Consider the following 72,089-nt stretch of genomic DNA (forward strand, 5'->3'; position numbering starts at 1 on the left):
TAGCTTTCTATGCCTCCTACAAAAGTCTTCCTTTTTTCAATACCCTCAAAGGAAAGTTTAAATTGATAATATTAACAAAATAGCCGACTAAGCCATGGCGTAATAAACCGAGAGGATATTGGAACCCTCACACAGCGCACGTGCGCAATGTCTTCGGTGGCTGTTGTAGACCAGTTTGAGGTATTTCCTGGGTTGATACATCGCATGTGTCTGATATCAAATTATTGATCCCGATTTTCCCTACGTCACTGTGGTAAGTTTAAACAATTAGTGTTTACGCGCTATATATTGTGGACGCTTACAGATGTGCTTGGTCGAAAGTATATACGCGAGTATATCTGGCACGAACTTTTTCATCTTCCGTGCAGACGACACATTCCCGACCGAAGCGGGTCGGTCAAGACCGCCGTGGCAGTCTTGTGCTGCAGTCACTTGTGACAGTATCACGGGTGATGAGCTAGGCGTGATACATCACCACGTGACAGTTTTGTGGCTGTCTTGGGACCCTTCCTTCAGGTGATTGTAATTAAAGTGCAGCTACCAACAGAGTTCCAGTGTGTGCTGTAATCATCGCATGACAGCAAACCTTGGTTGATATTCTAATGAGTTAATGCGATAACGACTTACCCCGAAAAACAAAAGTTAGTTCCAATGTTGGACACTTAGCGCAAGCCGGCCGCGGTGGTCTCGCGGTTCTAGGTGCGCAGTCCGGAACCGTGCGACTGCTACGGTCGCAGGTTCGAATCCTGCCTCGGGCATGGATGTGTGTGATGTCCTTAGGTTTGTTAGGTTTAAGTAGTTCTAAGTTCTAGGGGACTTATGACCACAGCAGTTGAGTCCCGTAGTGCTCAGAGCCATTTGAACCATTTGAACCTTGCACAAATCTGGTGCTATGAATCCAATAAAAATGTACAGAAATGTCTCCATATGTAATGGATTAGCAACGGGACGTAGACATAAAAGGACAAACAATTGATTTTGTTGTTAACCGCCGCTTACAGAATTTTTTCATTAGTAGCATCGCGGACAAGACGAGGTGATGTACGGTGTCAGATTTACACCTGATGTCCAAAATCGGTACTAATTTTCTTCCAGCGTAAACGGTTTCCACATGTGTGCATTAGCATACCCAGCACGTTTCGCTGCCATATGATAATTACAGGTCACACAGGACCTCCGTGAGAAGCCGTTCATTAATTGTAAGCGCCTGGTATTTCTAATGCGTTCCTGCAGTCCAGGCCTGGCTGTTAATTTAGTGGAGTGCCTTCACAAGGAAGTTAGCTTAAGCGCACTAAGTTTGACACATGGCCTTCAAGGCAATGACTCCGTTACTCGAGGACGGTCACGGAAGAGTAATTATTTGGTGAGAACTTTGTATTAAACTTGCTTCGGATCCCACGTGAAAATTGACACTAAGCATTTACCTATTCTGCCTTTCGTTGTTATAATTTTGGTTGCGTTTTTGTCTCCCTATGTGTAAGACTGGTAACTGCTGAGAACACTAATGTTTTAATTTAGCAGTTCAGCTGGGGCATCTTTCTTAAACCAGTCCTTGTTGTTTTTGCAGCCAAATCTTATTTCTTGTGCATATTGGTGCGTCAACGATGTAATTATTTTCTTTTAAAACTGTTTTCCTGTCTCTGTTACAGTGTTGGGCTTGTTACGAGTATGTTAACCCTCAGAATTGTGCTGAAGTGAAAGGTAAACTATTTAATTGCCTCCATTCGTCATTCGAGTCCTTCATTGCTTATTAAATATTCCTTTTATTAAATTTTGAGTTTTTTTATAAATTCTGTGTTTTGTAGTTTTATTTCTCTAGAAGGCTAAATTACTAGAACTGTTTGTGCAAATTGTGCTTTCCCGCTTCTTATCAATTAGATTAACCGTTCAGTGTTCTCTCACATCTTTTGAATAATCATAAGAATCTCTCAATACTCAATAACAGTTTAAATTAACACAAAAATTAACACATTTAAAAAAGTCAAGAATGATAATGTGTTTCCGAATGTTACACAGCAGTATGAAGGTGCTTAATTCGCCACTACTGGTTTCACGTCAATATATACGCATATTAACGTTTATAAAGCTAAATTTCCATAACGTAGCTAGACAATTATGAAGTTCTAGCATTCAAGAAGCTATTGACGTTAAGTGTCAGACCACATTGGTAGGTTGTCATAATAAAATTGAGTACACCCAAAGGATGGTTGTGAATATGTACAAACGATGACTGCTAATGTGCCCGGCTATATAACATCCCGCAGAATATGTTGCAAGATATGGTAGACACCAACTGTACAAAACCGATGTAATACGTCCTACGGGATGTTATCCAGCCTGGCTCATTCAGCAGCCATTCTTTGTACATTTTCACAACGATGTTTTGCATGTACTCTATTTTATTCTGACAACTCACCAACGTGATTCTTGTCACTTAATGTGTATAACTTCCCGAATGCTGGAACTTCCTTACATACCTGAAGATGCCTCTATACAGACGCGAAATCGTCACTTGCAAATAAAGCACTTTCATTCAACCACGCAGCTTTTGGAAACACCATATCATTCCTGACTTTTTTAATTGTTGTGATTTTGTGATAATATAAATGGTTGTTCAATTCTGAGTTATTTTTATTGTATGTGGTTCCCTTCTCTAGAAAGTTGTTTTTCTCACACACTTTCTTATCTTCTGCTTGTGACATCGGTATGTGTACCTGGACTATTGTTGTTAGCGCTGGTTTTCTGTCGAGTCCGATTAGAACAACACTATCACTGAACCGTTCACAGTAACTCGCTCCCTGGCCTACCTTTCTACAACAGTTGAAACGCGTCCACCTTATTCTATCGAGTGAACTGGCGCAGTGGCTCGCACACTGGACTCGCATTTGGGAGGACGACGGTTCAAATCCCTCCTCCCGCGATCCACATTTAGGTTTTCCTTGAATTCCCTAAATCGGTTCAGGCAGATACCGGGATGGTTCCTTTGAAAGGGCATGGACGATTTCCTTCCCTAATCCGATGGGACCGATGACCTCTCTGTTTGGTCCCCTCCCCCAAATTAACCTACCAATCAGCAAATTCCTGGATGGTTCCTTTCAAAGGGCATGGTCGATTTCCTTCCCCATACTTCACACAGCCCGAGCTTTTGCTCCGTCTCTCATGACCTCGAGCTCAACGGGACGTTAAACTAATCATCCTGCCTTCCTTCAGTATTCTGGTTGACTCGTTTCCTCTTATACTACCGTCACTTTGACTACATATGAATGCAAGGAAAGGAAATAATTAAAGAAGTGACTGTAGTGAGAAATACTTACCTCCCTTACGTTTTGCCCATCTCTGGGTAATTAAGTACATCTCTTTCTAAGGTAATTTTAAAAGTCCCACAATGTAGCGACCATACCTACTCGTGTTCATCGTCAGTCGCTTCGATGTGGCATCAACATTACCAGTTTATGTCCTCATTTTCTATATTTTTTTCGCAATGGTGCCGGGAGGCTAAGTTTTGTTCGCTATTCTGGAAGTCAGTTCGGTGGGGCCCGCATTTAGCCAGGGTACTGCTGCTTTTGCTCCTATTGTTGACTTGAACCAAAGTCTAGATGACATAGTCAAGCACCAATTGATTTTTAGACTTCTTACGTTGATATCTCATTTAATTAGTAGAGCATTACTAATTTTTGACGATTCGTAAATAAACTTTATCTCAATTTCTAGGTGAGTCCTTCTGCACATTATTCCAAGTGGCCGGCTGGATTTGTAGAGAATTTTTTACGATGTGCTAACAGAGCGTTTCACCGTGCATTTCAGTTTAGACTCAGCTGCGTGTTTCATTTTTGTCCTATATTAGATTATTCATTGTAGTTAGAGGCGCATGTGTCATGAATGATTCTTCAAAGTTTCTTGTCGGCTCAGCCATTTCATTTCAACTTTCAGTCACTCAAAATCATTCTTTTGGTGAACGTTATCACCTCTAGTTACTTTTATTCTAGTAAATTCAAGCTTAATCATGATTTTCTGGTTCCTGAACACGTGGTGCCGAAGAGGGTTTAATAGTCGTACATGTCTGTCTGTGACTTCCGTCACCACTTTCTTGCTTTTATAGTGCATTGCCTTTGTACTAACTTCGCGACCTAATTGATGATTATCCTTGCGTTTCTTCGTGCATCAGGAACACGTGGAGCAAGCTACGTACATTGTCGCAGTTGGGATCAGATCTGTCTTATCCCAGAGTTTTCGAAATTCCTGTCGTAGCTATGGATACTGCTGACACAAATCTGAGTATGGTTTGATATACAGCACGATTCTACTCTTTTTTGGTGGGGCTAACCCTCGATTCTTGGACGAATTAATTTCTTTTTAAAACGTCAGTATCATACTGATAACTTCTCTTGCATGCTGTCCCTCACCCAAACCGTGATCTATGCAGTTACGTCTATGCTGTAGATGAAAATAGATTCCAAAGTAAACCTTATAGGCAACTGTTCCCTCATACCGTGCGGTCGGCTCATAAGTATTTTACAGTCTGCTTCATATTCATACAACTTCATGTTTTTCCATGCGTATTTATGGTATGTGAATATAAATTTTCTTTATGTCGATTTTCTATGTGTGTAATCATTAGAGTCAAGTAAATAGCATGTTAAATGGAACTTTTTCCATCGAATCTATGTTAGGTAATCACTGTCCCAGATATTATTGATTATGCAGAGCTGGCACATATTAAACTTCTTGGCAGATTGAAACTGTGTGCCGGATCGAGACTCGAACTCGGGACCTTTGCTTTTCGCGGGAAAGTGCTCTACCGACTGAGCTACCCAAGTACGACTCACGCCCCGTCCTCACTGCTTTAATTCGGCCGGTACTTCGTCTCCTACCTTCCAAACTTCGCAGAAGCTCTCCTGCGAACCCTGCAGAACTAGCACTCCTGGAGGAAAGGATATTGCGGAGACATGGCTTATCCACAGCCTGGGGAATGTTTCTAGAATGAAATTTTCACTCTACAGCGGAGTGTACGCTGATATGCAAAGGTCCCGAGTTCGAGTCTCGGTCCGACACACAGTTTAATCCGCCAAGATGTTTCATCTCAGCGTACACTCCGCTGTAGAGTTAAAATTTCATTCCTGGCACATATTATTAGTTTACTAGGGCCTCCTCCTTCTTATAAGCTGCACCATCCTAACGTTACAAAGTACATATCTGAATGAGTGGGAAGCATTTCTGACTGCCGTGAGGTGCACTTGGCACCAGACACGGAAGACGACAAGTCTCATCAGCACACGTGTTAACGCCATTTTTTACTGCTGTTGATGTTACCCTACATTAGTCTGACCAGAAATCTTTGTCTTCTTTCCTTTTCACTCCACTGACCGTCACTATATCTAGACTGAAACTTTTTCATGTCCCTTTTCCAATATCTAGCGTCCCTTCCACGATTCAACTTCTGCCGTTTCACGCTCCAACGTATAGAATATTATCCTTTCGTTGATTATTAATTTTTTTCTCACGGTTATACCCCCTTTGTGGTCTTCTGAATGTGGGACTAATGAGGAAACCTTTTCCAATGGAGAGATCTTCGTTATACTTCTTCACTTACAGGACACATGGCCGGCCGCGTTGACCAAGCGGTTCAAGGCGCTTCAGTACGGAACCGAGAGACTGCTTCGGTCGCAGGTTCGAATCCTGCCTCAGGCATGGATGTGTGTGATGTCCTTAGGTTAGTTAGGTTTAAGTAGTTCTAAGTTATAGGGGACTGATGACCTCAGATGTTAAGTCCCATAGTGCTCAGAGCCATTTTTTTTTTACACATGTCTGCAAATACATAGTGTTTTTAATAGAATGGTTTCCATTGCATCCTCACGCCGTTTGTCATTGCGGGTTCTTCTGCCTTTTAAGGGCCGTTTCGCACCTCAAGTAGAAGAGGGGTCCCAAGACTATTGTGTGTTCTTCTCCTCTCTCTGTCAAGCCCTTTAGCAAAATGACGGTGATTACTTCTCGCAGTTTATGGGTGACATTGCTGATTATTTTCATTCGAAATATAAGGGACAGGTGGAATCGAAACTGGGACGCTGCTCCGGCTTACATGTGTGCTTCTCTCACATACGTATGAAATTTTCAGGACGAGAAACATTTAACCCATTACTGGCCAAATCTCTATCGGATCATTTTTTGCAAACTTTTGTACATAAATACGTTACATTGAGTGATTAATTGAATAAAAAGTTGTTTTGATAATTTTCAGTTTATTAGAACAAAAACTACAGACCGTCCCATTTTTGGGACATTGGCTTAATGCGCTATCCAAATTCACAACCTTATTCTCCATGCATAATATTGTAAGAAACAACACAAACAATAAATAAAGAATGTTTTAGAATCATTGAATATCTATTCAGTATGAAATGAAGCAAAACACTTGTCGTGGACACCAACATTGCACCCATCACAATTTTTTTTCCTTGCGGTCAGCACATCTCTTCTGTGTTTTACTCTCTTCTATGTTTTACTTGACACAATGAAATGATTTCCTGGATCTAGTGGTACATCTGTGCTCACTCGTCCTCCCATCAATTTGTTTCCTTGTGGTCCTCTGCGTTTTGGTACTGATCCTGTTTTCTTTGATAGGTGGAACATCACTATTCTCTGTCGGACATCCGAAAGTGAGAGCTTCTCTCTAAAGTACCGTCTACATCTTGTACAACAGACTCATTGTTCAATACATTTTTGTCAATGTCTTCTTCATCTGTTATTACATCTGCATCGGGTGGAATAATCGCCAATTCCTCGTCATCATCTTCATCGTAACTCTCTTGATGGTTCGCTAGTTCTGCTAGAATTTCTTCAAGTTTAAGTCCACACGGCATGCTTTTCTCCTGTTGGAATCTTAAAATTCGAATAGAACATGAAAAAAAGCAGATATAAAAAACGTAAAATGCAATTCTTCTCTTTATAGTACGTGTATACAAGAATAGGGCACATCAACAATAAATGATAGTGTAACATGCCATTATCCCATTATTGGGACGCATAAAATATATCGATATTGCATTTACTCGAAAAAATCTGAAGTATACTGAATCTTACATGGACATCCATATGTTCATAACAAACACGCCCAGACAACTAAATCACAGCTCATTGTCGTCCAGGAACTACCAGCAGACATACAGTGCTGCTAAGTGCGAGAACAAAAAATCGGCAAGTTTATAATTTTCCTGACGTGAAGTACTTAGAAAAAAGTTTTTTATTTTACATTTACAGGCATTATAGCAGTTAGTTGAACCTACAGGTGCAACAATAAAGGCTAAAAGCTCCATTGCTTACGTAGAAATAAGTAAAATATACGTGTCCCAAAAAAGGGACAATGGCCAGTGATGGGTTAAGTTGGTACTTTCTAGAAATTTAAATTTGAAATCTCAGTTAAAAATATCAGACAATAGTGACTACACCTTCACGGTCTGCTGCGTTACAGTTGCCTATGCAATAAATTTGCGTGGATCACATGTCAGAAAGTCTCACATCTCAACTGTAACAGCCCATTCGTTGTACGGGCGCACCCAGCTCTTCATACAAATGTTTGCTGGCGTCCAGAATGACCGTTTGTTAGTGGTAACACGAGAATAATTAGAATCCTGGTGCATTGTATTATGACATAACGGAAATGCAAAACCAATTTCAAATTGCCACTGTAAGCCTAATGGAATAATTAATCGAACAAACAAAGCATTTGATGGCTGTATTCAGAACGACGGCTCTTGCTGTTGGACATAGAGCAGCTGTGGTAACATTTAGATCACAGAATGAGTTACCTTCAAAGTAAACTTCTGTCAGGATGGGAGAACAGCGTGGCAGCTTGGCAACAACTATCCATACTCGCTTAGAACTTATGAGGTAATATACACATGTCATGTAATATACCTCGGTTGCATAACACTCAGTAAAATACGGAGCAAAACAGAAAGCTACGAAATATGAGACGTTTTATAGGGCATAATAATCATGGAATTTGGACATCAGTTTACGATCTTATAGCTATTGCACGGAGGAATGTCGTATGTTTTCACAACGTAGTTAGATATATGAATTTCTTGCTATGTCGTTGTATGACTTGACAGATCACGGGCGCTTTTTCCATGCTGATGAAAAACTCTAAAGCAAGTCTGATTAGTTGTGATAATGCGCCCTCTTCACTGTGAAATCGTTTGAATTAACAGATTGTTCTTAGTTAGTGAAATACTACAGGATAAATCACTCATAGTGGATGCAACCGTTACTCGTTGTGCGTATTTTGAAAATGTATCAGATACGACGTATCGGTAGCTTGGTTAGTGTGGTAGGATTATGCGGTACGCGTACTGAAGTCGAAAATCTTACCCAAGTTTTCTAATACTATTCTTACGTATTGCTGGTTTTGTACAGCTTACGGTACCGTTTCCTCATATAAGAAATGTGGTACGTAATAGTGTTATTAAGACAATAATGTCCACATGCTGCGAAGAGTAACGCGAAGAAAAAGTGGAACGTTTTGCTGGTTCCCCGTGCGCTTTGCCTTATATGCCAATTAGTAAACATAAAAATCGTTCTCCAACGGTCAATGTTTTGTAATGGGGTTATTATAAATTATTCTTATGATGCGTCAACTTTGGCCGGAAACCAACGAGTACAATATTGGCGCTGTGCTAAAATGGGGAAAGGTGGCTAACAGTGCAACATGGGGCACAGAGTCACGTTTTTTTTGTGTAAGTTATCATTTTGGTATCTATAAGTTTAACCTGTTATCGTTTGTTATCACTTTCAGACTGTTTCATTTGAAACAGATAAAAATTCGTCTTTGATTATAATGAAATAAATATGTTTTGAGCTATGTGAAGTACATTATTATCGTAATGAAATATTCTCTCTATTACTTATAGTTATCAATAACTTACATAATTCTATTGTGGCCATAGACTTGTACTATTGTGTCACACTGCATTGCGAAGAATTTTTAATGTTTTGCGTTTTTGCCGAAACTTGTAAACTTATGTGTAGCTCTCACATGGAGCACATGGTAGCTGTTTAACGTGCAGTGTAGTGTAACGCTGTTACAGTGATATGAAATGTGTAAAAGATGTTCCAGTAACCACTGACAATGTTGAACATCAAAATGAGTTACAAGAGGACCCTTCTAACATATCAAAGATGCAACATGAGCCATGGTACATGCACGAGAACCATACGGTGGCCAGTGGAGTATTTAAGCAGATGCAGATGAAATAATGTAATTGGTCCCACTATTTTTAGAGGTTTGCCTGAGGCCTATGAAAGAACGAGCAACTGAAAAAATAGAAAGAAAGGAATGAGTTGCTTTGCAACAGATAGTTCAATTAAAAAACCGAAGTTGCTTGATAACAAGGGAAGAAGGAACAGGAAAAGAACACTAAAACCGACAAGAGAAATCTGTCTTCAAAAGACCCCGACTTGTTTCGAATACTGGTAGATAAAACGTGTCATCCTTTATGTCATTCAGATGATGAAAGTATTAAAGGTCCAAATGAGGGAAAACAGGAAAACATTAGGACAGCCGCTTAAGACGATGATGTTTTGATAGGGTTCCCTGGCAAGAACCCACTTTATTGACATATTAATCTGGAACGTGGATGGTGGTGACAACGAAGTGACATTTCTTAGTAGGGGAGCCAAAAATCGAAATGCATTTGTATACATTTGCCAGAAAAATTGAATTATTGATACTACCAAAAGCTGTTGGCTTGGGGAAAGGTACAAGTCAGAATGGATGCTTAAATTTTATCTCAGTCCAAGAATTTTGCTATTCAATGAATATTATGAAAAGCTGAAATTATTCTCTAAGATTATAAACATTAATTTTGTCTAGTATTTAATCGTAGTTTGCATTCTTAAGCAGTTGAGTAATGTAAGTTATTCCAAGATAAACGTAGTATTTTATACTTGTTACACTCTATCCCAGTGTGTGTTACACTCTGCCCCGCACTGGTGAACACTCTAACAGTTTATTTTCGTACTTAATGCTGTCAATAAATACATCAGTTTCAAAGCCACACTGAGTCTCTGAGCTTTATATGATTTTTAATATATCCTTAAAGAAAAATACATGAAACAAGATATTCAATACATTTTTCAAGATTTAACAAAATAAATTCTCTGTTACACTGTGCTCCGCCTTCCCCTGCTTCCTTTTTGAAAGATGTAAAGCTACATAAACGGGTAAAAGGGCGTTTACGGTTTCCACAGATTTTATTTTCTTCTTTTTCTGTTGCGGTTTGTTGTTGGTAGCGGTTCGCATTATGACTGATGGGTAGCAATCGTGACGAAATATTAGACAGATGTGAGAGGCCAGTCACTTAACTTCCTACGCTTCGTAAATGCCGTTAGTTTATATTTTGTTTCACTCGCAGCAATTTCAGGAGAGCTATTCGTTCCCACCGTAACTACTAACTCTGTAAAAACGGCGAAACTTTTTATAGCAGTGATTTTGAAGGTTTCACTTCATTTGGCGCTGTGACAGACAGACTGCGTTACATTTAAAAAAAACAGTACGTGCTGCGTGTAAATAAGCGAAGAGTTCCACTAGTGTTCGGTTACAGCATCTGCGAAAAACTGTATTAACTACCGCAAAATCTGTAACTGTAACCGTACGTTGTGGATTGACCAGATAACACCAAATATCAGGGACGGAGAATCCTAACGAGTTGCAGTTCATCCACGATAGTAGTGGCTCAGAACGCACTAAATCTATCCACTCTTGAGTATAGATTACATAATATTACATCTATGATAGGAATTAGTTTTTCACTGTGACTGTATGTGATGGAAAATATCGGGGTGTTTTTTTCTTTCTCGAATGATTTCTATTGAAAGGAAACAGTAGCAGAAGTAACAGGACTCGAATCAAGATTCTATCAGTTACAAAGTACTCTTGAATTACGTAAAAAACGATCGCCAGCCTAATTAGCTAAATTTGTACCAAGTACTAGTACTGTTAATAAAGGAAGTTAGCAATTGGATTAAACTTCACTGGCTAGTGTAATTATGTTTTGCAAATAGCATACGATACAGTAGCCCACTTCAGTTAGCAATGTGACAGTGATATGACAGTGGTAACATTAACCGTTTTGGAAACAACTGGCTCTCAGTAATACTTACTATCTGCAGGTTAACTTGGGAAAACTAATGTTCATCACATGCATTGGATTACTGATGGTGGAGCACTATTAACTTGGACATGAGATTCTTTTACCTGCTAAATCATTGGTAAATACTGTCACTGAAATGGTTTTCAGACAGACGCACTCTCTGCTTTGATTACCTTTTGTTCTCTGAAGGGGTAATCAATTCTTTATACTGTCTAGAGCACAAAGGAAACCTGTGATCTCGGAATTGAAGTCTTATGGCAAAATATTATATTGAACCAGAGACGGTCAAATGTAGTATCGATAGTGTAGTAGCGTCGCTGCTCAACAGCGATCGCTGATTCAAGGCGTTATCGGTAATGTATTAGAGTAACATTAGATCGAGTGATGTATGGAAGACTCTCAAGTGTAAAGATATTTTGTATCTGACGTGAGCTGGATATATACTTACTTGCTACGGGCAGTAATGATTTTTTTATTTGCAAGTTACTATTTTGTTTGCTAGCAGTAAAAGGAATCTCAACAGAAGCTCGAAATAATGAAGATAAAGAAACGTGTTTTGTTACTAATGCCGGCCGGTGTGGCCGTGCGGTTCTAGGCGCTTCAGTCTGGAACCGCGTGACCGCCACGGTCACAGGTTCGAATTCCTTAAGTTAGTTAGGTTTAAGTAGTTCTAACTTCTAGGGGACTGATGACCACAGATGTAAAGTCCGATAGTGCTCAGAGCCATTTGAACCATCTGTTACTAATGCAATGCGCGTGTTCTTAAGTGATGATTGAGACAATTATAGCACTCACATTCAATGATTCTATAATGCTACTTGTTAAAGGATAATCAGTTTATTGGGTAAGTTAATTGTGAGCATTATTAATTATCAGGTAGTCAAAATACAAGTTTTAAAGTTAAATAAATATTGTTACTTACTCCCAGTCAACATCAGTTCCCAGATCGATATCTTTTTTGAATAACTATTCTTGTCAAGAGGTCATTGTCTCAGTTATATTCTATTTAATTAAAATGTATGCTAAGCAACAGCCTTACACAATAACCTGATAACTATACAATTTAAAGTACTAGAAGACAGCAGTGCGAAGACCGTTACCACCGCAGAGATAAAGATAAATAATTTTATTATTTCTGGCATAGGATTCATTAACCACATGGACCATGATATTGAAATTGACCGAGTTTTGTTTTATTACCAGGTCCAATTTCAAATAAATAGAATTGCACCAGATTCAATTCTTGTGTTAGTAAATTCATGCAGTTCTGGTTTGGTTTAAATTTATTGACAGTTTACATTCTCGCAGCTAAATGAAATTTACATTATCACGGTCACAAAAGTTCAGTACAGGGCAAGGATTGTAAGCGACTACATTAAATACACACTCATATGGCATTCCCATTCTAACAGATGTGTTTCAGATTACTGTCAGTTACGCAGTTTCAATCGTATTTCAAACGTACATGTTTCACTTGGCGACAACTTTGTGCAGATCGAAATTCTTTTTGGAATCTTTTGAAATAATGCAGTCAGGCATACGCTCGGCTCTTTGTTACTTAGTTAGCAAGTGTAGTTAGCAATTTTGCTTTGCGCATTTATCAGTCTGTGTCAATTATTCATAACTGGTCAATGGCAAATTGCTATTTATTTCTTGTCTATTTGTTTGTTCCTTGATTGTATTTGCACATCATGCCGCGTGAAACGATTAGTAGCACTACGAGTAGCACAGTCATGGACAACGCCGAATATAATCATTTACCAAATAATTCTGTTGCTATGAATAGCAATTCTGAGAATACTGCACTGACGATAAATGACGACAGTGCATCTCACGATAGTCAATGGAAGTTCATGCCAAACAGTCAAACTACCTTGAATTTTGGTTTACCTACCGATGTCGCAATTAATCAGCCGGCACATTCCACAAATACAGAAGACGCTGATACATACACTTCCCATCAACAAAATTTGCACTCAGATCATTTATGTTTAGAATCCAATCAAAATGGTAGTTCCGAGACCTCAATAGACAAGTCAAATACGGGCACTGTTCAACAGTTTGCGCAAAATACTCTATACTCTGATGGTCAATTATTCAATAATGCCATTCTGATAATGTTTCAACAAATCATTGATGGCAATCTAAAGTCACAGTGGAAACAAGGCTATCGTTTCACTGCTATTAGTGACGCGATGAACCAATAGGCACAAAAACAAGGGGAACTGACACACAGTATAGAACAACAAATTAACGAATGTTTTGAACGACAAGAAACGCGACTTAATGAGTGCCTCAGTCAGCACACAAGGACATGAACTCAATTTCAAGAGCAAGTTACACTTGCAGTGCAAGCGCAAAATGAGACCATTACCAACAAAACAAAAAGATCGAACAGAAACAGCGAAATTCTCGTTCACGAGCAACATTAAATCACTGAAAAAGTGGTAGCTCACGTAGAAAAAATACATAAACAAATGCTATAGTAAAGTTTTCTGTGAGCTTAAAACCGTACAAGACACGAACATACAGTTTAAAAGTGATTATACAGAGAATAGAACACAAGTGGAAACTAGTTTGAGTCAGAAACACAAAAAACTCTAAGAAGACATACAGACTGTCACCAGTAGACTTGAACAATTAGAAATTGATACTGATTATACTGTAGTCAAATCTGACATATGCAGACTTAAAAAACACACAAAGAAACTTCAGAAACAGATAAACGAAAATGACATCAACAATACTGGTCAAATTTCATCACATACGGGAAAACGTGATGACTTTCGAACAGAGAAGAAATTTTAGAAAGTAATACCGCTACTAAATCTGAAGACACATTGCCGTCACCTTTCATCCACTCTGTACAATTTCATTCCATGAAACATGCTGTTAATGAGGTAAAATGACAGAGCAATTATTGAATCGTAAAGTTGACAGTTTGCAACATGAAACTGCAACGTTAAAATATCGAATATCATACAATCAAGTGCATGGTACCGCCCAATATAGTCAGGCAGAACAATTTCACACTACACCGCTAGAGCACAATCTTAGAGACTACGACGTGTAAGGGAATTAGACGCGGAATAACGTCCGCAAAACACATTTTTCAACAGTAATGAACCGACACAAAATTTCGGTAACATGGTTTCTATAACAAGCATTTCTTGTCAGTTCGTAAGTTCAAAGTACTCCGTAATATCAAAACAGATCTCCGTCCCTCAGACTGGGTACAACAGTTTTCGTTCTCGTTATCACCTAATTGGCCTATTATCCATAAACTGGAATTCATTTGCAGTTCTTTGAAGGGCGAGTCCGCCACCAGGATTCGCCCCATTACAAGGCAATGCTACTCATTACAAGAATTTCAAAATGCCTTTTTGTCAGCTTATTGGTCATAAACTACAAAACGAGGAATTAAAGATCAGTTAATCAGTTTACCGTCCTTTGAAAATTCTAACTTGCCAGTCATTACACAGTTTTCTGAACAAATCGGTCGACAAAATCAGCGCCTTACCGAGCCCTATAGTGAATCAGCATTAATACTGTGGAGTCCTGCCCACTCATCTCTTACAGGGTGCCTAAAGGATGCTGCTTTCTCGAATAGCTATACAACAATTCAAGCAAACCACATCAACAGTTTTTTTACAATAAAACTGATTGACAATACTTAACCATGGATTTGCAACGAGTTGTCGCAAGCGATGGGCGACATGCAAAGAGTCAGTGTCCTTCAGTATATATAGTGTACCTGTAAGCAATGGATATGGATCACTAATAACGACTACCGTAGTGCTCTCTACTAAGGCGTGGTTTCTACTAGTGTGCTTTCTACTATCCACCGAGGCAGGCACGAGCAGCGCTTATATTCTCCTCGGGTAGAGGTCGCTCATGTCGTGGTACGGTCCTACTCGGCGAACCATTGGCCGACGTCGCCTCACAGTCTTCTCTGCTCTTGTATTCTTCATCTTCGTGCCGGCGCTCGTCGATACACTGGAACATTCCTCCCTCCCCCAAAGCGACGAACCGTCGTCGTGTAGGGAGTTCGACCACGGCGAGGGTGGTAGGAGTGTGGGCGCATCGTTGGACCGGAAGCTGTGGCTGCAGGGGACGTCCAGCTTCTGGTCGTACCCCTCCATCCGGCCTTCCCTCAGGCGGAAAAGCCCCCCGGAAAACGACCAGAAGAGTACGCGTCCATCTCCTGCTGCCATGAACCAAATGAAGAAAGCGGCGACGGCTGCAGTGTGGGCGGGTCCAGTTCCACCGGTAGGACGATAGGGGGCGAAGGCTCCGTCGCCATAGGGTCGTCCCGCGGTGTCGTGATGATACCCTCTGGCGGCTGCAGTGGCCGCGCTGTCCGCTACACCGATCCTTGAATCTGGAAGAAGAGAGACTGAAAGATCATTGTGCACATGACACGGGCGAAGTTGATTTTGATGGGGGTGCTGCAAGCCATCTGGACCTGAAATAAGATACAAGCGACGTCGACGAACGATCTCGCCTCGCGCCCACCGTCTCCTGCCGCTAAAAACCTTGTAATAGACAATATCATGCGGCGCGAAGCGATACTTGCGGCCTTCCTTCGAAGCCGGATGCTGAGAAGGGTGGAGCAGGTGGAGCAGTGTCCGGTGGCGGCGGCGTTGAAGCTGTTCCGTCAGCGATGGTCCATCTCGTGGGTGCGAACGATACGAGGCGATAAACAGTTGCAATGCTTGGTCCCTGCTGTGTCCGGAGCGAAGTTTAGCCATCTGCTGCTTGAAGGTCCTGACAAAACGTTCCGCTTCGCCGTTTGATAGTGGATGGAACGGTACGCTAGTCAGATGCTGTATGCGATTGCGTTCACAGAGTGTTTCAAATTCATTTGACATGAACTGAGGTCCACTCTCTGACACTACTTCCTCAGGTCAACCTTCGTGGCCAAAAATAGAGAACAACACCTGAATTGTACTACGTGACGTTATCGAGTTCATTGGCACAGCAAAAGGAAACTTGCTGTATAGTAAACCACAATCACCAGTGAGAGTTCCTAAAACGACGCGCATAGTCTATGTGCACACTTTGCCATGGTACCTGCGACTTAGGCCAAGCAGAGAATTTTTGTGGCGGAGTGGACTGATTTTCCACACATGAGTGACACTGTCACGTCATCTGTTCTATTTGGGTGTCCATACCCTGCCAAATACGGTATCGACGAGCTAACTGTTTCGTACGTATTCCCCTCCAGTGTCCTTGGTGAAGTAACTGCAACACTTCTTATTGCAAAGCTTTAGGGACCAACACACGTGACTGTCCATTGTCATTTTGAACGAGAATTACAACTTTCTGTACAGCGAGGCTATGCCGACGAGCAAAGTATCGACGCACTACAGTGTTGTTTATGGTGTGCAAGGAACGAGACCAAGATATGCGAATGTATGTTAGCAAAATGTTCAAATCTGTATCAGCTTCCATGGCCTGTGCCATTTTCTTATTGTTCAGAGGAAAAAACTGAAGCAATTCAGAATCCTGAGCATCGATAAGACAACATGGTGCAGCAGAAGCGTCAAAATCTGTATCGGGCGAATCGGAAGACGTGAAAGTGCGTCCGCATTACCATGTTGAGCTGTTGGACGGTGCACAATCTCATACTGGTATTGAGACAACAACAAAGCCCATCTTTGCAGTTTTTGGGCAGTTCTTACAGGAACCGGTTTCGTCGGATGAAACAAGGACTGCAAAGGCTTGTGATCCATTACTAAGTAGAGTTTTGTGCCATACAAATAGTGGTGTAATTTGGTGACACCATACACAATAGCCAAAGCCTCTTTCTCAATATGTGAATAGCTACACTGAGCTTTGGACAGCATTTTTGATGCGAAAGCAATAGGTCTGTCCTGATCACCAATTGTGTGCGAAAGCACTGCACCGATGCCGTAAGAGGAAGCGTCAAATTACAATAACATTGGTTTTTCAGGATAAAAGTGAAGTGCGCATCGATCACTGAGCAATGCGTCTTGAAGTTTTTGAAAAGCTACATGGCACTCATCTGTCCACAGAAAGGAGACATTCTTGCGATGCAAGCGATGCAATGGAGCTGCTGCGATTTGTGTAGCATTCGGTATGAACCGAATGTAATAGTTTATATTCCCTAGGACTGACTGCAATTCTGTGACATTGTGAGGAACTGGCAAATCTCGTATGGCTGACAAATGAGACGGAGGATGTTGTACATCTTGACTGTTTATGACATGACCAAGGTACTGCAAGTCAGGTTCAAAAAATCGCACTTGTCCAGTCTGCACTTTATTCCTGCGTCACGTAACAGACGCAGAAAAGCACGTAAATTACCATTATGTTCTTCGGGTACATGACCTACTATGACAGTATCAGATCACAGAAGCACTCCTGCGAAACTTGCAGGAAGTTTCATATCAGCGCACACTCCGCTGCAAAGTGAAAATCTCATTCTGGAAATATCTCCCAGGCTGTGGCTAAGCCATTTCTCCGCAATATCCTTTTTTCCAGGAGTGCTAGTTCTGCAAGTTTCGCAGGAGAGCTTCTACGAAGTTTGAAACGTAGGAGACGAGGTACTTGGGTAGCTCAGATGGATGTATTCCCGCTTCGCGCGTCGGGCGACTAGGTTGTGCTATTAGTTCCGCCTCTACCTTGGCGCTGCGTATTTTCCTCGTGTCCGTTTAGTGTCGTGTTGGTCTCCTGCGCGTCGCATCGCTGGTTGTCGGCTAGTGTCTGGTGTTCGTGCTGCCCTTACTGTCGCGGCGTCGGCTCGCGCCGTGATGTCCACCATGGTTCGCACGAAAATTCCGCGTACAGGTACCGTCAGCTTCACTTTCACAAATACACGCGTCACGCCCAGTCCGGTTCTTTGGAGATAGATGACTGTTTAATCGATACAATTAAAGTCACTACCGATCAGGTGCATACTGCATATTTTGACAGCGAATTATTTGTGTTTTTTGTTAAGTTTGTTGACCCGCTCCAGGTTGATAGGATACTTTCACGTCACGGTTTTCAGTTACCCTTAACGCACCGTGATTGTTCCACTAGTATGGTTCTCTTGGCAAATTCAGAAGTGATATATACGAATTTCCGGGTGTTTAACCTTCCGCCCGAGGTAGATGACGGTTTTTTGAGGCCCGTTTTGCTTCTCAATGGGGAAATACGTTCTATTCTAAAGGAATACTGGTCTGGTTAGCAACGCTTACAGCTCTATAGTGGTGTTCGCTCGGTGGAGATAGTTGCCAAATTCATATTCCTTCTCATCTACAGGAAGGTGGTTATAGAGTCCGTATTACGTACAGTGGCCAAGAAGGAACATGTTATTATTGTAATCAAACCGGTCATTTCCGTACTAACTGTCCGCGGCGTGTGGTGGTACTACAAACTACATACGAACAGCCGGCCGCGATGGTCTAGCGGTTCAGGCGCTCAGTCCGGAACCGCGCGACTGCTACGGTCGCAGGTTCGAATCCTGCCTCGAGCATGGATGTGTGTGATGACCTTAGGTTAGTTAGGTTTAAGTAGTTCTAAGTTCTAGGGGACTGATGACCAGAGATGTTAAGTCCCATAGTGCTCAGAGCCAGCCACTACATACGAACAGCGTAGAAAATTGACTTTTGCTGATCTTCTCCTGCAGGGATCTCACTCTGAATCGCTACGTGTTACTGAGAGATGCAGTAATCCGTTGTCCGACAACGCTCGTGATTTTCCCTCGCTGTCCTAGCTTAGGGACGTTGACGCCGTTACTTCCGATGTGCCCGCCATGATTTCTCACAACAGGCGTCTCCGAACACAGGATGGTGCCGCAGATGAACCTCCCTATTCGCTCGCCCTTCCGATGGGCCTTCCGTAAAGGACCCTCCTTCTGTGAAATCGTGGATGAGGACGCCACAGGTGCTTTCATGCCCGTGCAGGAAATCCCTGACTCCTTATCTGCCGTTGTTCCTGTTGCCGCGGCCGCCCCTTCGGAGACGCCCGTGAAGGAACCTGCTTCCGGTTCCCACGTGCCTTCTCCGGTCCTCTCGGACACTTCTCCTGTCGATTAGATTAGTACTTGTTCCATAGATCGTGAATACGACACTTCGTAATGATGTGGAACGTGTCAGGTTAATAAAAGGTGTCTATACAAGATATTACATTAGACAAAATATTACATGACACTCAATATTTTTTATTAATATTTTGTTTTCATTTTATTTATTTATTTATATGGTGGGGGTTGGGAAATTACCCACGTACTATATCCAAAAATTCATCTAATGGGTAGAAGGAGTTGCCATTAAGAAATTCTTTTAATTTCCTTTTAAATGCTATATGGCTATCTGTCAGACTTTTGATGCTATTAGGTAAGTGACCAAAGACTTTTGTGGCAGCATAATTTACCCCCTTCTGAGCCTAAGTTAGATTTAACTCTTAGTAGTGAAGATCATCCTTTCTCCTAGTGTTGTAGTCATGTACACTGCTATTACTTTTGAATTCGTTCGGATTGTTAATAACAAATTTCATAAGTGAATATGTATATGTATTGTGAGGCTGCAGTGAGGATTTCTAGCTCTTTAAATAAGTGTCTACAGGATGATCTTGGATGAGCTCCAGCAATTATTCTGGTTACACGCTTTTGTGCAATGAACACTCTTTTACTCAATGATGAGTTACCCCAGAATATGATGCCATACGAAAGCAGAGAATGAAAATAGGCGTGGTAAGCTAATTTACTCAGATGTATATCGCCAAAATTTGCAATGACCCTCATAGCATAAGTAGCTGAACTCAAACGTTTCAGTAGATCCTCAGTGTGTTTTCTCCAGTTCAACCCCTCATCAATGCATACACCTAGAAATTTTGAATATTCTACATTAGCTACCGATTTCTGATCGAAGTCTATATTTATTAATGGGGTCGTTCCATTTACTGTGTGGAACTGTATATACTGTGTTTTGTCAAAGTATAATGAGAGCCCATTTGCAGAGAACCACTTAATGATTTTGTGAAAAACATCATTTACAATTTCGCCAGATAATTCTTGTCTGTTGGGTGTGATAGCTATACTTGCATCATCGGCATCTTCGTGAATATAGAATGACAAGTCATTAATATATATTAAGAACAGCAGAGGACCCAAGACCGAACCTTGCGGCACCCTATTCTTGATTGGTCCCCAGTTCGAGAAATCACTAGTTTTTTTGCATATTATGTGAACTGTTTATTTTAACTTTCTGCACTCTTCCAGTTAGGTATGATTTAAACCATTTGAGCACTGTCCCATTCATACCACAGTACTTGAGCTTATCTAGTAGTATTCCATGATTTACACAATCAAAAGCCTTTGATAGATCACAAAAAACCCAACGAGTGACTTCCGGTTACTCAGAGCATTTAAAATTTAATTGATGAAAGTATATATCGCATTTTCCGTTGAAAAACCCTTCTGGAAATCTAACTGACATTTGGTTAAAACTTCATTTTTACAAAGGTGTGAAGCTATTCTACAATACATTTCTTTTTCAAGAATTTTGGATAAGGCAGTCAGAAGAGAGATTGGGCGGCAGTTGTTGACACCAGACGTATCCCCTTTTTTATGCAGTGGTTTAACAATGGCATACTTCAGTCTATCTGGAAAAATACCCTGCTTCAGAGAGCTATTACATATGTGGCTAAGAATCCCACTTATTTCTTGGGAACAAGCTTTTATTCTCATGCTGGAAATGCCATCAATTCCATGTGAGCTTTTATTCTTGAGAGACTTTATTATCTTCCTAATTTCAGACGGAGAGGTGGGTGGAATTTCAATTATAGCAAATGGTGCCGGTCAGGCTTCTACCATTAACTGCCTTGCTTCTACTAATGAACATTTAGATCCTGTTTTCTCTACAACATTTAAAAAATAATTATTCAAAATGTTTTCGACTTCCGGCTTTTTGTTTATCAAGTTTCCATTCACTTTTATGGTTGATGCCGTCATCCTGTACTCTTGGTTGTCCTGTCTCCCTTGTAATAATATTCCAAATTGTTTCCCGTCCCCCTTCTGCGACTTCTGTCGCCCCCTCCGCGATATACCTTCGGCGATCGTTTTCTTGAGCCTTCAGCGTGCGGAGTCGAGCTAACTGCCGAGCTTCCTCAGCTCTGGTTAACATCTGGCCGATGTAGTCGTCGTCCACGTCATCTGAATATAAAGGAAACACAATCTTCGTAGTCGCCTCACGCTCATGCACACAGGAAAAATTGTGTAAATCCTGTGGTGTTTTGTTTGGCGGTGTTGTAGGCAAGCGTCACGAAAGGTAGCACCTCGTCCCAGTTGCTCTGCTCAAAATTGGCGGACACTGATAGCACGTCGTACAGGGTCTTATTAAGGCGTTCAGTAAGCCCGTTAGTTTGCTGATGGTAGGCAGTCGTCATGTGATGCACCGACGGTTTATCTCTGTCACAAGATTCATGTGAAAACTTTCCCTAGATCCTTAATTAACGACCTTGGGACACCGTGTTTTAATCCAATGTCTTCCACGATGAATTTGACTGCCTCTAATGCTTCCGCTATTTTCACGGCTTTTGTAATGGCATAGCGTGTCAGATAATCAGTGCAAACAATAAGCCATCTATTGCCAATAGCAGACGTTGGAAATTGCCCTAGGAGGTCAATCCCAAAACACTGAAATGGCGTTTCGGCTGGTGGAATTGGTATGAGTCGGCCGGGTGGTTTCTGAAGAACTGCCGTTCCCATCTGACATTCTCGACAGTGCGACACACAGTGACGGACACTCCTACATAAACCTGGCCAGAAAAATCTCTTGCGGATCCAATGGTACGTCTTAAAAAATCCTCAACGTCCAGCCTCACGTGTGTCATGGAATTTCTGTAGAATATCTAACCGTATGTGTTTAGGAATAACTGGTAGCCACCTCTTTTCAAAGGGATTAAAGCTTTTCTTGCAGAGTAATCCATTAACTACCTTAAATTGTCCATTCACATACTCTGACCAATTTGAGGCAATCATAATTTGAGATATCTTGGCGTAGATTTTCTGCTGAGCAGAGAGATCCTGGAGTGCAGCGTGACAGTCACTGTATTCATCAAAATCGTGCTGGTCTTGCACAGGGTTTCTTGACTGACAGTCGGCACATTGGTATTTTCTTCTACTTTTGCACACTACAGTGTTGTCATACTCTTGAATACGTAGTGCCCACCTGACGAGTCGACTTTTGGATCCTTAAGACCTGTCAACCAAAGAACTGAATGATGGTCTGTAACAACTGTGAATGACCTTCCACACAGATACTGTCGAAATTTGCTTATGGCCCAGATCACAGCAAGACATTCTCGTTCTGTAGTTGAGTAGTTTCTCTCGGCTTTTGTAAGAGTCCTAGAAGTGTAGACTATAACCTTCTTTTTTCCATCTGAAATTTGCACCGATCCCATACCCGCTGGCATCTGTGTGTAGTTCTGCAGGTGCTCTCTCATCTTACAAACCTAGTAACAGGGCCAGTCGTCAGAGATTTTCGCAGCACATCGAAAGAGTCTTGTTGAGCACCACCCCAGATAAATTTAGTCTCGGCTTTTAACAACTCTTGGAGTTACCTGGCTTTGATATAGAAGTCTTCAAAAAACGATGGTAATAAGAACATAATCCGAGGAAGCTTCTCACATCTCTAATACTTTTAGGAATAGGAAATTCCGTTATAGATCTCACCTTTTCTGGGTCAGGCCGCACACCTTCGTTTGGCACAAGGTGTCCAAGTATTTTGATTTCTTTTGCCCCAAAGAGACACATTCTTGGATTAAGTTTCAGTCCACCTTGTTGGAGACACTTCACAACGGCCCTCAGTCTTTTTACGTGTTCATCAAATGTCTCTGAGAACACTATAATGTCACCTAAATAACAAAGACACATCATCCATTCAACAAACCAAAAGGCATTACCTTAAACTCACACAGGCCCTCAGGGGTGATAAATGCAGTTTTCTCACGATTACACTCATATAATTCGATCTGCCAGTATCGCGAGTGCATGTCCATGGCTGAAAAAAACTTAGCCTCCTTCAGACAATCTAGTGTATCGTCAATTCGTGGAAGGGGGTAAACGTCCTTTTTAGTTATCTTTTTAAGCTTCCAGTAATCAACACAAAAGCGCTAACTGCTATACTTCTTCCTAGCGAGAACCACTGGTGACGACCATGGGCTCTGCGGAGACTGAATGATGTCATTCTTCATCATTTTCTCTACCTCGTCGTTAATTATTCGAAGTTCCGTAGCTGACACACGGTATGCTCTCTGGCTCATTGGCTGATGGTCTCCAGTACTAATGCGGTGCTTCACCGTCGATTTGTCTAATTTGCTCTTCATCTGTGGATTTAAGCATTCAGAGAACTGTTGAAGAATGGGAGTAGCTTCTTCTGTTGTTCCTTAGTGAGATCTGGTGATAGTCGAGCTAGAAGATCTTGTCTAGTAGTGGTAGCGCTAATTTCTTCCACAGACTCGGCATGGGAGGTTTCTATGACGCTCAGATGTTCGGAAATTAACGGCTCAGCCATTGCTACACACATGCGTCTAGGAAGGATCTTCGGTTCTGCTTCTCTTACATTCCACTACAAGATCCATGGGTTGATGCATGGCATGACACATGACACTTACCTTTCTAGCGCTGACTGCAGGAATGAACACTTTTTTTTATTTTTTTTTTAATGGGCCTCCTTCCTCCCCTATAGCCCTACCTTTTCCTCTAGTGTCGACGCAGCACGTAAAGCATGGTGCTGTTAGTAGCAAGACTCATTGCCATAAACCGAAAATAAAAGCGGAGGCATACTCTGCTATGCCTCAGGGGGCGACGACACACTACTCAGAAATACACCTCTCTCTGCAGGTGTGAAGCAAGTGATGAGTTTTGAAACTAAAAAGGAAGAAATAAATAAAGACAGAAATGAAGGCAAAAACGGGGACGGCAGCACACACAAATGAAAACGAAACTGGCGAGATAATCCCATCGCCCATAGAATTAACGAAGTAATAATCTTCTAAGATAGATTACGTGTTTTCTAATTTTCCAATAATTTTTTATACAAGGTTCACACAATTCCCAAGTTACCAATTGCCATACACATAGTCTCCATACACTCCAGTCCGCAGCTCGTGTCTCGCGGTCGCGTTCTCGCTTCCCGAGCACGGGATCCCGGGTTCAATTCCCGGCGGGGTCAGGGATTTTTGCCTGCCTCGAGATGACTGGGTGTTTGTGTTGTCCTCGTCATTTCATCATCATTCATGAAAGTGGCGAGATTGGACTGAGCAAAGGTTGGGAATTTGTACGGGCGCTGATAACCGCGCAATTGAGCGCCCCACAAACCAAACATCATCATCATCATCCACACACTCGGATGAGCATCTTCCTGTCCATAGTATCTCATCTCGTCTAGCATAATCTTCGAGCGACCACAATCTATAATTGCCTGAGAAACTTTCAAGAAGTCCCATCCGAGAATGACGTCATGACTACAATCTTGTAAGACGATGAATTCTAAGGGATGTGTATGGGCACTTATACCCACACGAATGACACATCTTCCTGTAGGTTTTACACATTTCCCATTATCAACCTTCAGTAGCGATGTTTTGGTGTCGACGAATACGGTTTTCCGCAACTGGCGGCAGTACTTCTCCGAAATGACTGAATATAATGCTCCAGAGTGTACAAGAGCTTGGGCTGGTCGATCATCCATGAGGAACTCGACGTAGTTTCCTATCACTTTTGTAGTGATCGGCGGCGGAGGATTTTTCTCTTCTGCGGCCTCACCTCCAAGGAAGGTCGCACCGTTTAGTTTTTCAGGTTGCGGCTGCAAGGTGATCAGCTACGAGTACGTCGTCCTGCACCCACATCTTCTTGTTCATCTTCGTCGTCCCGGAGTTGGCGTAGGCTAATATCACTCTTCTGTCTTCTGGCGCGGGCGTCATCTAATATACGCCGCCTTTCTCGACAATAGCAGATCACATGTCCCGGTCGTCCGCAGTGGAAACATATTGATTGGTTATCCTCGGTCCTCCAGACGTCGGTCTTCCTTGGTGCCCAAACAGGTTCCTCATGCTGCAGGAATGTCACTTTGCCTGGGTCTCGAATATTTCACCGTTTTAAAGGGAAATGAAGGACGAGAGATTGGATTCAATGTCTGTTCCACTTCCTCCCTTATGACCTCTTGAAGCGTCTCGGTTTTTTGCTCGCCTTGCAATCCAAGTGCTTTCTGAACTTCCTCTCTCACTATCTGACGAAGAACACTTGTGAAATAAGCTCCTTCCTCCATCACAGACATCGATACGACGTTTGGAAGCTGTTCATACTTCTTGCGTTTAATTCTGTTTTGATGCATTGTCTAGATATACCTGCACTATTTTATGAAGTCGTCTGCTGTCGAAACCTCCTTCAGGAGTAAGGTTTGATACATGTCCTCAGTAACACACTTCCTGAGATGTGAAACTTTATCTTCTTCCTTCATTCTAGGATTCACTATTTTACACAGCGCCAAGACGTCTTGAATGTAGGATGCTGTAGTTTCTCCATAATGCTGTGCCCTGCACTTAAATTTATCCTCAGCCTTGCAATTCTGTCGTTGTGTGTCGACGAAATACTTGTGCAGTTCCACCTGGAATACTTCCCAGCTTTTGAACTTCTCCTCGTTGTTCTCATACCATTGCTTGGCAGTGCCCTTCAAGTAGAAAATTACTTTAGCCAAATATGCGGTGTCATCTCATTTATTAAATTTGGCTATACGCTCATATACCTTGAGACACTTGTTTGGATCTTGGCCATCGTCACCAGAGAACCCGGAAGGATGTCTCATGTGGTGGTAACGTCCTCTTCTTCTTCTGTCTCCATTAGACTGCGATCTGTTGAATGTGGCTCGAACTCGGGTTTGTCGCCACGTAAGCGGCGGCTCTGTCATGGCCTGATGGGAGCCACTGTGTCGTCGATAATGTGCGCAATCAGAAGTTCCAGTAGCCTGCGCCTCCACCGGAATAACGTCACGTAGAAGAATGTGTAATTAGATGAATTACAAACACTAACTTCACTAAACAAAGGTTTCTCCAGTACTTGCGTATACTAGAGCGCGGAGCGAACTGCCTCCGGCCAGAACACATACGGTACATATACGGTTACAGAACATCCGGTACAGCGATTCTCGACATTTGTGGATGCTCCTAGAATGTACTCGAACCGAATATAGAAGTCAAAATTTTACATTTCAGGTGGGTTTTGAACTTACGACGCTCCATGCAACAGCCTAGTATCATAACCACTTTCTTTTTACTAACGAGGAAAAAAAAAACATGGCACGGGAGAGATATGAACCAACGAAGCATTTTTTTTTCGAAGGGAGAGTGGGAAGGGCAGAGTGATTAGGGGTCGTCAGTGTCTCCCTCTCCCGTCAAGGAATCAAGGAATCAGGGATGCTAAGGGGAAATCTTTTGTGGGAATTTTTATTATTTATTTGTTTATTTTTATTTACTGTTTTTAATATATTCTTAATTTGCTTTTACTTTATACCAAAACAAAAATCATGTACCTAGTACCGCATCGTGCTCTGAGTAAATAAAACAATATCTCGGCACGTTCCTACACCGAGGTAATGTACAGGGTGTTTCAAAAATGACCAGTATATTTGGAACGGCAATAAAAACTAAACGAGCAGCGATAGAAATACACCGTTTGTTGCAAAATGCTTGGGACAACAGTTATTTTCAGGCGGACAAACTTTCGAAATTACAGTAGTTACAATTTTCAACAACAGATGGCGCTGCAAGTGATGTGAAAGATATAGAAGACAACGCAATCTGTGGGTGCGCCATTCTGTACGTCGTCTTTCTGCTGTAAGCGTGTGCTGTTCACAACGTGCAAGTGTGCTGTAGACAACATGGTTTATTCCTTAGAACAGAGGATTTTTCTGGTGTTGGAATTCCACCGCCTAGAACACAGTGTTGTTGCAGCAAGACGAAGTTTTCAACGGAGGTTTAATGTAACCAAAGGACCGAAAAGCGATACAGTAAAGGATCTGTTTGAAAAATTTCAACGGACTGGGAATGTGACGGATGAACGTGCTGGAAAGGTAGGGCGACCGCGTATGGCAACCACAGAGGGCAACGCGCAGCTAGTGCAGCAGGTGATCCAACAGCGGCCTCGGGTTTCCGTTCGCCGTGTTGCAGCTGCGGTCCAAATGACGCCAACGTCCACGTATCGTCTCATGCGCCAGAGTTTACACCTCTATCCATACAAAATTCAAACGCGGCAACCCCTAAGCGCCGCTACCATTGCTGCACGAGAGACATTCGCTAACGATATAGTGCACAGGATTGATGACGGCGATATGCATGTGGGCAGCATTTGGTTTACTGACGAAGCTTATTTTTACCTGGACGGCTTCGTCAATAAACAGAACTGGCGCATATGGGGAACCGAAAAGCCCCATGTTGCAGTCTCATCGTCCCTGCATCCTCAAAAAGTACTGGTCTGGGCCGCCATTTCTTCCAAAGAAATCATTGGCCCATTTTTCAGATCCGAAACGATTACTGCATCACGCTATCTGGACATTCTTCGTGAATTTGTGGCGGTACAAACTGCCTTAGACGACACTGCGAACACCTCGTGGTTTATGCAAGATGGTGCCCGGCCACATCGCACGGCCGAAGTCTTTAATTTCCTGAATGAATATTTCGATGATCGTGTGACTGCTTTGGGCTATCCGAAACATACAGGAGGCGGCGTGGATTGGCCTCCCTATTCGCCAGACATGAACCCCTGTGACTTCTTTCTGTGGGGACACTTGAAAGACCAGGTGTACCGCCAGAATCCAGAAACAATTGAACAGCTGAAGCAGTACATCTCATCTGCATGTGAAGCCATTCCGCCAGACACGTTGTCAAAGGTTTCGGATAATTTCATTCAGAGACTACGCCATATTATTGCTACGCATGGTGGATATGTGGAAAATATCGTACTATAGAGTTTCCCAGACCGCAGCGCCATCTGTTGTTGAAAATCGTAACTACTGTAATTTCGAAAGTTTGTCTGCCTGAAAATGTGCTGTTGTCCCACGCATATTGCAACAAACGGTGTATTTCTATCGCTGCTCGTTTAGTTTGTATTGCCGTTTCAAATATACCGGTCATTTTTTAAACACCCTGTATATGGGAAAACGAAAAAAAAGTGCTGCGTATATGATGCAGAAGGGTGTGTCGCTACTCTCCTTGCGCTTCATTGTCCAGGTACTTCTTCATGTATGTCGTATGTTATTCCACCGAGAATCGAGCTTAGTCTTGTCAGCTCATTCAGTGGGTGTCTTCTCCTACCTGTTGATGATCCAGCTGCGTGGAGGGTTGCATAGGGCACTCCCTAAGTAATAAGAAAAGTACTATCCGTATTTTGGGTTCCGTATGATCTTGCAATGACGTTCTTGTTGGTAGTTCCAAAAGTCGAATACATCTTTAGGCCCATCGTGAAATAAGTAGTGTACCGCATGCCCACGGACCCACGTGACTGCATTGGTTTTGGTGTGTGGGAAATACTGTTGATCAGGAAATATTAGAAACCGAGGTGTAATGTGTTCCGGAGACACTCGTAGAAACTACGACAAAATTTGTCGCACCAAACGCCATACGTCTTCTGCCGCGTCACATGTGAGACGGTGTTCGTCCGTGTCTGGCATCCCGCAGTCTACACAAAAGATGCGATTCCACCATATTTATCTTGTGGAGGCATGATCGGGTGATCTGTTTATAATTGACTGTGATGTATCATGTGGATCGGACGTTTGTATGCAGTGTAACCGCGTATATCATCTACCAGACCACCTTACACTTAACCTGAGGGCTTTTGGTCTCCACGATGTTTCGTGGGCGCCTCTGCTGTAGGACATGATATATATCCCGCGCCGACGCCTGTTTCGTCGGTGGTACTGCGATACGGACATAACTGTGTTCAATTTAAAAGTTCCAGAAGTAGTAAATGGGTGGGGGTATGTGTTGCGTCGTCAATAGGGTCATATGAGAGGGCAGAGCTAAGGACTACAGCAGCAAACCTGTCAGACTTCCGGGTGGTGGCGCCACAACTTTACGTGTGAGCTGACGTACCGGGCCACAGCTCTGTCGTGGACATGGACTAGACCAATACCTCCCCTTTCTGGGGGAATGGTCAGCGACTCATAACTGGCTTTGAAGTGCACGTCTGTACTGACGTAGGCTCCGAATGCTAATAGACGTCGAGCCAGCACTGGAAGGACACGCGCTATGTGTGGAACGCGCGATGCGAGGTAAACATTGACAAAGTGTGTCCTTTGAAGAATGTCGAGGGACTGCAGACGAAAGTTGAAGATCTGGACCCGAATTTGTTGTAGCAAGGGGCGGTAATTAAGCGCCGCAGTCCACCGTATGTCGTCGTGAAACTCTATTACAAGACATTTGATAGTGCCACGAAGCTGTAGAGGTTCGACACACTTTGGGGTCAACCCGTCTCCTATGCCCATGGCGACCGATTTGGTGACGTTGAGACAGCTGCCGGAAGCCCCACCGTACGTGGTAATCCATTCTAGTGCGCTGATTACGTCGTCGCGAATGCGGAACACGAGAACCAGGTCGTCTACATACTCTGTACAGCGAAATCTGACGTCACGTAAGGTGAGACTGATGATGCTCTGACGGAGGCCACAGAGGAGCGGTTCCAGTGCCAGAGCGTATAGTAACGTCGACATGGGGCAGCCTTGACGCACGGATCGGAAAGTCGGGAGGGACTGCGAGAGACGCGCGTGATCCACTCGATCAAAAGCTTGGCTAAAATCTAGTGATGCCAGCGCTCCCGGAATGCGGTGTGCCCTGGCTAGGGCTAGTATGTCACGGTATCGACACAGTACTGTGTGGATGTTGTTGATATCCGCTCGGGAAGTCTGATCTGGTGAGATGACGTAAGGTAGGGTCGGTCGTAGACGATTTGCTAGTAGTCTGATGAATATCTTCATGTCGCAGTTGACGTGTGTTGGCGGGCGGTAATCTTGTATTCGAGCACCACCTATAGATTTCTGAACCGGTATAATTATTCCTTCTACTAAGGTCTAGGGGAGCGGCACCGCGGGGGACATAAGCTCCCGAAAGATGTCTGTCAACTTGGGAGCCAGTAAATACCGGAAATTCCTATAAAGCTCCACAGGGATCCCGTCGGAGCCAGGAGACTTATTCGCCGCTCCTTTACCTATGGCGTCGATAACTTCGTGTTCCGTAATGTCGTTCACTAATTTAGTTTGTAAATCCTGTGAGACAATGCCGTAAACGTGAGACTCCTGTCACCGTCGTCGGGTCGGAACATTGAGCAGAATAAAGTCGTGCGTAATGGTCGAAGAAGGCTGCAGCAATATCGCGTTGTGTGGTGTGATGATGGCCGTCCTCAGTGATGATGGCCTGTATCAGCGCCCGTCTTCGAAGTGTACCTTCTCGAATGACTTGGTGCATCGTGGGTCGTTCCGTTGCGAGACTGTCTTGTGTTCGAGCTCGGACGATCGTCCATTCGAGGTGTCGGCGCATATGGGCTACGATCTGTGCCTTCGCATGCTGTACTGTCGTCTGTCGTTCTGGTGTCGGTGTGGGTGGCAAGGACGCCGACTCGTGAAGGACGGTGAAATAAAAATCGACTATACGTAATAAAGGTTCTCCATAGAGCTGGCTTGGCGCAGTTTGACCACCAACTAATCGGTGTAGGATACGTCGTGAGGTGGCGGACGCACAAACTCCACGTGTCTTCTATGGAGAAGCGAGGTGAGCAAGGTTTAATTTCCAGGGCTGTCGGCTGCGCCACACCCGTTGGCGACGAAGGGTGACGGCACATATATAGGCCCCGTTATCAGAAAAGGCTACTGGCCACACCTCCGCGTCACTCACCGTTGCCGCGAGAGAACGAAAGACGTAAATCCTATCGACGCGACTTGAAAAGTGACTCGTAAAATGGGTGTATCCCGGTCGATTTCCTCGGACATGTCCCCATGTATCTACCAGCTGGAGATCGCCACTGAGCGTCCCAAATTCGGGGCACGGTGAATGGCGTGGCTGTTGATCTATTGGTGCTTGAATGCTATTGAAATCGCCCACTAATATCAAGTCATCGTGCCTGCCCTGAAAAAGCTGTGCTATTCCTTCTGCGAAGAAGAGTGATCGATCACGACGGCGACTCGTTCCGGAAGGGGCGTACACATTGATAAACCTGACGCCTAGCACCGTTACGGCCATTCCTCTAGCGTCGGGGAGATATCGGACTTCGTCCGCCTCGAGGCCCTCTCTAACTGCGACTCCACTGTTAGTTGGCGAGGAATGGGACACATGAGCCGTATAACCATACATACCTGGGAAATCGACAACGATGACTTCTTGGAGAAAGACAAGGTCAACGTCTGTTGCATTGAGCATGTCTTGGAGCAGCGACAACTTCGTACGTGGCCGAATAGTGTTAATGTTGATGGTCGTTAAGCGATAGGTCTGTAGATCGTCTCCTGCGGTTGGGGGCCGCCATCAGTGCCGCCGTAAAAGGTGGGGCCTGTAATCTGCTGGCCGCGTGCGCGCCGTCATCTGTTGCTACTCGGAAGGGTCCGAGGTGTGGGAGAAGAGACCCCACTCCTCATCCACCATAGCGGGCGTAGAATCGTCTTCAATGTCATCCGCCCAAGGTCCGTAAGTTAACGGTGGCTGCGGTAGAACATTTGCGGGCTGAGTGACTAAGGGTGAATTCAGAGTTGTTTCTGGTTGTGTACCAACGGTGGGCGCTGTGCTTGTTATCTGTTTGACCGAGAGAGCGGAATCGGGTTTGTCGAAATCAGGCAAAGTGACAGGCGAGGGTGATCCTGTGTCATACACTTTCCTCGTCGTCTCGTCGGCCGTCCGGTCGTCAACTGGAGAAGAGATCCGCTGGAGGCAATCGTCTGCGGGCGTGCGACGTCGCTTTTTATGTTTTCTCGGTGACCTTTGTTTGCGGGCGTGGGTTTCTGCGTCCGAAATAGTTTGTGGTTCCCGTATCGCATCCCCCTCAGGCAAACGAGCAGAGATCGGTACAAGCCTAGCGTCGAGTTCCATTCTCTCGTCCGAATCTTCATGTGGAGTCGATGTTCGGCGATCTTCAATCTCTGTGGACATCGTAATGTTGTTGGTCAATCCAGGACTGGCGACAGGTGTGCATTCTGACGCTTCCTGTCTTCCAGGTGGTTTTTCATCTGTCGTGACGGACGATCGTGTCACCCCTGCGTACTTGAGGGGAGGGCCGTGAGCGTAGGAGGTGGTTCCGTGTCAAGTAATGGAATTTGTGTAACCCGAGGTTGAATACACGCCGAGCGTACATGACCCTCCTGGCCGAAACCAGAACAAGTACGACGTTGTCCATCGTACATTGCGATTGCTCGACAGCCACCTATGACTAAGTAGGATGACAAATGTTTCTTTAATTCAATTTAGACTTATCTGACGCCGTTGAGGACCTGATATGGCACTTTTCGGCCACCTGACTAATTACCGTCCCATAAGGGCGGAAAGCTGAGGTAACTACGTCCGGAGGCTCTTCGAACGCAAGTTCGAAGACTGTTAGTGTGCGTAATCGTAGTCCCCGATGTGACCATCGAAGTTTTTAAACTTGAGACTGTTTGCCCATCTGTTCACAACTGCGTGAAATAACTCGTCATCGACCATCTTGACGTAAACGACGCTACTTGTGATGGATAAGTGGACACCGATTATGTGCTGTGTTGGTATTTGAACTTCGTCACGGATGAATCGTTCGATTTCAAAGGCTCGTGGTCGTGCGTAGTCGGGTTGGAAGCGGATCTTGATGGTAGCTTATCCGTACGAATGAGCCATGGTGACTCAATGTCAACTCATGAAAGAAAGTTCTTCAAAGTGATACTGCTGCGACCTGCTGTACCTAACTATCCTCCCACTTTCCTATCCTGGTAGCTTACCTATTTTACCTATCCCGGCAGCGTCGCCATTTTCTGTGAGCGTGTGGGTGCTATTCTGTGACTCTGCGCAACGGATTAATCTGAGATGTACCCTGTACCCTGTGGATCCTGCAAGATGCAATTTCCACCCCCGCACTACTACAGAAGTCAGACAGACGCTCCTAACGTTCTAAAGAGAAATGCCTTAAAAACTTTCGGCAATAAATACTTTCTGCCGTCGTCCGCCGTAAGTAAATGACACAAAAATTCACAAAGTTTCTTACGTAACTAGTGGGATACTTGGGTACTGGAGTAGTTCTAGTTAGTGTAAGAACAACATGAAACTAACGAAAATTATTATTTATTTTGCTAAAATTCTGAGAAATCCCAATGGCATCTTTAGTTATGAACTGAACTAGTTATTTCCGGGTCCTTTTCGGAATGTGAAGTTACCTCTCAAGGATAGGATTCGCTAATGAAATCGCTATACAAAGTTTAAGATTGTTATTGACTTGGCAGAATGGCTGAGAGCCACACCTACCCAACTTGAATAACTATCCGTTAGAATGTTGCTGCGTGTGGTGGAGGCTGTCACGTGTGAAATGCAGTGAAGTGTACTGTTGTGCAGGAAATATGGGGTTCTCAAGAGGAGTAGCGCACAATACCGTAAGCTGTGATGACTGCTGTCTGCGCCGCCAGCTGCTGACAAATAAGATAACTCTCGTTCTATCTGGATTGACCTTTGCCAATAAAACTCTCCCTATGCCTTGATGAAGTCCTCTTTGCCCCTAGTCCTACTATTTTTTCTAATGATTCCTTTATAGCTATTGTTTCTATTTTTTAATTCTACAATTTATGTTTTTTGTTAGGCAAATATAGACTTTACAAAGGTTGTTATTCTTTGCAATTGCCAGTAAGTGTGTCTGTTTTTCTTTTCCGTTTCCAAAAATTTGTTTTTGCAATATTAATTTTTCTAAACTCGTTAGTGTACAGTGTATCATGTTTTAGTGTGGTTATATCTCTACTTTAGTTAAGCTTCACGAGAATGTTTGCAAAAGCTCTGCTGTGTGATTTTGTTTTATTTATTTAGGCATTATTTGTGTCTCTGTTTTAAGAGTAAGGAAGTGTTTTTTTTCTTTATTCTATCCTCTTTCAACCTATTATTAATCAAAACCCAAAACCTCTATTATATAGAAAACTAACTTGGCTTTACAGGGATTTTTTAGATTATCTACTTATACTAATTAATTTTCTTTACATAATTTTTTAAGGTCTCTATCACATTATGGACTTTACATATATGATAAAATAATTACTTTCACAAAAAAGGAAAAAAAGTATTTTTACAAATACATCATTTTCTTAACTCTACAGTCGTATTTTATCATTCTTTTCGTTTTGTGCTGCGTCACTTTCTGTGCTCGACGATCCCCACTGAGATACTGGAAGGCATCGACTCATTTGTATGGGTGTCACAAATCATGAGAGAAGCACTCTAGGATGCGATGCCGGGTCTTACTTGTTGACATTATCATCATGGAGTGGTACTTTTAACCGATGATGATGCCTGTGGTTTATTGCATAAACAGTGATGTCTTGGTACTCCTTTGCTGTCACATCTGGGACGGTATGGCAGTTCGATTACTGTAGTTGACTACCGACGATAGTCATCCAATATTGTGCTGTGATGTCTTGGTACTTCACACCTAGTTTGGTATGGCAATTTGATGATGTGGTAGGGAGAATACTGTTGATTTTGCTGAATTTATTTCTAGATTATATCGGTTGGTACTACTTAATACTCCGTTTGCCATTCACTTGTATCTGTTTGACGATTCAAGGTTTATTTTTGGAGAGGTGGTTGTGGTAGTTGCCATGCCTCAACGTACATGTAACGACGTTTGTAGCAATTTACTTTGTAGGATAGGAAAGAAAGGTATCTTGCTGTCTTCTGCCCTTCTTCATCTTCTGTTCTTCTCTTCTTTCTTGCATTCTTCTGTTCTTTTTGGGCTAGGAATATGTGAATTTTAGCGTAGGAGTGACATAGGATTTATAGGATCTCACTGGCTTTCCAAATGGTACTTGATGAGTTTGTAGATCTTAGTAATTTTTTGTACCTTCATTGTCGTCTCGTCGTATTATGATTCTCCTCATGCTCTTCCGTTGTGTACCAGTGTAATGTCATATGAACTGTCCGTGCTGCGTGTTGTCCTCCTGATGTCCAACCTGGTTGCAACCTGCACTTCCAGTGTGGCGTTGGTCTTCATGTTGTTGTTATTGCCCTAAGTGCTTTCTCAACATGTCTGTACCCTCTCCGTCGCTATCTCGAAGCATCTCGTGTTAAGGGAGATGGTGATTGGTGTTGGTGGCGATGTCCCTCTGACACGTAGAAATACTTACAATTTGTGTTTTACATATATTTATTATTTACAAAAAAAATTCCGATTTTAAATAATGCAAAAATTTTCTGATAGTGGCAAACATTATTGTATGTATATATATATATATATATATATATATATATATATATATATATATATATATATATATATATATGATTTCTTTTCATTATTCTAATTATGTCCTACCACTTCTTCATTCTTTTAATTGTTGTGTACCATTCATTGTTTGTATGCATGTTGTAGTGTACGTGCTACTACAAGGGATTGTTAGTCTGTTTTGTGTCCCTTTTTCTTTTAAGGGGCTCCGGAACGCCCTATACTTACAATGTTATAATAACGCTTATAAATTACATCTTTCCTCACAAAGTATTTGAGATAGGAAGTTGAACTTTTTACAGATTATTTATTGGAATATGGGCTACAACTTAACACAGGGATTTTACAAAATTTTAGTTCAGTTATTAAAGATGATTTTTTTCAATTGTAATGAAAATTCACAACATTTTTTGGCAATTTTTTATTTATATATTCAAAAATATACAGTTTTTTGGAAAAACGCTGTGTTAAATTATGCAGAAGGTACTGTGTAACATTTACTGAAAGTTTGAAACAAATATGTTTGGAAGATACTTAGAAAACATGTAATTAGTATGAGAAAATAAAAGTTTTGGGAATCGAGCGACAAAGATTGGATTAACTTTTTAGTGTATTCCAGGTTCATAGGATGGGTTATCTTCATCCTCTGCAAACTCTTCCTCCAGCTTCCTCTTGTTCCTCCTCCTGTTTACTCTTGCTTGTATTTCTAGACTCTTTACAGCCCTGTCTGCAGCCCGAAGGCGTTCCTTGTCTAAAGGAAGCATCGCTCGTTGTTGTGTTCGTAGATTTTGCTACCATTTTCTTCAGTCGCAGTTACTGCAACACTGTTCCAAAAGGTGGTCATGTATGAACACTTATCACATTTCGGTTGTATTTCACTAGCAAGTCCTACGTGCTTTATTATGGAGAGTTCCAGACCAACTTCACTACAATGAACACATCTTACCCAGTTTGAAAAAATTCCTTTGAGAACCGACATATCAAATATTTCATTCACATCCGATTCGCCCATAAAACATTCATAGTTTTCACTCATTGAACCAAGCTTCTTCTGTGAAGTATTTTCTTTCCCACTTTGACTGCTATGGGCAGGTGTACTTGAGAGGTTAGGTTCACTCACTTGGTTATCGTCTTTATTGTTTACAGTAATAACACATACCTTTGGCTTTCCAACATCTCTCCTTTTCTTAAAAGCCTTCAGAGGATTTCTAATAACTTTACTTTTACTCATTATTATACTTCAACAAAACAGAGACTCAAGAAACAGAATTAATTACGAATATTTTCGAGATAACGACAGAGTAAATAAACATGAAACAATCGACAATCACACCAGCGATATATATTGAACCATCACAGGTTAGCCATAACACATACTTTATCTCACATCACTAAAATGTACCTGATGAACACGGACGTTAATAATAACACCATTTGACAGCAGTTTAACAGCACCACAGTGGGTCACGCCCATGTAGAACACATTTCAAAAAAAATTTAAAAATAGTTGTAGTCTTCGGAATTGAATAAATTATATATCTATTAAAAGGTAATAGTCTGCAGATTCAGAAAACGCAAAAAATGTAAAAATTGAACTTTTCATGATTTTGAGCCTTTCTGGAGCCCCTTAATTAATGTGTTATTTTGTTGATTCTTAATTTATTTTTGATTTAGTGGTTAGTATAAGATATGGTGGACGTTATTTTGCCTAACCTCTTCCGCATTTTTCAATTCAATCTTTACGTTTTGCAGCATTCGGTGGCCTAACTTCTACATCTGGTTTCTCTTTGCCCTATTGTTCTTCTCTCTGTGGACCATAATTTCCTCGGTAATTATTCGCGCCTTGGTCTCGCCAGTTACTGTTTCTGACAATGTGACCTCTTTCAAAGTACCCTTTACCGTTGGCATTTTGATTCCTAAGCCCATATCCGCCACTGTACGAGTGTCCATTACCGTTCCTATTTCGGTACCAATTATTCTGGTTATCGATTCCATGCCAATTGTCTCCATTGTGCCACTGTCCTTGTCTGTTAAATTGCCTGAAATTATTGGTGTTAGGATTACGATTATTACTATTGGAATATTCGTTCCTAGTCCTCTCCTTTTGCTGTTCCCTTTCCTTTCTTTATTCTTTCACCTCGTCTTCTTTAAACATAAATTCAAGTTCCCTTAAAACCTGTTTCAATTCATCGGTATTTTCATTTTTTCCTGCTGTCGCCTGTTGATACTTTACCGGTAATTTCATTCTACACAGACGTATCAGCTCTCCATTACTGTATGGTTTGTCTAGGTATTGATTCTTTTGTCCATTGTATAAAAGAATTTTACCACGCTTTTCTCTCCTGAGTTTCCATATGGTGTCATCTGAAGTAGTTGGTATTTAATTTTGTTCTACACCTCCTTGGACCAATATCTTTCGAGAAATGCTGTTCTGAACTGTAGGTAAGACGTACAGGTAGCCTCGATCTTTTGCGTCACCTCTGCTACTGTTCCTGACATGTATACACAAATGAAGTCAAGTTTGTGAGCTACGCTTCAGTGGTTTGGTAAGACTACTTGAAACTGATCAATGAATGTGCGTGCATTGAAGCTACCGCCTACTTCCTTGAAATGTTGACATTTTCTAACTGTAAGGAAGCATTCTGTATCATATCTACTCATAAATCCGGTTTGTGGCCAATTAATGGACTCAAATAATCTGCCACTGCTTGTGTCGTCGTGTTTATTCTTTGGTAATCTACTGCCTGTCTGCCTATTCTCAAATTCCTGACTCATATCCGCATCATATCGTATCATTGGTGAACAAAGGAGTTGCTCGTGTGTTTCTACTCTCGTCGTTCGCGGTATAGTACCTGTGCTGCTATTATGTTGTGTCGTTGGATTTACTGGTTCAGTTGCCTGTCTTTCGATTGGTATCGGCTGAATGTATGTGTTCCGTTTTTCTAGATACTGTGCCTGGTCCTGTGGCATGTCATGTATTACTTTTGTGGTGTCACCGCCAGACACCACACTTGCTAGGTGGTAGCTTTAAATCGGCCGCGGTCCATTAGTACATGTCGGACCCGCGTGTCGCCACTGTAAGGGATCGCAGACCGAGCGCCACCACAAGGCAGGTCTCGAGATACGGACTAGCACTCGCCCCAGTTGTACGGACGACTTAGCTAGCGACTACACGGACGAAGCCTCGCTCCTTTGCCGAGCAGATAGTTAGAATAGCCTTCAGCTAAGTCCATGGCTACGACCTAGCAAGGCGCCATTAGTAACATTGCATGTATCTAAAGAGTCTCACTTGTATCGCCACAATCTCCAGATGTACCAAAAGGATGGATTAAAGTTAAGTATTCCAGAAGCTACGTACTTTTCTTTATAGCATTCATTACTTATCCTGTTTCAGACCTCACGCCCATCTGCGTGAGCGTAGCGCGTGCCTTTCGGCTTCCTCTCATTGTGTCTAGGCTGTCTTGTCTAGACACAACAACTTTAATCGGGGTTTTTCTGTTTCGATTTCTGTGAGAATGTTACGTCTAGCCTTGGTTCTACTTGAACTTTCTTAGACGATGCGTGATCGTGTACTGAATTAATGCTTGACGTGTCAGTTGTTTCGCTACAGGTATAATCGGTCTCGATCTTTTCTTCGATAGTTTGTATCAACTCTGTTCGAAGCTTTTGAAACAGATCTTTGTTTTTAAGTTCTATTTTATTGATCCGCTGATCATATTTTTTCAGTGCAACCTTTGCAACCTTGTTTTGAATTGCTTGTTGTTCAGAAATTGTTATTGCTGTTCGAGTGGCTTTTTTCGTAAAACGTTCCACCTTTTTGTCAACGTTTACGATGTCCAATTGGACCATGTCCACGTCAGTGCGTAATTGCTGCTGACCTTCTGTTAATACCTGAATTCTTTCTCTAGATTCTTTCGCGTCTTTGTTTATCTGAGTGATCTGACTATCAATTCTGGCGATCCCTTCTTCCATCTGGATTGCAACCTGTTGGATCTGTGTCTTAATAGCCTGATTATCCTGTTTCAATTCCTGATTATCCTGTTTCAATTCCTGATTATCCTGTTTCAATTCCTGATTATCCTGTTTCAATTCCTGATTATCCTGTTTCAATTCCTGATTATCCTGTTTCAATTCCTGATTATCCTGTTTCAATTCCTGATTATCCTGTTTCAATTCCTGATTATCCTGTTTCAATTCCTGATTATCCTGTTTCAATTCCTGATTATCCTGTTTCAATTCCTGATTATCCTGTTTCAATTCCTGATTATCCTGTTTCAATTCCTGATTATCCTGTTTCAATTCCTGATTATCCTGTTTCAATTCCTGATTTTCCTGTTTCAATTCCTGATACTGTTTTGTCATTTGTGTATTCTGTTTCGTTATCTGTGTATTAATATTATTAATATCCTGATTCTGTTTCGTCATACTAGGGTTCATTTTTTGTAACATCTCCATGATCGCGTCCTGTCCTGTGACACTACCTTCTGCTGAACTATGTATTCTCGATCTATTGTTTTCCACTTGGTCAGTTACGTCGTTTACTGGGCTATGCTGTGGCGTTTCTAAGTTTGATAACTGCAATAACCCGTGCTGTCTGTGTTGAGAACTAGTTGCGTTTGTCATTGAACCATTACGTGGCGCAAACAACTCTGCATTCTGCCCTCTGTTGTGTATGTCTTGTGTTTGCAGGTACAGTTGCGTCTGTTACGGAGCCTTTTCGTGGCGCTCGTAACTCCGCAAAATTCTGTGTCCGTTGTTGGGGCATATTTAATATGTGTACGATAGGTTCGACATATTCTAAATGTTCCTCCTCTTCCTCAATGTCTACTTCTCTTTGAACGTTGCCTAACTGCCGGTTCATTGACTGTATTGACTCATATTCTGTCCCTGAATATGCGGCAAACAAACGCGTTTCCTGTGCTCGTTTCGCTTCTAATCTTTGCCATTTCCTACGTGGGCTGTCTATTCCTTGCTATGAATGTGCCCTAGCTGGGATTTAATATTCTGGAAATTCGATGTTCTCGTCCCTTCGATTCCCATCTGTCTGATCTGTCTCAATTTTATCCCAGCCTAACTGAGCCTGCTGATTATGCAGCTCCCGACTGTCCTATTCTCTGATTCACCGTCTGCCCTATTTTCGGGTTCACCTTCTGTCCTATAGTCAGTAAGCTCGTTTACTTGCTATCTGGTTGATTCTCCCACATCTTGTCTACTTGCTGTCTCTCACGTAACCTTTTGGCTTGTGCTCTCGTTAACATGGAAATTCTTTCAACACACCACAACCCTATCTACAAAACTGTACGACCACTTACCAGTTGGTTGAACCAACAACAACATCAACGTCGTGACTTCTCGGCTAATGTTCTGTCTGCTTTGCCACAGTCACCAATCTCCACATGTGCGCTTGCAAAGGGAGAAAAGTGGTATTTCTTAATTCTAACTTATATAATGCTGCGTCAGACTGCGTCTCTGCGTCACTCTGCGTCTGTGCCTATCACCTAAAAATTCTATGCCCTAACAGCTACACAAAAATCGTAAAAAAATGCCAAATTTTCCAACAAAATAACACACGCCCTTTTCCCTCCAATTCTGCTTTCTTTACTACCTGTATCTATTCTGATCCCGATCTTCGAAAATAGCTCTTTAATACATGAAAGAAAGTTCTTCAAAGTGATACTGCTGCGACCTGCTGTACCTAACTATCCTTCCACTTTCCTATCCTGGTAGCTTACCTATTTTAAGTATCCCGGCAGCGTCGCCATTTTCTGTGAGCGTGCAGGTGCTATTGTCATTCTGCGCAACGGATTAATCTGAGATGTACCCTGTACCCTGTGGATCCTGCAAGATGCAATTTCCATCCCCGCACTACTACAGAAGTCAGACAGACGCTCCTAACGTTCTAAAGACAAATGCCTGAAAAACTTTCAGCAATAAATACTTTCTGGAGTCGTCCGCTGTAAGGAAATGACACAAAAATTCACAAAGTTTCTTACGTAACTAGTGGGATACATGGGTACTGGAGTAGTGCTAGTTAGTGTAATAAAAACATGAAACTAACGAAAATTACTATTTATTTTGCTAAAATTTTGAGAAATTCCAATGGTACCTTTAGTTATGAACTGAACTAGTTATTTCCGGGCTCTTTTCGGAATGTGATGTAACCTGTCAAGGATAGGATTCGCTAATGAAAATTCTATAAAAAGTTTAAGATTGTTATTGACTTGGCAGGATGACTGAGAGCCACACCTACTCAACTTGAATAATTATCCGTTAGAATGTTGCTAGGTATGGTGCAGGCTGTCACGTGTGAAATGCAGTGAAGTGTACTGTTGTGCAAGAAATATGGTGTTCTCAAGAGGTGTAGCGCACAATACCGTAAGCTGTGATGGCTGCTGTATGTGCTGCTCGCTGCTGACAAATCAGATAACTCTCGTTCTATCTGGATTGACCTTTACCAATCAGACTCTCCCTACACCTTGATGAAGTCAAGGACTCCTATTCGCCCCTAGTCTAACTATTGGCGTGGTTCACTGGTCAGATAAACAGTCCACCGTGATGCCACTCAAAAATTCGCTCGCAGGCGTTTAACTACAACTCTGCCCTTTCACTCCTAGCAATAAGTGTGGCGGCAGACACAGTGAACAACGGTTACTCGTAAGGATTCAATATAGAGACGCACTCCAATTTGCTCTCGACAGAGGAGCTCTCCCAGTGAAGTACTGAGGAGACACTTGTTTCTCGCTCTTTGAGTACACGTATGAACGCGCACGATCTCGTTACGTGTTCTCGCTCCAAGAGTGACAACAGCACGGCCCCTCTCCATGTCAGATGTGAAGGGGGATATCTTTCGGTCTCCTCCAGCTCAAGGCTTCAGGAATATCGTCTGCCAATCAGCAATGCTCTTCTAAAGTGGGAGGATGACGTTTCGTTTGAGGCGACCAAACTGGAAATCTGTAGTATTGGCGTTTGGCGTTTGCTGTCTCCCTGTGAAAATCTCTGAAACTGCGTGGTATATTGTAAAGAACGCATAGGCTGGGCACTCCCACACAATGTAGCGGATTTTGCTTTTAAGCCGAACATGGGGTCGTTCTTCCTTTCACTGGGGCAAACGCTGTCTGCTCTACGAGCGGTCACCGGCCGACATTGATAGGCTGAGTCGTCCTCTGAAGGGACTCGCAGCCTTGCGTGCGGTTTGTGTCTCCCTAACTAAAAGCCCCTGCGACCATCATGTCTTTAATGTGTGTGTGTGTACGCCAGCTTCTAGTATTTCAACCACGGTGCGCTTACTTTTTATTTGCATATCGTTTACATGAATTCATACAACATTGACTTTATCTTATCGAGTTTGGCTTCGAACGAAACACCTTGATGTGCAGAATACGATTGTGAGGGCGGAATGTGTAAGTAATGAAGGTCAGGAGACCACGACGTCTTACACGAGTACTAGCTGCGGCGAGGAAGTAAACAAACTACACGCGCTCGCGACTCTGCGGATGGGACATAAACAAGATGTCCTCACCATTCACCGGCTGAAAGCCAACTGCCACTAAACCAATTTCACTGTGCTACTCAGCTTCTTTTGCGACAATATCACTTTCGAAATTTCCACCTCTACATCTTCTGACAACCGCTCCTTTCACTATCGCTATGAAGTACTTAGGTCTAAATCTTGACAATAAACTAACAATGTCACTTTGTTTCTTTATTTTTTATTGTTTTGCTCTTATTATTTTGTATTGTTACGGCTCCACTAATGAAATCTGTCACATCCTCCTGTAGCCCATTCATACTTTTGTTGTGAACTAAATGTTTCACTCAATTTATTCACCTTATGTGTGACTTATAATTCATATTAGATGTGTATTGTGTACGAATGAATTCACTTACAGGTTGCAGAATTCACTTGTAACGATTTTCTATGTTGTAAACGTGTATTCTGTAGTGAAACGAAGAGCAGCTTACTCTGTGTGTGTGTGTGTGTGTGTGTGTGTGTGTGTGTGTGTGTGTGTGTGTGTGTGTGTGCAGGCATACATATCCTAAAACATAATATTTTTTTTCTTTTCATAATCATGTATTTAACTAACTGCCTTTCAGAATGTAATTTCTACTAGGCAACGGAGTGTGTGCTAATATGGAACCTCCCAGCGAATTAAAACAATGTACAGGCCCGAGAGTAGAACTCGGGAATTTGGTCTTTTGCAAGCAAGTGCTCTACTGATTGAGCTACTCATGTACGAATCACTACGACTTCTCACAGGTTTACTTTCAGCAGTACCTCATCTCCACCTTCCAAATTTCACAGAGATTCTGTGAAACTTGCAGGAATAACACTCCTCGAAGAAAGGATATTTCGGAGACGAAGGCTTAGCCACAGCTTGGGGCAAGTTTCCAGAGTGAAATTTCTGCTCTTCAGGAGTGATAGTCCTCCAAGGTAAACAGAAGAGCTTTTGCGAAGTTTAGAAGATAGGAGAGGTACTGACGGAAATAAAGCTCTGAGTCGGGCTTCGGTAGCTCAATCATTAGAGCACTTGCCCATGATAGGCAAAGGTGTTTACAGTTTCGGTCTAGGACGTAGTTCTAATCTGCCAGTAAGTTACTTATGAATTTCGATTAAACTCTGCTGGAGACACGTTAATTGAGATGTCTGCGGAGGAATAGCTGCGCATTCTTTCTCCAGAGACTATAATGAATTCTACTCTGCTTTTGTAAATGATTAAAGTCTATGTGAATGCAGCTTGCCGCTAACTTGGTGTAATGTTTTGTCTGTACAGAAGTGTATCTGTCGCCTTTATCGCTCTTTCCCCTCTCACACATAAATCGGTACAATAAAGTCAGGGCTTCGTGTTTTCTAGTTAGGCTGATCCGTGAAAAGACAGAGAAACAATTATGCTAATGGAGGATTCTCTCACTCTCACTCTCTCTCTCTCTCTCTCTCTCTCTCCTTTATCTGTGTACAGTTTAAATATATTATTTACGTGAAATCAGCCTAGTAGAATCTCTGGTGGAGCCCTTCGTCTTAATATTCAGCGGCTGGCTTGCTAGAAAAGATCTTTACATTTGTTATTATTATTAAGCGCTGCATTCAGTTGGGAAAATCGATCGTTTGAACAATTCGTTCAGTTTACGACAGATCTAAAATTTCAGATGTGGACGAAGCCTTTTTGGACGATTTCAAAAAAACTCAGAGATTGCAGGCTCTCTTCGTCACAGCTGAAACTTCCCAATTAATTACAGGGCCCAGACAATCATCAATGGTTCAGACAGAGAACTCATTCGTCATTCACTCTAGAATAAAATGGTCACAAACCTTATTTCTGAGGAAAATTGTATATTGAATCCATTTCCGTACATGTTCCGTTTTCTGTTGGTTCCAAGTCTCATGTAATTTTCTTTTACAGGTTTTTCTTTCCCTTTATCTATCACGCTAGCGGCACAAACTTTCCTAGCTCGCTTTAGCCCGAAGAAGAGTAAATAAATCTCCTTTAGCAATCCGACAATCTTCCAACCGATACTTCCGAAGCTGTTCCTCTCTCTCTCTATAATAACCATGGAGCATACATTTCTGTACCTCTGTTGTTCCAAAGAATAAACGTACTAGAAAAATACCTTGGCGTCGACGAGCTGTCGGCGCATATATTACTAGAAAATCTGATCAGATACTTTTCAAACGTAAATACATGTGGATGATTTGGTTGACCATTATTAATTATTGCGTGGTAGAGGGTAATTTTCCGTGGGGAGATTACAAGACGAAACCGGAGAATGTAGTGGCGTCTGATGCTCCAGTTGTCCACAGACCATTGCCTCACTGGTTCATGACAGGATGCAAGTTCATGTTGATACGAACTATCATCGTCTCAACCGTTCTCAGCTGCACACAGGTCGCCAAAACAATGCTATAAAATGTTTTCATACCGCTGCCAGGTTGTCCAGCAACTGGTTGTCTCCGGGCCAGAGTATCACAGGACCCCACCGGACCTCCACATCAGACAGGCAGGCAGAACAAGTACGCCGACTCCAATTAATCACCAGCGCATGGCCAGCACAGCGGCGAGTCGCCTCTGCCCCAGGCCACTCTACTCATATTGCGAGGCACAACAACCTTAGCGCTAGTCACCAGCAGGTAAGGCAGAGCGAACTTTACGTTCCGTGCAATACCCGGAAACCGACTACCCTCTCGCTTTCCGCCGGCCACCGCTCTTTAAACAAGATCACAGGAAAGCGGCGCGCGCCATATCAGTGTTGGCCCAAACTTAACCTTAATGACAGCTTCCACTCTCGCAGGCATACTTTCAATCAGGTGCTGTAAGGTTCCCTGGGAATGACAGCACATTCTTCACGGAGTGCTGCACTGAGGAGAGGTATCGATGTCGGTCGGTGAGGCCTGGCACGAAGCCGGCGTTCAAAAACGTCCCAAAGGTGTTCTATTGGATTTCGATCAGAACTCTGTGCACGCCAGTCCATTACAGAGATGTTTTTGTCGTGTAACCACTCCGCCACAGGCTGTACAATATGAACAGGTGCTCGATCGTATTGAAAGATACAGTCGCCATCCCCTTATTGCTCTTCAGTAGTGGGAAGCAAGAAGGTGCTTGAAGCATCAGTGTAGGCCTGGGCTGTAATATTGCCACTCAAAACAAAAAGAGGTGCAAGCCCCCTCCATGAAAAACACGACCACCCCATAACACCACCACCTCCGAATTTTACTGTTGGCACTACGCACGCTGGCAGACGACATTCACCGGGCATTCACCATACCCACACCGTGCTAGCCATCGCTACATTGTGAACCGTTATTCGTCACTCCACACAACGTTATTCCGCTGTTCAAGCGTCCAATGTTTACGCTCCTTACAGCGAGCGAAGCGTCGTTTGGCATTTACCAAAAAATGGTTCAAATGGCTCTGAGCACTATGGGACTCAACTGCTGAGGTCATTAGTCCCCTAGAACTTAGAACTAGTTAAACCTAACTAACGTAAGGACATCACAAACATCCATGCCCGAGGCAGGATTTGAACCTGCGACCGTAGTGGTCTTGCGGTTCCAGACTGCAGCGCCTTTAACCGCACGGCCACTTCGGCCGGCTGGCATTTACCGCTCGAGCATGAAATCTAAGTTCTCTCACCTCCCACCTAACTGTCATAGTACTTACAGTGGATGCTGATGTAGATCGGAATTCCTGTGTGATGGTCTGGATGATGTCTGCCTATTACACATTACGACCCTCTTCAAATATCGGTGGTCTCTTGAGTCAATAGATGAGGTCAACCTGTACGCTTTTGTGCTGTACGTGTCCCTGCACGTTTCCACTTCACTATCACATCTGAAACAGTGGACTTAGGGATGCTTATGAGTGTGGAAATCTTGCGTACAAACGTATGACACAAGTTACACCCAATCACATGACCACGTTCGAAGCCCGTGAGTTACGCGGAGCGTGCAATTCTGCTCTCTGTTGATGTCTAATGACTACTGTGGTCGCTGATATGGATTACCTGGCAGTAGGTGGAAGCACAATGCACGTAATATGAAAAACTTATGCTTTTGGGGGTGTCCGGATACTTTTGATCACTTAGTGTATATGCTGTCCTAATGGCGTCACCCTGTACACCACCTCAAGCGTCACATAGATTGACTACAAAAATTTGTGTCTAACGTAGAGCAGCTTGACCATTGTACCCCATTCTTTTAACTCCCTGTGTATAGTAGTTGGGCTATCTGGACCGCTGGTAACACTTTGGAAGTCACGGCTTATTGCTTCCGATAATGTCATGTGATATTTTATACGACACTCCGCTTCTGCTCGACGATTCCTGTTCGTCACATGAGATCTGACTAATCTTGGTTGGCTGTAGTCGTTCCTCCGCATTTACACACCGCTACGGTCGCAGGTTCGAATCCTGCCTCTGGCATGGATGTGTGTGATGTCCTTAGGTTAGTTAGATTTAAGTAGTTCTAAGTCCTAGAGGACTGATGACCTCAGATGCTAAGCCCCTTAGTGCTCAGAGCTATTTGAACCATTTTTTTCAAGAGTCCCTGATGGACTTGTTATTTAGCCAGATCTATCGACCAGTCCACGTTCAAATTCACTGAAGTTCCACTCCCACCTACTTCGCCATTACTGCATGTCTGCTTATACAGTAACCCCACCATCTTTTATTCTGACGTATCCACATCTGGTGACATCTCGTGGTCAATTCGAATATACACAGTGGTGACTGGAAACTTTTGATCAGACTGTGAAGGTCTTGTTCATGTTTCATTCGTGTTTGTTTAGAGAGAAGCACGCAATTTGAATTAGCGTTTGACATGAAGAATCTTCGATTTATGTTGAAATAAAATAGTGGTTGTTGTTGTTGTTGTTGTTGTTGTTGTGGTCTTCAGTCCTGAGACTGGTTTGATGCAGCTCTCCATGCTACTCTATCCTGTGCAAGCTTTTTCATCTCCCAGTACCTACTGCAACCTACATCCTTCTGAATCTGCTTAGTGTATTCATCTCTTGGTCTCCCCCTACGATTTTTACCCTCCACGCTCCCCTCCAATACTAAATTGGTGATCCCTTGATGCCTCAGAACATGTCCTACCAACCGATCCCTTCTTCTGGTCAAGTTGTGCCACAAACTTCGCTTCTCCCCAATCCTATTCAATACTTCCTCATTAGTTATGTGATCTACCCATCTAATCTTCAGCATTCTTCTGTAGCACCACATTTCGAAAGCTTCTATTCTCTTCTTGTCCAAACTATTTATCGTCCATGTTTCACTTCCATACATGGCTACACTCCATACGAATACTTTCAGAAATGACTTCCTGACACTTAAATCAATACTGGATGTTAACAAATTTCTCTTCTTCAGAAACGCTTTCCTTGCCATTGCCAGCCTACATTTTATATCCTCTCTACTTCGACCATCATCAGTTATTTTGCTCCCCAAATAGCAAAACTCCCTTACTACTTTAAGTGCCTCATTTCCTAATCTAATTCCCTCAGCATCACCCGACTTAATTAGACTACATTCCATTATCCTTGTTTTGCTTTTGTTGATGTTCATCTTATATCCTCCTTTCAAGACACTGTCCATTCCATTCAACTGCTCTTCCAAGTCCTTTGCTGTCTCTGACAGAATTACAATGTCATCGGCGAACCTCAAAGTTTTTATTAATTCTCCATGAATTTTAATACCTACTCCGAATTTTTCTTTTGTTTCCTTTACTGCTTGCTCAATATACAGATTGAACAACATCGGGGAGAGGCTGCAACCCTGTCTTACTCCCTTCCCAACCACTGCTTCCCTTTCATGTCCCTCGACTCTTATAACTGCCATCTGGTTTCTGTACAAATTGTAAATAGCCTTTCGCTCCCTGTATTTTACCCCTGCCACCTTTAGAATTTGAAAGAGAGTATTCCAGTCAACATTGTCAAAAGCTTTCTCTAAGTCTAAAATAGTGGTATGAATGACAAATTCTGTGTAAGAGTTATGTCTTTTTCGCCTTCAGACTTATGTGGCAGCTTTTTACAAAAACTATTAACCTGTTTATTAATCAAATATGGACATCTAACAGTAAATCACGTCAGATCACTAACAGTGAATGAAAACTGCAAAAAATAATAACTACTGCCAGTGACTGTAATTCTAATTAACTGTAGGATCTTTTCTTTTGATACGGTGAAGGAGTCTTCTAATTATGGCTGGCTTGGGGCTTTTAGCTGGCTGGCGAGAGGGAACAGTCACTGGGGGGAAATGTGTGAATTGCAGGGACGTTCCTGCCCAAAGACATCATCATGCAGGTAAACTGCAGGGCAAAACGGCTCAGCACACCAGGAGCGGCCAGTGAGGGCAGAGAATCGATTCTAAAGTTTCATAATGAGTGATGTGGAAAGAACCCATTTTAGCAGAGATAAAATTGTGAAGGATAGGAGAAAATATGTGGCCCTGAGCATGGAACCAGCCGTTAAGCCAAGAGGAGGCTACCTGGAATGTTTGTTTAAATTTTAGTAAGGTAGTGAGGAGTTCTGTGGTTGGCTCAAAGTAGTTATTCAGATAGCTGGTGAGTTTTACTGCACGTGTGTGCGTGGATGCCTTCTTATTGGCGAAACCAGTAATCTGTTACATAGTGGGGGAAATTTTCTGCCTTCTTAGCCATACAAAGGGAGAAACGTACTGCATCGGTTAACCATAGCAAAACCCTTAAGAGTAGGAAATTTGTTGGCATGTTTATTAAATTACCATTGGTTGGAATACACAAGGTCTGTTGCAATTGGCTGAAGAGATTGTGATGCTGATAGAACTGACTATGTTTTGTAGCTATGAATAGGAGGAAGCTTCCTATGGTGCATCATAAACAACAGTTGTTGAAAGGACGTCACTGAGGTAGAGCTGGTATTAGAGGTGCAGAGCGAGATGCCTCCAGCTTAGAGCAGAACAGAGACACTGGTGCCGAGCTTCCAATTCTCTGCAACTACCACAGCCGTCTTCTGCTCTTGCACATCTATAGACGGTTAAGTTTGGGTCGTATGTTCATACATCACGGCGAGGCGAGCACAAGATATTTTACTTTTCTTCAAAGAATCGTTTTGCTAATTTAATTTTCACAGCCAGCTAGCTACACCCACCAACTGCTTGGATGAACGTACTGGTGTATTCATCATTTTGAGGGACGTTTCTTTTGTTCACTAACTTTTTCTGCAACCACTGAACGTGCCGGCTGGAGTGGCTAAGCGGTTCTAGGTGCTTCAGTCTGGAACCGCGTGACCGCTGTGGTCGCAGGTTCGAATCCTGTCTCAGGCATGGATGTGTGTGATGTCCTTAGGTTAGTTAGGTTTAAGTAGTTCTAAGTCTAAGGGACTGATGACCTCAGATATTAAGTCCCATAGCTCTCAGAGCCATTTGAACCATTTTGAACCACTGAACGTCGTGACACAGATTTTATCGTTTTTTCACTATTCACACCCCCCTCCCCCCGTGGCCCTCACCTTTCCGCACACACACACACACACACACACACACACACACACACACATACACACATACACTGTAAGATGGCAAGAACTATGCCCCTTACATGAAGTCATTAAAGATCACCTAACTCACGTTGAGCGAACAGTAGGGCTATAGTATGGACGTATTGGAATAATTAATGTCGGGTGATGCTCTTAAAGTAATTCACACGACATGAAAACTTTGTGGAAATGCGTTGATTTACTGGAGGCTAGTTTATCCCAGGGAAGTATTCGCGTGACCGTGGCCGGCTGGGGAGCGGCGAAGGGAAGCGACAATAGGCAGCTTAGGGCGGCTCAAACTCTGAGAAAGCAGTAACGGGGCACGGCCTCGAGCTGCCTTAAGATGAGTGACAGCGAGTGGGTGGTTGACCCCATGCTGGTGTACCGGGAAGCAGATGGAGAACTTGTGCGCCTATTAATAAATGTCTGTCGTCCCGTTTTCAGTGAAACATGCGAGAAAGCCGCGCAAAGCTACGGTGGAGCGGTCGACAGAGGTCAAAATATGCGTGTTCGTGACTATAGCAACCTCACGCTGAATTAACGGTCCGCAGAGTCTGAAGTAAATCAGGTGAAGAGCGTCAGAACGAAATACGCCGGCCTCCGATGGGAATGTAGGACCAAGGAATTTGAAATACTCTCCTGGGCGTCAGAAGTCCGGAAAAATTGGTGTTTTGTGCAGACGCTAACCTTGATGGGTGGCCTGGGAGGAGCTAAATCGCAGAAGTTGAGAGGAAGGGAAATTTTGTGGGAATTCGTTCACTTCCCAGAGCAGGCATTGGTCGGCGCTGGGAAGCGACGCATAATTAACGCGACTTGCGCTGTAATAGGCGTAAGTGATTTTTCTGGAGGGAAACCGAGGCGACGAGCGGACTGGGAGAAGTCCCCGTAGTGGTCTTCCGTTCCCAGCTTGCCTAGAGTGCGGACGTGGCGTTCTTTACTCAGGTTGCCTGAGAGAGAGTAAGCATCTCTGCAGTTTAGAACTTAGCAAACGGAACGATTGAGCTTGGAGATTGAAAGTTTTCGTTCAGCTATGTACTGAGCAAGATAGCTAGAAGTGAATAGACGAGCGCAGCCTTGCCGCACCACGAGGTCGGCCGACGTCCGCATAACGACGCCGCGCCGCCACGCTAAATTCGGTGACATGGCGCCCGCTCCGGCCACTGAATAATTTGTTGGATCACGTTTCCACGAGGGTTTCATGGGCCGTGTATTGTAGAGTTCTTCTCGCACTTCACATTACGCCTGGGTCAGTCGATAGGAATTACTTTTGATTTATCGCGCTTTACTCTACGCAAACGCAATTTATTCCCACTGCCTGTTAGGATAGTCATGTAATGTGATGATTGATGGCATGGGTTAAAATAAATTTGTGCTAATCGACTGCATCTGTTTTCAATAAAGTAGTTAAAATCCCAAGTAACTCTCTTAATTAATTTTACGTTCAACATTTGCATCTGGTGTTCAATAGCTGAATATAACATCAATGTGCACCCCTTTTTAATTAAAAGAGATCAATTCTGAATCAATTACTGTCAACACTGCCACCGCAGTTCAATCAGGAGTCACAGGGCCTTATTACTTTATTTGCGTTATCCGACATTGCGGCAGTTTTGCACTCTCTGTTGATCTGTTAGTCAATTACCTGGAGTGAACACACACCAAAACCAGATAAGTGACGAGTGGGGTGTTACAACACACACACACACACACACACACACACACACACACACACACACACATATATATATATATATATATATATATATATATATATATATATATATAAAGACGTATAATGCTATAGAACGTATTATCTGTCCCTTTTCCTGCTAATTGTGTTGTTAATTCAGTGGAAAAACATTTTTGATACCTTTTGGTAAGAAATTAGATTGCTTTTAGTGATGCCAAGTTGATGGATCTCGTTATAAATACGTTCGTATGAGTTGTGATACCACATATGTCCATGCTTAATTGGGTCACCCATAGTAATTATCATTAGATAAGCCGTTTTCCATAGGGCGACCTTGTGTTCTTTTAATTTGCATGATCTTATGGGTAGCTTTCTATCTCTGCGTGATGCAGGGATTATAATCTGCAGCATCTCAGGGGTATGTAAACTGCTCAACCGACTTTGTCACACCACATCTGTACGTGCGCCCCTGCAAAAAAAATGATAGAGTGCCCTTGCGGTGTGTGTTGGGGGAACATCGCAGGACAAACCGTTGGCCGTGGCTGTACATCGTGGGCGAGCAGAAAAAAAACCGCGGCTGACCCGGCGGCTGCGGCCTATCAGCGCTGATAGCGTGTGATGGAGGGCGCCGGTGGCCGCCCTGCTTTATGGCCGTATTAATGCTGTGTGCCACCCGCCGGCGCGGGCGCGCGCGGGATTTAATTGAAAGTGTCCCGCAGGATGGAAGTTATTAGGCAGGTATACATTAGCGGCTAAACACGCCCCGGGCACTTGCGCGCAAGGCTCGCCGGCCGAGCATCGGACGGGACAAAGTGGCGTTACACAGGTTCAGTGCACCGCTCTCGTCTTTAAACAACTGAGTACTTGGTGGTTAACATTCAAACCGAAAAAATATTGCAACAGTATTGTCACTACTTTCCTTCAATAATGTTGCTGCAGTTACCTTTTGGTACAGCTTACTTGTTTTAGCCGACAACAGGACACAAAGTAGTGAGCCACCAGCCGTACCAGCTGTTTTAATACTCAGTGGGTGTATTATTTCATAAGGTAAACAAAAATGAGTACTTGGCTCAAATGGTTCAAATGGCTCTGAGCACTATGGGACTCAACTTCTGAGGTCATTAGTCCCCTAGAACTTAGAACTAGTTAAACCTAACTAACCTATGGACATCACACACATATATACCCGAGGCTGGATTCGAACCTGCGACCGTAGCGGTCTCGCGGTTCCAGACTGCAGCGCCTAGAACCACACGGCCTCTTCGGCCGGCTATGAGTACTTGTGTAAGACTGCGACGAACAGGGAACACAATATGTTGTGTCGAACGAATGCATTATGAAGTTATGTTTTTAACGAAACAGGGGTAAATTTTCGTTTGGACTTAACGTCAATTGTGCATTTCCTTTGTGAGCCTAAGTAGTTTGGGATGAAATAGACGAAAGTTTCAAATTTTGCCTGAGCATCCCAACTGACACCTGGAACTCGTCTTGTTCATAATGGCGGGATCGCAACGTCTTCAGTGTCAAACAACCGCCCAAAGCCATCACTGTTACGTGTGCTTGTTCGAACAGCTTTGTCAGTCTAGAACTCTGATCTTCCACAGTCTGTGACGGTGGTGATGCCTGCATGAAGTCCCATCCGAAAATAACATTATGACTACTTTGAGCTGCATTTAGTTACTGATACTTATCCGTGCAATACATGTTCCTGTCGGCTGAACGTATTTACCATGTGCGGCTATCAGCCCAATTGCTTTCCTTCGCGGAACTTGGTATTCTTTAGCTCGTGACGACAGTTTTTGGGCAATACAGAGGAAGACCCTGAGTCGACTAGCGCACGGAACAGATTAGCCACCAATGACGACGTCAGTGAGATTTAAAAACATGTTTGTGACTGTCGTCCATGACGGATTTTCGTCTATGGCGGTCTCATTTCCACACGTGGTCACCTCTCTTAATTTTGCTGAATTCGGCGACTAGAGCGGCTTGTGGCTGTGTACAGTGATGGGGAGTGGCTATGGCTCGTTGGGGAGCGACCTCGCCCTATGTAAACTATAATCATCTGCAGAGGACGTAATGTTTGCATAAATAGTAACACTCTCCACCCAGTAGTTCACAAATAATACAATGGCGGGTGGAAGGGTCAGGGGGGGGGGGGAGGAGGGAGGGAACATGAAAGAGTTAATACTAAATTCGTAGGTGTTCGTCCTGAAAAGAAGCTGAAATGAAATTCTAATGCTACAAACGTTGTTAAATGTCTACGCTCTACGTATTTGCATTATGGATAATACCAGATTTAGGAGACGAAAAGTGTCAAAAACCTAACTTACTTTTCCACTTCAGTTCATTAATATTCTCATACACCCAAATCCACAATTAAATAGTTCTTCATATGGTTACATTATAACTTCGCTCTATTGACTAACGCTTTAAAATTCGAATTTAATGTATTGCCTCTCTGCTAACAAAACACAACTCAGTCTTCTAGTATAAGGTTCACTATCGCAGAGAGGAAGAATCTTAACGTTGTGTTGAATGGCAGGTTCCAGTTCCTTTGGACAATAACTGGCTTTCTCCTACTACAATCCTATACTTAAATTTACGACGTACCTGAAACCAAATATAATTTCTTCAGCACATTCAAGCATCCCAAGTTCTTCAATGAAATTTCAAATTTTTGTAAAGTACCTTTCATTTTATTAAAATTCTTCAGTTTTCATAACGGATGAAAATTTTTTAAAATTATTATTTCGACAGTCAACATGAAATTACAGCAGCGAAATTATTTTGTAAAAAAAAGCAGGATACACAAATAATATGAGCTACGTAATGAAATTTTCACTCTGCAGCGGGTTGTGCGCTGATATGAAACTTCCACGCATATTAAAACTGTGTGCCTGACCGAGACTCGAACTCGGGAGCCTTGCCTTTCGCGGGCAAGAGCTGTGGGTCCGGCCCACAGTTTTATTCAGCCAGGAAGTTCAATACGAGCTACAGTTTTGGAATCGTAAGAATGATACACGCATTAATTTCAACTAGACTTTAATGGTCGCGACCTCATAAATGAGACTGTATTTATAGACGATAATACGATTATACAGCCTTTAATGATAACAAATCTTTTATGACGAAGCAATTCTTTTTGCCTTGTGATACTGACGGAGATTTATACAAGTGTTCGCATTTTTCTTCATTCAGTTATGCCACGATCACAAAGAGTGTATAAAAACAGGTTAAACTGCGTTTGAATAAGTTAGTGAATGGAAGATGTGAGAAGCAACAATAAACCAGCAATGAGGCTACGTCCAAAGTACGAACGTCTGCTGAAAATGTGAACTCGACTCCTAGAAACTCCAAGCGAATAATTGCTGAGGTGAATGGTGCATACTACAGTGATGAATCTCGGTACACTGGATTTAGGTTAACTGACCTTACATTATTGACTGCAGCAGTGAAATTGTCTTATGTTTGTAAGACGTGTGGTAGTGACAACATTCAGATTATAGATGATGGTAAGGGAGTAGGCTTGGCCACCAATCTGCATACTGTGTGCAAAAAATGCGATGCTGATAGCTCATTGAAAACTTCTAAATGTAAAAACTGGTACGGCACTATGAAGATAATGAGGTTTACCTATGGATTGAGGTGCATTGGAGTTGGGAGAGAGGCGGGAAATTTCTTGTGTGGAATAATGAATATGCCAGCGCCATGTCTGAGATTTACACAAATAAACTGTGTACTGGAAAACATAATTTCTGATGTGTGTGAGGACAGTGTGATAGAAGCTACAAAAATGGTTCAAATGGTATATTTACTAAGATGGTATCTGTTCTTTCGGACATGTCCGAAAGAACAGATACCATCTTAGTAAATATATAGTTACGGCTTACCGGCCGCTTGACCATCTTCTTCTGTGCGAATGCACAAACAGTGCCCGAACTCTTACGGGAATCGTCAACGCGCCGCGAGTAATGAGTATAATGGGCGGGATCACTACGAATGCAGTGCGGGACAATACGTTGAGAATGTGAATTTCGCGGGAGGAGTACCAGAGATAAATCCCTGCAGTCACGCTATCCTCTGTGTCCTCGGTGGCTCAGATGGATAGGGCGTCTGCCATGTAAGCAGGAGTTCCCGGGTTCGAGTCCCGGTCGGGGCACACATTTTCATCTGTCCCCGTTGGCGTTTGTCAACCCTGTAAGCAGCTAAGGTTGTTCATTTCATTGTAATATCAATGGTTCAAATGGCTCTGAGCACTATGGGACTTAACATCTGTGGTCATTAGTCCCCTAGAACTTAGAACTACTTAAACCTAACTAACCTAAGGACATCACACACATCCATACCCGAGGCAGCATTCGTACCTGCTACCGTAGGAGTCACGCGGTTACGGACTGAGCGCCTAGAACCGCACGGCCATCGCGGCCGGCTAGAAGCTACAGTAGAAGCTATTGCAGACAATGACCCGTTAGATGAGAACGATTCTGGTCATGTTAGAACAGATCTTATTGTGTCATGTAATGGTACATTCATGAAAAGAGGGAATACGTCTTTATATGGTGTGTCAAGTGTCGTAAGTATTGACACAGCGAAAGTACTAGATGTTCAAGTTATGAGCAAATTCTGCCATAACTGTGCACCTAGTGGAGAATGTGAAGAAGATGTAAAAGGACATAACTGCGGCAAAACATCTTCTGGTTCTAGAGGTGGAATGGAAGGAGCTGGTATGAAAAGTATTTTTAAGAGCTCTGTCAAGGAACGTGGTGTCAGATATGTGAAATATCTTGGGGATGGTGACTCCAGTGCATTCAAGTCTGTGAAGAGCAAACCTTATTGAGAACTTTTAATTGAGAAACTTGAATGCATAGATCACTTCCAGAGGGGTTCAAGATTGAGGAAATTTGTCAGTGACATGAAGGGCAAAAAGCTGGAGATGGAAAGGGCATTGGTGGACACAACAGACTCAAAAAGACGATAGACTCTCTTCAAGTGTATTATGGAAAATCTATCAGACAGAACCTATCCAGTGTAAATGACATGAAAAGTGCGTTATGGGCTACATACTTCCACATTCCCTATTCCTAACCTGTGCCACATTAGCTGGTGTAAATATCTACAAGCTCAGAGGGATAACAACCCCTACATTCACAAGGAGAGGCTTCCAAATTGTATACTGGATCGTTTTGAGCCCACTTACAAGTTTCTAACCGATCCTGCACTTCTCAAAAAGTGTGTTCATGGCAAAACCTAAAATCCAAATGAGTCTCTCTAGATTCACTCATATGGAAACGATGCCCTGAAAACACATTCGCATATGCTACAGTTGTCAGAATGCAACTTACGATGCAGTTATTGTATTTAATGATGGGAACGTCAGGAGGATGAAGGTATTAGAAAGAATTGGCTTCAAGAAATTTTACTCAAGACATCCTGAGAAAAATAGATTTACAGCGCGTCTCTGCAGCTGAAAAGTCAGTTGAAGACCTGGTAAAGGAAAGAAGACAGACAACAAGAAACCAGAAGAGAAGCCTTGAAGGGAAAGACGACCCAGAGTACAAATGTGGTGCCTTCTGAAGAAGTGACATAAGGAAAAAATTAGGTTGAATTTTAAATTGCTTTTCCTGAAAAGTTTGTTTTTTAAAGTTTATGTACCTTTTCCTCAGATTCTATGAATGCTAGAAATATGAAATTTTGTACACATTTTGCTGTAAACCTAATAAACGTTGTCTCAAGAGCAAATTTTGGAATTCTGATTGCAAGCTGAGATATGGGGCAAAGTGCCTGGAATTTTGCATGAATTTAAAATTGTACGTGTGGAATTCAATTAAAAAATTATTACGATTCTCGTATTTGACCTATTCCAAAAACCTCATGAGAGAGGCTTATAACATATAAAGATATAAAACAGAGAAATTTTTGTAGAAATCTCTTCAATACTTTCTGAGAAAAAGGAATATACGTTACTTTTTGAAAATAAAACTTCTAATTTCATTCAAAAAAAGTTGAATATATATAATCAAAGGGTTTTCTATTTAAATGTGTTACGTTCATGTAAAGCGTGGTACAAAATTTCATTGACATATCTCCAAAACTGTGAATCTGGAGCACTTTTGAAATAGTATGTGTTTTCCATCAACGTCCCCCCTTACGGGAACCGGAATCTGTTAGCAAAGAAAGACATTCGGGAGGAATTTTTTGACATCTGTAGTAAGGAACCATCCCCGGAACTTGCTTAAATTGAAAACGGGAAACAGCAGTAAACCATTTCCATGAATGGCGGATGGATTCGAACCACCTCGCCTCCCGAATGCAGGGACTGCTAACTCAGTGCCTCATGGTGCAGAGCTACCCCAGTAGGTGATGAATTTGGGAAAACTGGTTGTTGTATATTTTTTCCAAGTGAAATTAAATGCATTACAATATCAGATGGAACTCCCAAATTGCATGTTTTTCCTTTAAATGTACGTTTTCGTTATCCGATAGTGCTTAAATGCACGCTTATTGTAAGATTTATTGTACAAGGAACTCGTGGCTTCAGTAATTTTAGTATTAAAAGAACATAAATAGATTTTGCACAAAAGAGGAGGGGTGGGGCGATTCAGGACGGATTAGGCTCGGACGAATCCAAGCAGCCCGCTAAAAATATCTATTAGAAAAGGACGAACTGTAGAAAGTCCTGTCATCGCATACCTCTTTATCTCCCCAGAAAGCCCTCCCCATTATCCTGTACAGTGGCAGTTTTTCACTATTTACTACCGTACGGGTGACCAGATTTTGTGACATTTTGCCACTGGGGTTAATAATGACAGAATTTTGAGCAAACTTCTTGAAGAAAACAGCCGCCAAAGTTTTGATGATATTTTTGTTAATAAACGCGAATTTTGGGTGACACAGGACATCCAGATGTACATTTACGCAATGAGCCGCAACGGGGCTGCTGGCGTCGACTTTAGAATTCCTGGGTCGATTTTTCGTGTGATGTCTCTCTGGTTTGAGGCCACAAAAATCTTTGGTCGAGGTTGTTGACGGGGACGAAACGTGTTGTGGCGCGGCGAGTTGGTGAGTGGTGACGGAGCGAGGCGGACGTCTGAGAGGTCCGCCTGGCGGGTATGGCGACCACTTGCGCAAGCGTCTTGGGCACGGAATCCACCGAGTGGTTGCTGGGCATATTTGTGTGCCGATTTGAATCAGTGGTTGACTTCGAGTGCCGTCTTCATACGTGGCTGGGCCTGTCTGCTCTGGGACGAGGGAACTGAAGCCAGTTTCGCTGTGCTGAATCCTGGACCCCTTATGAACAGATAAGCTTCAGCTTCGATTTGTGAACTTCAGTTAGGTTTTGGATTTTGAGGTATTAATAGTTTTTTTTTCTTGTTGATACATACAGATCTGTTGCGATTATTGTGATTTCTTAGATGATCAATTCCAACATCAGTTGGTTCCTGGATCGATACTGGCCTTGATCCGGAGCCAGAACGTGTTTCTTCCATTCTGTGGTCGGATCCCTGCCCTCCCTCCCGTCGTCCCACAGTATCTACATACTTTTAGCCGACCTCCTTGCCAAACATCTTCAAACACCAAGATAAGTACTTTTTCTTGTAATACGGCCGGGTGCCAGTTTCGAGAAACCTTCGGGCATAGCAGTCGTCATTGCTCTGTTAATTATATTGTCTTTGATGATGCCTATGTCTTAAAATCTGCAGTTGCTGAGGCTGTGTAATCTTATTTGGAAGTCTAGTTTCTTTCGAGCGTCTCGCCCTCTTGTGTCTTGCAGTAACGCGGGTATACCGTTCGGCTAGTTATTGTTGCTTTCGCGTAATTAACCTGGCTGTGTTAATATTTCTTTTGACTATCTCTACGCAATTAACTTAAGCAGTTAGTCATGAAAACCTACCTGTTTAATATTTGGTAGTCTTGCTTAACTGAAGCTGTTATCATTGAAGGACTGTTTTCTGTTTGCTAACTTTACTTAACTGAAGCTGTTATTAGTGAAGGCCTGCCCGTTTTCTATTTGGTAATTTTAAAATAGGATGAGAACTTCCGCCTTATGCAAGACACCTTTTTTCTTTTTGTTTCACCCGTACATGTTTCAGCACTTCTGTGCTTTCGTCAGTGGGTTCTATTTTTATTTTTAACTGTAAATTTGTTGTTAACATATTAACATTTGCGTCGTTTACATAATTATGTGGAAGTTGCATTTATAACTTAATTGGCGAAAAGTAACATACCTTACATGATGTTATTGTCCTTTGTTTTGGTAGCTGTTGTGCTACACAATATACAACTTGTCATCACCAAACAGCAAAACGTAATTTATTTTCTGTTTGTTATGCATTTACGAACGGAAATAAGACTGTATCACGTTTTCTTTCTGTAACTTACAGGTTCGAAGTTTTGGTACGTTTTCCTGTGTTGTTGGCGAAGTAAATAGGCTTACTTTTTTGCCTGTGTTCGCGTGGCAATGCAGTTTTTCGATTACTCAAAACATAGGTGGAGTTTTCGCTGCCATTACGTGTTGTGGCTGTGTGGCGTTCTTTGTTTCGTAGCGTGTTCTGCTGGGTGAGGCGCGCGAGTTTGAATTGTATTTGGTGTTAGTGGTGTGGGTTTGCATGTGTGTGCTGAGTACTGGGGCAGAAAGAGAGAGACTGAAAGAAGAGAGAGAGAGAGAGGATTTGTGTGTGTGTGTGTGTGTGTGTGTGTGTGTGTGTGTGTTTCTTGTATAGTTCATCTATTGTGGTGTAGAGAGTTTTATTGCACGGTGTTGTGTATTCATTGAGTACTTTCTTTCCTTGGGCTATTGATTTTTGGATGTGGTAGTTTTCTTCTATAGTTAATGTTTGGTATAGGCTGCTGCTAGTCAGGTCAGTTTCAATGTTGGTTGGGTGGTGGTTGTGTGCTAACAGGTGGTCTGCAAATGTTGAGTGTGTGCTAATGCTTTTCAGTGCTCCGAGGTGTTCATTATATCTGGTTGTGAAGGTCCTGAATGTTTGGCCCACATATACTGATTGACAGCAGTTGCAAGTAAGTTGGTGGATGATGGACTGGCTGTATTGGTCAGAGTTGGTGGGAATTTAGCTAAAACTTTTATTAATCGAGGCCTTCCGCCTTTTATTGTCCTATTATTGAGATGTAAGTTCTTACTTAGTCTGTGTTCTAATTAACTGAAATTGTGATTGCCAAAGATCTAACTGTTTCAGAGGTATGTTTGTCAATAAGGTAGTAACAGGAAATGACACATGATGTTACATGGGCCCTAACCTTCCACCTTATGTCGCTTTGTCCGTAGTTGTAGGTATCATGCATTGATTTTAAATTGTTATTTGTAATGATGTTTAATGCTCCGCTGCTTTGTGAAATACTGAAGTATCGCAACCTCAATGGTCTTCCCGTCTCCTATTAACGACTCCAGTGCTAACATTAAACTCCTATAGGTAGGTAATAAGGCATATTAGTGAGTACCTATTTTTAAGTTACCATAACGTTGGTGGACGAACCGAAATCGGGTTTCCTCTTATTTCTTGTTAGAATCAGAACAGCACAGAAACAAGAAACGGCAGCACTAACTGCAAGTACGAACTTAACTGATTAATAAAACAATAACAGAATTCAAGAAAGGCCAACAACATACAGAAGTTGGTCTTGGCTAAAGGAGGAATAGAAGATAGCCATTAGAGCTGTCGATGTATCGATAGTTTAAGCTAACGATGACCTTGTTGATAATAGATAGTGCGTATTGCTTTCTTATCATATCACTGAAAATCAGAAAATAAGGGATGAGCAAAAGATTTTCGTTCGAAGGCTGTACAGTCTGAAAGTGGTATGCCATTCAAGCAAAATTGTCGTGGTCGTAGAGGCAACCATGCCACCGATGCACCGGTTGAAAAAGTCAGTTTGGTATTCACCGTGCCCTGCTGTGTGAAGAGATCCACAACTGCCAGCTCTACATCCTCGTCCGACGGGAATCGTCAACACTTCAAGGCGTTCTTTCTTTGTGTGTGTGTGTGTGTGTGTGTGTGTGTGTGGGTGGGTGGGTGGGTGGAAAGGGGGGGGAGGGGGCGACCGAAGCCGTCTTTAGAATATCCTTTCTTTCAGGAGCACTAGTTCTGCAAGGTTCGCAAGAGAGCTTCTGTAAAGTTTGGAAGGTAGGAGACGAGGTACTGGCAGATGTGGAGCTGTGAGGACGGGGCGTGAGTCGCGCTTGGGTAGCTCAGATGGTAGAGTATCTGCCCGCGAAAGGCAAAGGTCCCGAGTTCGAGTCTCGGCCCGGTTCACAGTTTTAAACTGCCAGGAAGTTTCGAAGCAGTCATTATCGCTTGAGGCCAGATTAAAGCGGATGCTCATGTGTCTCTCACTTGATTTTGCACAGCTTCTGCGTTACGCCACTTGCGATGTGCGAACGTACGTTATCATGAAGCAGCTGCACCCCTTGTCGCACCATTTCACAACGCTGCTTTTCGATAGACATGCTCCCCCCATACACATTCTTCATTCTCCGATAGATGTCTGCCAGCATTCATTCTTCGGCAGCCAAGAAAAAAATAACGGCACGTTGGTCCCGTTAGGATCCATTTGGTAATAACGTCGCCATAGTTCACGTTCCCACATCAACCGCATGCACGTTGGAAAGACGTGAATGACAACAGATCCCCTGCCCACAAGTAGATGCTTATATGCCTTCATCGGAGTTCCGCTAAGGAACGTATACGTTTCAGCGACACACTCAAACGGAAGATTTTGGATCACCGTTTTGGTGGCATCTAGGCCGTGTGTAATTTCATTTAGGGAAGTCCTGGCGATCTGGACTCCAGCTCTGGCTACGTCCTTGGTTTCAGGAGCCTGCCGCGACTTCCTCTCCGGTAGCAGTCTCTTCATCTCACAGTAGCCCTTGCACCCAGTGGCCTCCCGTATTGTTAGATACATTCTCATTCACATAAAGCCGGTAGTAAAACAAGACTTTGCTTTTCTCATGGGACAGTGCACTTTAGACTTGTTGCTCTGTGTTGATGCGAAACGAAAACATGCTTTTAAGACACTGACTGAAGAATACAGTGTAGTTTTCTCATTGCCGAGAGATATCAATTATACTGCAGTTTCTAAAATGGAGAAATGACCTTGGTCGTTAATCCATATCACCTTTATGGTTGTTGCTGGAGTAATGGGCGCTTTACAAGTGTTAAGAAGATGAGAAATAAGCACAGAAGTGTTGTTCTAGGAACCAAAAAGAAATTAGAATTTCTACGTAAGTTAGAATAGGGCATATCTACTGTACCACTTTCTCTGCATTACTGAGTAGCATACAAACAGTGGGTGCGTTAAACAGAAGTAAAGGGAAGCTGTATCTCAAGTATCCCTGTACTTCGGATATCAGGCGCAATCTCGCGTACGCTCTACCTGGACAATAGGGAGCTTGCTGTACCTCCTTTTCAATGATGACATTGCTCTGTCTGACAATAGTTCACATACACTTCAAGAGATAATGGAGGAACTTGATACAGCACATTGAAAGTAAGCCAGAAAATCAGCTAAAATAAGGCTAAAACAATTGTAACAGAACATCGAGAAGAAAATATTATAAGTAAATAAGAAGTCACACAAAGAGTGGATGAGTTTTGTATTTGATGTGGCTGACGACTGGTTGAGTGGACATAAAAATCCATAAACAGAAGAGTAAAATAGCCATAAATACTTTCTGTAAACTAAATATAGCTTTCCAAACTAAGCCTGGTATGTGTCTGAAAATAAAAATAGTCCATTTAAATCAGTAGTTTATGTTCATGTTTATGAGAGAAATGGACTTTTTAAATATGTTTGAAGCAATAAATAAGTGAGCTGTGTGTCAATATTTACTATTTATTTCATTGCGACCTGTTACGGTGGGCCATTTCACCACCGTCAGGGCCCTACGTACAGAAAACAATGCATTAATATAACCTAGCTAAACATACAACGTCATAATATCAACAGCAACTATTATGAAGCAAACTTAGCTACCCAGAGAGATTACATCTGTCTGTGTTACCAGTCGAATCTTAAAACCATATAATAAATATAATTACGAATTCTTTTCCACTCTTTCATATTTATTGTTGAAAACCAAATCGCTAAACAATAGACGCATTCCTCGGTAAGAGCAGCTTATCACGTACATTGAGTAAGGCACAAACGTATAACGAAATATTTATAGTTGTTACACAAGTAGAACTACACTCCTGGAAATTGAAATAAGAACACCGTGAATTCATTGTCCCAGGAAGGGGAAACTTTATTGACACTTTCCTGGGGTCAGATACATCACATGATCACACTGACAGAACCACAGGCACATAGACACAGGCAACAGAGCATGCACAATGTCGGCACTAGTACAGTGTATATCCACCTTTCGCAGCAATGCAGGCTGCTATTCTCCCATGGAGACGATCGTAGAGATGCTGGATGTAGTCCTGTGGAACGGCTTGCCATGCCATTTCCACCTGGCGCCTCAGTTGGACCAGCGTTCGTGCTGGACGTGCAGACCGCGTGAGACGACGCTTCATCCAGTCCCAAACATGCTCAATGGGGGACAGATCCGGAGATCTTGATGGCCAGGGTAGTTGACTTACACCTTCTAGAGCACGTTGGGTGGCACGGGATACATGCGGACGTGCATTGTCCTGTTGGAACACCAAGTTCCCTTGCCGGTCTAGGAATGGTAGAACGATGGGTTCGATGACGGTTTGGATGTACCGTGCACTATTCAGTGTCCCCTCGACGATCACCAGTGGTGTATGGCCAATGTAGGAGATCGCTCCCCACACCATGATGCTGGGTGTTGGCCCTGTGTGCCTCGGTCGTATGCAGTCCTGATTGTGGCGCTCACCTGCACGGCGCCAAACACGCATACGACCATCATTGGCACCAAGGCAGAAGCGACTCTCATCGCTGAAGACGACACGTCTCCATTCGTCCCTCCATTCACGCCTGTCGCGACACCACTGGAGGCGGGCTGCACTATGTTGGGGCGTGAGCGGAAGACGGCCTAACGGTGTGCGGGACCGTAGCCCAGCTTCATGGAGACGGTTGCGAATGGTCCTCGCCGATACCCCAGGAGCAACAGTGTCCCTAATTTGCTGGGAAGTGGCGGTGCGGTCCCCTACGGCACTGCGTAGGATCCTACGGTCTTGGCGTGCATCCGTGCGTCGCTGCGGTCCGGTCCCAGGTCGACGGGCACGTGCACCTTCCGCCGACCACTGGCGACAACATCGATGTACTGTGGAGACCTCACGCCCCACGTGTTGAGCAATTCGGCGGTACGTCCACCCGGCCTCCCGCATGCCCACTATACGCCCTCGCTCAAAGTCCGTCAACTGCACATACGGTTCACGTCCACGCTGTCGCAGCATGCTACCAGTGTTAAAGACTGCGGTGGAGCTCAGTATGCCACGGCAAACTGGCTGACACTGACGGCGGCGGTGCACAAATGCTGCGCAGCTAGCGCCATTCGACGGCCAACACCGCGGTTCCTGGTGTGTCCGCTGTGCCGTGCGTGTGATCATTGCTTGTACAGCCCTCTCGCAGTGTCCGGAGCAAGTATGGTGGATCTGACACACCGGTGTCAATGTGTTCTTTTTTCCATTTCCAGGAGTGTATATAGGAGAAGCATCCAGGTAGGTCAGAAATAACGTGTTAATACAATATTGCATCTGCCTGTGTACGACATTGCACCCACTTCGTCCAGTACAGGCAAAAAGATGAACTGAATAGCGTGTCCCACCGGTACAATAATACATCAAATGCTAGGTCCATGTCCAGTATGTACCTGCTTAGCTGGGTGGTAAGGTGCTCGCCCCCCCCCCCCCCCCCCCCTCCCCGTGCAAGCGGGACCTGGTTCGATTCCTGGCCGGGTTGGAGATATCCTCCTCTCAGGTACTTGTGTTGTCCTCATCATTTCATCCTCATCCCGACGCGCAAGTTGCCAAGTGTGGCGTCGACTGAAGTAAGACTTGCACTCGGCGGCCGAACTTCCCCGAATAGGAACCTCCCGGCCAACGATACCTTTCCGTCATTTCATGTTTTTTTTTTTGCGTGTCCAATTCACATTCTTTTCTACACGTGATTCACTTCGTGAAATGCCGTAGACAGTCAGACGTATTATAGCCTAAACAAGTTATTTTTAGCCTTAACAAATTATTTATACCTTATCTGGATGTTCCTCTACTGTAATTCAATTAGTCTAACTGAAGCATACATATTGTATTACAATCACCTATTGTTTCAGCCGTTTGGTTATCAACAGTAAATGTGAATTACATGAAATATGTTCGCAGTTGCGAATTTGAACAACCAACAGCTGTGTAATGGAATGACAACGAAAATTTGAGGAACCGGGACTCGGAAACGGATTTCCCACCCACCATGAGATGTCGCCCTAGTATTAAATTATCCGAGCACGAGTCACCGCCAGACCCAAACTTCCATATGTCGTCAGCCATGTGTCTCCCACCTGCACTCTTACATTCATTATGTACATTCCTTCACGGAGGAGGCATTTTCATTGAAATTCTACCGCCCGGTGTCGACGGGTAAATACAATATCGCTGTGCCTGTGTTGCTTAGAAGTAAGATTCAATGTTCTTTCGGTTCGAGCTCCGGTCAGGCACAAATTTTCATTGTCTTTATTCCGTTATACAGTTGAAGGTCATATTCGCAGCTGCGAATACGTTCCATGTTCTGAGCAATTGTAAGTGTATTATGCCAGCACTAAGCGGCTTCGAAGGTGCTCATTTGGTGGTTGCTTCCGTAACCAAGACAGATGCAGTGTTCGATGTTTCAAGAGGCGCCACATCGAAGACTTATACCGCATGCAGGGAAAGCGGAAGAACATCATCCACTAGGTCACAATGTCACGTAAGTGCTTGTTGAGTGATTGTGACGGACGGTCAATGAAGAAGATTCTGACGAAAAGTATGAGGACAATAGCCGCAAGAGTCACTGCAGAGCTGAATGTCACACACTCGAACCCGGACAGCATCAAACCAACAGGAAGGCCGGCAGGCAATTGCGTGCGAGTTTGGAATTACAGAGCCACACATCAGTGATGCAAATGACCGTAACAGGACAGCGTGGCACGGTGCTAGTTCCCCAATTGTCATGCTGACTTCCAGGATTCCAAGAGAAGGACCCTGTACACACATCTCACATCATCTAAGATTCGTTTCGTGAGGAGGCCTATGAACTGTCGCATCTCCCCTGGACACCACAGTCACCATATCTCAGTATTATTGGGTTTTTGTTGTTAACTTCGGAAAGGAGGAAGATTGATCTCCACCCACATCCATCATCGTTTTACCTGAACATGCCACTATTCTGCAGGCAGAATGGTATAAGATTGAAAACCACGCAGCATCTGTATTTATCCATTCCGAGACGACTAGAAGCTGTTTCTGTTTTCGTAAACCGCATTAGGCAGAACGATGTGTCGCATTTTTGATATTTCCATATTTTTGTCCTCCCCAGTGAAACTAAATTAGATCTCAGATCAGCGAGCAGATTTGGTAACATTAGAAATAATAATTTCAACGGATGATTTATTTTTTCGTCAGCTTCCAACAGCCGGCCGGTGTGGCCGTGCGGTTCTAGGCGCTTCAGTCTGGAACCGCGTGACCGCTACGGTCGCAGGTTTGAATCCTGCCTCGGGCATGGATGTGTGTGACATCCTTAGGTCAGTTAGGTTTAAGTAGTTCTAAGTTCTAGGGGGCTGATGACCACAGATGTTAAGTGCTATAGTGCTCAGTCATTTGAACCAGCTTCCAACACAGAGACAGTCGTAAGAAATACTTTATCTGTAACGGACGCTGGATTTGCTAAAGAATTTGTTCATATTTCAAGTAAGAAAATGTTTTATAACCGAGTTTTTGTTTCTTTCCACATATACATTCTGTCAGAGTTAACTGACGATCGTATAGTGGAAGAAGTTTACCGCTGTCATCTCTGCTGCTCTCGTCCCCGCATTTTCCTCTTGCATTGGTGAAAGTACCTGCCTCAGTACTTTAAAATTAAAATTAGTGATTCGATGGAAGCAGAGAGAACACTTACAACTGAGCTATTGGACTCTCTTGACAACGGAGATTTTTATTAATGTGGCTTGGGAACATGGTCGATCAAAAATCCCAATTTGTCAATTACATCATTAAATAAACCGAACAATACAGTGTTCAAATCTAAAGACATGTCCAGTTTTTTTTGTCGTGAAACACTCGTTACTACGAAACCGGGAACTGAATTTTAGTTCACTACTCTTACCTTTTTTCTGCTGGCATGTTAAATTTATCGATGACGTTATACATTTAAAAAATAGAAATGTGCCTTCCTCTAACCTGAAAGTAATCAGATTGGTGCAAATGATATAATACGTCATTTACGAATTTCTAATCTGTTGCTCTTTTACGTTATTGTATAGCCCACAGTTACAGCCTACGTTCATCCATTTTTAAATAAAGATCAAGGTGATACACATACGATAACAAGAGCACAGAAGGTGCAGCTGAAGCTTGTAGAACTCTGACATTGTTTATGCCACATACAGATGACCACATACAGATGACATGGGCCTTGTTTGTGAACTCAGAGAAATACTGCATATAAGTTTCTGCATATTTCTTGTAACCCTCGGGAGAGCCTGTAACTCCTAGAGGGCGCGTCCCCAGGTGGCGGATCGGGGAACGCCTCCCAGATATGGGTGGTAGGAGGGAAATCAAATACCTCCCGCGGACCAACAGGCCGGGCAGAGCAAGTTCGTTAGCTGAAGTGAAAGCAACTGCTCTAGGGGTAGGCATCCCCGAAATCAAGACCCTGGTCCTCCAGGTTGGGGGTTGTGCTTAGGGCCAGCGACCCTATCACAGGATCCTGTAGGAGAAAATGGATTGCTACGAATCAGAATGACAAGAATGCTGGGCCACCAAACTTGATGACGAACTTGCAAAATTTAAAGGTTATGAATATGGGAACATGGAATGTATTAAGTCTCTATAGATCAGGATCACTGATAAATGTCATACAGGAACTTGAAAGGTATAAAATGGATTTAGTTGCAGTACAAGAAATCAGATGGACGGGTAATGGAAGTATAAACAAAAATAAGTATACAATAATGTATGGGGGAAATGATACACAAATACATGCACTGGGGACAGGATTTATAATAAACAACAAATTGTTACCTTTTATTAGGAAATTTGAGGCAGTGAATGAAAGGATATCTCACATTACGATTCAATGCAAATATAAGACTTTAAATGTTATAAATTGCCATGCTCCAACAGAGGATAAAGAGGACAATATTAAAGAAGAATTTTACAACAAATTGGAACAGGTATATGATACATTCTCGAAAAATTCAATTAAAATAATTCTAGGAGATTTCAATGCCAAGTTAGGACATGAAAATCATTATAAACCTACAATTGGACCTCATAGTCTACATCAGCAGAGTAATGAAAACGGAACAAAACTTATTAGCTTTGCCACTTCCAAAAACATGTTGATCAAAAGTACATATTTTGCACATAAAGATATACATAAACAAACATGGGCTTCAAGAGATGGCATCACAAAAAATCAAATTGATCATGTATTAATCGAAAAACAACATCATAAATGCATACATGATATCAGAAGTCAAAGGGGAGCAGACTGTGATTCGGATCACTTTCTTGTAAAAGCCAAGTTCAAGATCTCACTCTCAAGACATAAATGGTCTAAATTAAATGGTGTTCCTAGGTTTAATACAATGAAACTGAAAAACCCAAACATTCTCAACCAGTACATTAGAGAATTAGAAACACACAAACCTGAAGTGGAAAGTAAAATTAACAATGATGATACTAATCAAGCCTGGAACGTTCTGAAAGAAAATATCACACGAGCAACTACCTCAGTTTTGGGACATTTTACTACAACTAAGAACCCCTGGTTTGATGCCGAGTGCTCGAACGCTATCGAAGATAGAAAATTAGCAAGGGAAAAATTCCTACAAAAACCAATAACACAAAACAAACTTATTTTTGAAGAGAAACAGAAACTTGCCAGGAAACTCATTAGGAAAAAGAAAAGGGATTTTATGAATTACAAATTAAAAAGAGCTGAGAATGACCGTACCACAGACTCCAGAGGATTTTTCAAGAGCATAAATATGTTTAAAAGTGGGAATATAAAAAATTATGGACAGTTCATAACAGACCCAGATGGCTCCTTGCTAACAGAAAGAAGTGACATTGCTAACAGATGGAAGGAATATTTTAATGAGTTACTAAATGCTCCAACTATAAGCGTCTCTCAGGAAGATGACAATGAATATCTTACTGCTGACCCATCGGACGAAGAGCCCAGCTTAGCAGAAATTAAAGAAAGCATCAAGAAGCTGAAGAGACATAAAGCTCCTGGAAGTGATGGTATAGACACAGATATATGGAAGCTCAGTAAATTTCCTTTTGTAAACTGCTTACACAAAATCATCACCAACATCTGGAAGCAGGAACAGGTCCCACATGATTGGAAAGAAGTAGTTGTGTGCCCTATATACAAGAAGGGGGACCCAACAAATTGTTCAAACTACAGAGGAATTGCGTTACTAAACACAACATATAAAATTCTGACAAATATACTGTTAGCAAGGATAAGCCCTTACGTTGAAGACTCCCTAGATGATGCCCAATGTGGATTTAGACCTAACAGATCGACTATTGACAATATATATGTCCTAAGGATGTTGGGTGAAAAGAAATATGAATTCAATCAAAATGTACATATGCTTTTCATTGATTTTAAAAAAGCTTTTGACAGTATCAACAGGGAATATTTATGGAAGTGCATGAGGCAGATTGGCATCCCTAACAAATTGATAAATTTAATAAAATCTTGCACTTTAAACTCAAAATACAAAATAAAAGTAGCTAGCAAACTTTCTGAAGACTTTGAGGTTAAAACTGGAGTCAAACAAGGGGATTCACTCTCACCAGTTCTTTTTAACATAGTAATCAATAGAATAATCCAAAAAGTAAAGCTACTACAAATTGGAGCACAACTGGAAAGCAAAATTAACATTGTAGCATACGCTGATGACATTGCATTATTATCTGACAGTGAGAATGATTTGAAGCTTCTTACAGCACAATTAATTAAAGCCACAAATGGCACAGGCCTCCAGCTGAATACAGACAAAACAATGTACTTTATCTTATCCCGCTATCCATCAAATAATAATGTACTGCAAATTAATAACACAGCTTTCACAAAGACAAATGAATTTAATTACCTTGGTACAATAGTAACCTCTGACAACTCCATAAAAATTGAAATAGAATCACGAATTCAGAAGGCTAACAAATGCTACTATAGTCTCTTGACAGTTTTCAAAAGCAAGTTAATATCTAGGAACACCAAACTACAAGTATACAAATCATTGATTATACCAGTACTCACCTATGGATCTGAAACCTGGACTCTCACAAAAAAAGAGGAAAACAGATTAAGAGTATTTGAACGAAAAATTTTGAGAAAAATATTTGGACCCATAAGAGATAGGATCAGTGATGAATGGAGATTGCTAAATAACAATGAAATTTACAAATTATATAAAGACTCCGATATAGTGGCCAAAATTAAAGCCAAAAGACTGAAATGGATAGGGCATGTCATCAGAGCACCACCAAACAGGACCATCAAGAAAGTGACTGAAGAGATTCCCACCGGAAGACGACCTCTTGGACGCCCACGCATGAGATACTTGGACAATATTCAAGACGATCTCAGAAAACTAGGACATGACAGACAGTGGCAAATTACTTGTA

The sequence above is a fragment of the Schistocerca americana genome, chromosome 7, assembly GCF_021461395.2.
Source record: "Schistocerca americana isolate TAMUIC-IGC-003095 chromosome 7, iqSchAmer2.1, whole genome shotgun sequence".
NCBI lineage: Eukaryota > Metazoa > Arthropoda > Insecta > Orthoptera > Acrididae > Schistocerca > Schistocerca americana.